At 39.0% G+C, this 70,893-nt stretch overlaps 7 protein-coding genes across 9 annotated transcripts in view; 2 read left to right on the top strand and 5 right to left on the bottom strand.

Moving 5' to 3' along the window:
* Nucleotides 1-9,572, top strand: part of LOC112188096 (auxin transport protein BIG) — a 20,676-nt gene extending 11,104 nt beyond the window's left edge. The window contains exons 8-14 of the mRNA XM_024327120.2: nt 1-4,300; nt 4,389-4,611; nt 5,258-5,659; nt 5,921-6,064; nt 6,306-7,325; nt 7,633-8,139; nt 8,531-9,572. The exon at nt 1-4,300 is cut by the window's left edge and continues 242 nt beyond it. Of these exons, the coding sequence (XP_024182888.1) occupies nt 1-4,300; nt 4,389-4,611; nt 5,258-5,659; nt 5,921-6,064; nt 6,306-7,325; nt 7,633-8,139; nt 8,531-9,370 (7,436 nt within the window). The 3' untranslated portion in view covers nt 9,371-9,572. The remainder of the gene's footprint in view (nt 4,301-4,388; nt 4,612-5,257; nt 5,660-5,920; nt 6,065-6,305; nt 7,326-7,632; nt 8,140-8,530) is intronic.
* A 16,486-nt stretch (nt 9,573-26,058) lies between these two features.
* On the bottom strand, nt 26,059-27,699 carry LOC112189629 (3-ketoacyl-CoA synthase 4). Its single transcript, XM_024328967.2, has one exon. It carries the CDS (start codon nt 27,643-27,645, stop codon nt 26,203-26,205), a length of 1,443 nt encoding a protein of 480 aa, XP_024184735.1. The 5' UTR covers nt 27,646-27,699; the 3' UTR covers nt 26,059-26,202.
* Nucleotides 27,700-50,637: 22,938 nt separating this feature from the next.
* LOC112185130 (DEAD-box ATP-dependent RNA helicase 10) lies at nt 50,638-51,511 on the bottom strand. Its single transcript, XM_024323343.2, has 5 exons — nt 51,503-51,511; nt 51,270-51,407; nt 51,040-51,151; nt 50,872-50,960; nt 50,638-50,706 (listed from the first exon to the last, which is right to left on the bottom strand). The coding sequence occupies exons 1-5, from the start codon at nt 51,509-51,511 to the stop codon at nt 50,638-50,640; spliced, it is 417 nt and encodes a 138-aa protein (XP_024179111.2).
* A 1,610-nt stretch (nt 51,512-53,121) lies between these two features.
* LOC112188365 (U3 small nucleolar ribonucleoprotein protein IMP3) lies at nt 53,122-55,314 on the bottom strand. The gene is made up of 5 exons (XM_024327465.2): nt 55,166-55,314; nt 54,889-55,063; nt 54,657-54,764; nt 53,781-53,855; nt 53,122-53,505 (listed from the first exon to the last, which is right to left on the bottom strand). The coding sequence occupies exons 2-5, from the start codon at nt 55,020-55,022 to the stop codon at nt 53,274-53,276; spliced, it is 549 nt and encodes a 182-aa protein (XP_024183233.1). The 5' UTR covers nt 55,023-55,063; nt 55,166-55,314; the 3' UTR covers nt 53,122-53,273.
* Nucleotides 55,315-57,652: 2,338 nt separating this feature from the next.
* LOC112188424 (rhamnogalacturonan I rhamnosyltransferase 1) lies at nt 57,653-60,477 on the top strand. Its single transcript, XM_024327542.2, has 8 exons — nt 57,653-58,409; nt 58,496-58,563; nt 58,663-58,748; nt 58,840-58,993; nt 59,077-59,366; nt 59,450-59,654; nt 59,749-59,906; nt 59,994-60,477. The coding sequence occupies exons 1-8, from the start codon at nt 58,115-58,117 to the stop codon at nt 60,238-60,240; spliced, it is 1,503 nt and encodes a 500-aa protein (XP_024183310.1). The 5' UTR covers nt 57,653-58,114; the 3' UTR covers nt 60,241-60,477.
* Nucleotides 60,478-63,336: 2,859 nt separating this feature from the next.
* Nucleotides 63,337-66,958, bottom strand: LOC112190370 (transcription factor BIM2). Its single transcript, XM_024329807.2, has 8 exons — nt 66,798-66,958; nt 66,632-66,707; nt 66,450-66,534; nt 65,538-65,607; nt 65,356-65,451; nt 64,452-64,861; nt 63,862-63,991; nt 63,337-63,716 (listed from the first exon to the last, which is right to left on the bottom strand). The coding sequence occupies exons 2-8, from the start codon at nt 66,693-66,695 to the stop codon at nt 63,606-63,608; spliced, it is 966 nt and encodes a 321-aa protein (XP_024185575.1). The 5' UTR covers nt 66,696-66,707; nt 66,798-66,958; the 3' UTR covers nt 63,337-63,605.
* A 1,082-nt stretch (nt 66,959-68,040) lies between these two features.
* Nucleotides 68,041-70,893, bottom strand: part of LOC112190788 — a 3,165-nt gene continuing 312 nt past the window's right edge. Inside the window, exons 1-3 of one of the 3 annotated variants that reach the window (XR_002932590.2) lie at nt 70,719-70,893; nt 68,559-70,080; nt 68,041-68,200 (exon numbers count right to left, since the gene is read on the bottom strand). The exon at nt 70,719-70,893 is cut by the window's right edge and continues 312 nt beyond it. Coding sequence is in view for 2 of the 3 variants with exons in the window: in XM_040515647.1 (XP_040371581.1) it covers nt 68,812-70,080; nt 70,719-70,763 (1,314 nt within the window). In the remaining variant the exon portion in view is untranslated. Of the gene's footprint in view, nt 68,201-68,450; nt 70,081-70,718 lie in introns of those variants that run through there. The other 2 variants (XM_040515647.1, XM_040515648.1) reach the window with 2 other exon arrangements.

Genomic DNA, 70,893 nt, shown 5'->3' with positions numbered 1-70,893 from the left:
TGTGTGAGGCATGTTATGAAGTACTGGATGCCGACCGTCTTCCTCCACCACACTCTAGAGATCATCCTATGACGGCAATACCCATTGAAGTGGAATCATTAGGGGGAGATGGCCATGAGTTCCACTTCACACCAGATGATGCAAGTGATTCAACAATGTTGCCAATTACTGCAGATTCCAGGACCCAGAGTTCTACTCCATCAATTCATGTCCTTGAACCGAGTGAGTCTGGGGAGTTTTCTGCTTCACTGAATGACCCAGTATCAATTTCTGCTTCAAAACGAGCTTTGAATTCCCTAATCCTGTCTGAACTTCTTGAACAATTAAAAGGATGGATGCACTCAACCTCTGGGGTACGGGCAATTCCTGTTATGCAGCTTTTCTACAGATTGTCATCTGCTGTTGGTGGACCTTTTATAGACATTTCAAAGCCTGAGAGCTTAGATTTAGAGAAATTAATTAGATGGTTTCTGGATGAACACAATCTCAACCAACCATTTGCTGGCAAATCCCGCTCTGCTTTTGGGGAAGTTGCAATTCTTATATTCATGTTCTTCACTTTGATGCTAAGAAACTGGCACCAGCCTGGCAGTGATAGTTCCATGCCAAAACCCAGTGGGACAACAGATGTGCATGATAAAAGTGTCATCCAAATTTTGCCCTCCATTTCAACTGCTGCTTCATCTTCCTTGGATGATCAAGAGAAAAATGACTTTGCGTCTCAGCTGGTTCGTGCTTGCAGTTCTCTTAGGCAACAGTCTGTTGTCAATTACTTAATGGACATACTGCAGCAGTTAGTGCATGTTTTCAAGTCTCCTTCTGCAAGTTATGAAAATGCAGGACCTGGTTCTGGCTGTGGAGCTTTGTTAACAGTTCGAAGAGATCTAGCTGCCGGTAATTTTTCTCCTTTCTTTTCAGACTCATATGCAAAAGCCCATCGGGCAGATATTTTTATGGACTACCATAGGTTGCTGTTGGAAAATACCTTCCGGCTGGTATATACCTTGGTCAGACCAGAAAAGCAAGACAAGACTGGGGACAAAGAGAAGGTTTCGAAAGTTACTTTGGGAAAGGATCTGAAGCTAGATGGATATCAAGATGTTCTCTGCAGTTACATCAACAATCCTCACACAACATTTGTAAGGAGATACGCTAGGAGGCTTTTCCTTCATCTCTGTGGAAGCAAAACTCACTATTATAGTGTTCGAGACTCTTGGCAGTTCTCAAATGAGATGAAAAAACTTTTCAAACATGTAAACAAATCTGGTGGGTTTCAAAATCCTTTGTCATATGAAAGAAGTGTAAAGATTGTCAAGTGCCTTTCTACTATGGCTGAAGTAGCTGCAGCACGGCCTCGGAACTGGCAGAGGTACTGTTTGAGGCATTCTGATTTTTTACCATTCTTGATTAATGGAGTGTTCTATCTTGGAGAAGAGTCCGTTATTCAGATCTTGAAGCTATTAAATCTGTCATTTTACACCGGAAAGGATATGGGTCATTCATCGCAGAAAAGTGAAGCTGTGGATTCAGGTCTTAATTCAAACAAATCAGTGACACAATCTCAGGATCCAAAGAAGAAGAAGAAAAGTGAAGAAGGAGCAGAATCTAGTGTTGAGAAGTCCTATGTGGATATGGAGTCGGTGATAGATATCTTTAGTGACAAGGATGGGGATGTCTTGAAGCAATTCATTGATTGCTTTTTGCTGGAATGGAATTCTAGCTCTGTACGTGTAGAGGCCAAGTGTGTTCTATATGGTGTCTGGCATCATGCGAAACAGTCATTCAAGGAAGCTATGTTGATGGCTCTCTTGCAGAAAGTCAAATTTCTGCCGATGTATGGTCAAAATATTGTTGAGTATACCGAACTTGTCACATGGTTTCTGGGTAAAGTGCCAGATATCAGCTCAAAGCAAAACAGCAGTGAACTTGTGGATCTATGCTTAACCCCTGATGTCATTAGATGCATCTTTGAGACACTTCATTCACAAAATGAGCTTGTAGCTAATCATCCAAATTCCCGCATTTACAATACTCTAAGTGGATTAGTTGAATTTGATGGTTACTATCTGGAGAGTGAGCCTTGTGTTACCTGCAGCTCTCCAGAAGTTCCATACAGCAGGATGAAGCTAGAAAGTCTGAAATCTGAAACAAAATTCACTGACAACCGCATCATAGTGAAATGCACTGGAAGTTACACCATCCAGACAGTGACCATGAATGTCCATGATGCGAGGAAGTCTAAATCAGTGAAAGTTTTGAATCTGTATTACAATAATAGGCCTGTGGCTGACTTGTCAGAATTGAAAAATAATTGGTCTCTGTGGAAGCGTGCCAAGAGTTGTCATCTTGCTTTCAATCAAACTGAATTGAAGGTGGACTTTCCCATTCCAATAACAGCCTGCAACTTCATGATTGAGCTGGATTCCTTCTATGAAAATCTTCAGGCTTTGTCTCTTGAACCATTGCAATGCCCACGTTGCAGTCGACCTGTGACCGATAAGCATGGAATATGTGGCAATTGCCATGAGAATGCATATCAATGCCGGCAATGCCGGAACATCAATTATGAAAATCTGGATTCCTTTTTATGCAATGAGTGTGGGTACAGCAAATATGGTCGATTTGAGTTCAACTTCATGGCAAAGCCAAGTTTTGCTTTTGATGATATGGAGAATGACGAAGATATGAAGAGAGGGTTGGCTGCTATAGAAACTGAATCAGAGAATGCTCATAGGAGGTATCAGCAACTTTTAGGGTTCAAGAAGCCTCTCCTTAAGATTGTATCAAGTGTTGGTGAGAATGAAATAGACTCACAACAGAAGGATTCTGTGCAGCAAATGATGGTTTCCTTACCTGGGCCTGCATGTAAGATTAATCGTAAAATAGCTCTTCTTGGTGTCTTATATGGGGAGAAGTGCAAAGCAGCTTTTGATTCTGTCAGCAAAAGTGTTCAAACACTGCAAGGGTTACGTCGGGTTTTGATGAATTATTTGCACCAGAAACACTCTGATAATGGTGTGGGAGCCTCAAGATTTGTGGTTTCTAGGTCTCCGAATAATTGTTATGGCTGTGCTATTACATTTGTGACACAGTGTCTTGAGATATTACAGGTTCTGTCAAAGCATGCAAATTCCAAGAGACAACTTGTTGGTGCTGGCATCTTAACCGAACTGTTTGAAAACAATATTCATCAAGGTCCTAAAACGGCTCGAGTCCAAGCTAGAGCAGTTCTTTGTGCATTTTCTGAGAGTGATACGAATGCAGTGACTGAGTTGAACAGCTTAATACAGAAAAAGGTGATGTACTGCCTTGAACATCATCGCTCTATGGACATTGCTCTGGCCACCCGTGAAGAGTTGTCATTGCTGTCAGAAGTATGTTCTCTTGGTGATGAATTTTGGGAATCAAGGTTGCGTGTCGTTTTTCAGCTGTTATTTTCTTCCATCAAATTGGGAGCTAAGCATCCTGCAATTTCTGAGCACATTATTCTTCCTTGTCTGAGGATTATATCTCAGTCATGTACTCCTCCAAAACCCGATCTACCAGATAAAGAGCCCAGCACAGGAAAAGCTACTACTGGTTCGCAGATCAAGGATGAAAGTAATTCTAATATTTCTGGATCTATGGGTGGCGGTGGGAGTAAGCCCACTTCAGAATCATTGGATAAAAACTGGGATGCATCTCAAAAGACTCAGGATATTCAATTGTTAAGTTATTCAGAGTGGGAGAAGGGAGCGTCATATCTTGATTTTGTTAGAAGGCAGTACAAAGTGTCCCAGGCTGTAAAAGGTGGTAGCCAGAGGCCTCGACCTCAAAGGCAAGATTTCCTGGCTCTGAAATATGCACTCAGGTGGAAGAGGCGTGCTAGCAAGACAACAAAGAATGACTTACCAGCATTTGAGCTGGGCTCGTGGGTCACAGAACTTGTTCTTAGTGCTTGTTCTCAATCAATAAGGTCCGAGATGTGCATGTTGATCAGTCTGCTGTGTGCCCAAAGTACATCTAGGCGATTTCGGTTGTTGAACTTACTAGTGTCTTTGCTACCGGCAACTCTTACTGCTGGTGAAAGTGCTGCCGAATATTTTGAGTCGCTGTTCAAGATGATAGAGTCAGAAGATGCTCGCCTGTTCTTGACTGTGCGTGGATGTCTGCGTACAATTTGTAAGCTAATCTCTCAAGAAGTGGGTAACGTTGAGTCTCTGGAAAGGAGCCTGCATATTGACATCTCACAAGGTTTCATCCTTCACAAGCTTATAGAGATGCTTGGTAAATTCTTGGAGGTGCCAAATATTAGATCCAGGTATGACTGCCTTCTTAACTATTTTTTGTTTAGTGCATAAATAATTGATACCATTCTTATTATCATACTTAATACGTCTTGATGACAGATTCATGCGAGACAATCTGCTCTCAGAAATTCTTGAGGCGCTTATTGTTATTCGTGGCTTGGTGGTGCAGAAGACAAAGTTAATTAGTGATTGCAATTGTCTTCTAAAAGATCTTTTAGATAGCCTTCTGCTTGAAAGCAGTGAAAACAAGCGGCAGTTCATTCGGGCATGTATTTCTGGTTTGCAAAACCATGGGGAGGAGAGTAAAGGACGAACTTGTCTGGTATGAATGACAAACGTGACGTTATGAATTTTTTGTGGTTTTATAAGAGGCCCAATTTGTTAATTTTTATGATTGGTTTTGGGTTTTAGGATGGAAGGAGGAGGATGACAGTGTGGGTAGAAGGGAGATGGTAGATTTGAATGGTGGAGATTATATGTAGACCGATTTATAGTAAAAATCTAAAAACCTAAAACAAATATATATATTTTTTTCTTCCACTTTTTGTATTGTCCATCCCTTTTTCTTTGTTTCTGCCTCATATATCTGATATCTCATCTTCCTCCTCATTTCTCCTATATATATTTTTTCTTATGTTTTAACCAAATTGAAAAACTGAAACCATTAGAAATGTGTTTTGTAGAGGGCCAAAATAATGCTTTTAGACCAGTTTATTGAAGTAATTAATCTATGTAGTCTTACCTTATTATTTCAATGTGATTTGTGAAGTAAAGTTTTTGTCTTGTATATGGAGAATGTCAATACTTGTGGTGTCTGCATGGTTTCTACGAGTCTATATACTCTTCTTATTGTGCATGTGCTTTTTCACAATTATGTTGTTGGTGTTCTTTAATTTGCGAGCATGGGGATCAGTCTGCTTTGTCAATGCCAACCGATGTGGCAGAACTAATTTCCATTATATGTGCAGTTTATCCTGGAGCAGCTCTGCAATCTGATATGCCCATCAAAGCCAGAGCCGGTGTATCTGCTGGTTCTAAACAAGGCACATACACAAGAAGAATTCATCAGGGGATCTATGACAAAGAATCCTTACTCTAGTTCTGAGATTGGTCCATTGATGCGTGATGTGAAGAATAAAATTTGTCATCAGTTGGATCTGTTGGGACTTATTGAAGATGACTATGGGATGGAATTGTTAGTTGCTGGGAACATTATCTCCCTCGATCTGACCGTAGCTCTAGTGTACGAGCAAGTCTGGAAGAAGTCCAATCAATCTTCAAATGCAATGGCTAACTCTACATTATTATCTCCTAATGCTGTTTCGTCAGCTAGAGACTCTCCACCTATGACAGTAACATATCGGCTTCAGGTTTGTTATAAGTGGTCTCATCCTATGTTTCTATAGAAGTTTTAAATTCATCTATGACCTTAAGTAACTTGAAAAAGATAGGCATTTATCCATATTTACGCCAGTGAAATCCATATACTTATATCTAAATTCTTGGTTTCTAGTTTGTTCATGCACACACATCCTTTAGTTGACATTGTGCATCAATTTATTTATCGTGCGACTTGTCTGCATATCCTTTAGGTCCTATCTTGACATCTGGTTGATTTATATGTATTCCAGGGATTAGATGGTGAAGCTACTGAGCCCATGATTAAAGAATTGGAAGAAGATAGAGAGGAGTCACAAGATCCGGAGGTTGAGTTTGCCATTGCAGGTGCTGTTCGTGAATATGGTGGCTTAGAAATTATATTGAGCATGATCCAGGTGTGTTGCATATTTCAAATTTCTGGCTAATCGTATCTTGATTCGTGAAGAATTTATTATTTACATTATATTTTTGTTTTATGAATCAAGTGTTCTGTGAGGTAGCAGCGACCTCTGGAACATTTAATGTTATGGTTTGGTGTTTGCTTCACTGGTTTTTTTTTTTTTTTGCCTTCCTTGTCCATCCCTTTCTTTTTGCTCACTAATTAATGAAATATCTGACTCTGTTTTGAATGGACAGCGTTTGCGGGAGAACTTCAAGTCCAACCAAGAGCAGTTGGTAGCTGTTCTGAATCTTTTAATGCACTGTTGCAAAATAAGAGAGAATAGACGGGCCTTGCTGAGGTTAGGAGCTTTAGGTCTACTTCTTGAAACTGCGAGACATGCCTTCTCTGTGGATGCCATGGAGCCAGCTGAAGGCATACTTCTGATTGTTGAGAGTCTGACACTTGAAGCTAATGAAAGTGACAACATTAGTATCACGCAGAGTGCTCTTACTGTCACCAGTGAAGAGACAGGTGAACAGGCCAAGAAAATAGTCCTCATGTTTCTGGAAAGATTATCTCATCCTTCAGGCCTTAAAAAATCAAACAAACAGCAGAGGAACACTGAGATGGTTGCCAGAATCTTGCCCTACTTGACATATGGTGAACCTGCTGCAATGGAAGCACTTATCCAACACTTCAGCCCTCCTTTGCAAGACTGGAGAGAATACGATCGGCTGCAAGAAGCACATCAAGAGAACCCGAAAGATGACAACATTGCCCAGCAAGCTGCCAAGCAGAGGTTCACCTTGGAGAATTTTGTAAGAGTTTCCGAGTCTCTTAAAACAAGCTCCTGTGGAGAGCGATTGAAAGACATTATTCTTGAGAGGGGTATTACTGGTGTTGCAGTTAGACATCTGAGAGATAGTTTTTCAGTTGCTGGACAGGCAGGCTTTAGGTCAAGTGCAGAATGGGCAATGGGTTTAAAACTGCCATCTGTCCCACTGATACTGTCTATGCTAAGGGGCTTATCGACAGGACATTTGGCTACTCAAAAGTGTATTGATGAGGGAGATATATTACCTTTGCTTCATGCTTTGGAAGGTGTCTCTGGGGAAAATGAGATCGGAGCAAGGGCTGAAAATTTGTTGGACACACTTGCAAATAAGGAGGGAAAAGGAGATGGTTATTTGGAGGAGAAAGTGCGGGGGTTGAGACACGCCACAAGGGATGAGATGAGGCGCAGAGCTTTGAGAAGGAGAGAGGAATTGCTTCAGGTAAGTAGTCATTAGTTCTTCTTTCCTGTTTATTTTATGTTGATAGGAGTTACGGCATATGCTTCTCAACTGAAAAATAGGGGTATTCTTCCTCTGTTATTCGTATCCTGAAAGTAGACTTTAACTATTTAGTTTCAGAAGCAAGTTATTGTTTAAAATTTTAAGAAGACGGTGTAAGCTAGTTAGAAGGTTCTTTTATTAGAATCAAGAAAGCATTCATTCTTATTTGAATTATCATTGTCATTTGTATTGAGAAAATGAAATAAACTGATGAAACTGATAGCTCCTCTATTTTCTATCAATTTAGGGGCTTGGAATGCGACAAGAGCTAGCATCAGATGGTGGTGAGCGTATTGTTGTTGCTCGGCCACTACTTGAGGGTTTGGAAGATGTGGAGGAGGAGGAGGAGGATGGCTTGGCATGCATGGTTTGCCGAGAGGGTTACAGTTTGAGGCCTACTGACTTGCTTGGTGTTTACTCTTTTAGCAAGCGAGTGAATCTAGGTGCAGGGACTTCTGGAAGTGCTCGGGGGGAGTGTGTCTATACAACTGTTAGTTATTTCAATATTATTCATTTCCAGTGCCATCAGGAAGCCAAGAGAGCTGATGCCGCACTGAAGAATCCGAAGAAAGAGTGGGAAGGAGCGACTCTCAGAAACAATGAATCTCGTTGCAATTCCTTGTTCCCTGTGAGAGGTCCATCTGTTCCTTCATCACAGTATAGTCGCTATGTAGAGCAGTACTGGGACAACCTCAACGGTCTTGGACGTGCTGATGGAAGCCGTCTTCGGCTGTTGACTTATGACATTGTTCTGGTATATTGTTTCGCTTTGTTTTCTTCTGTCTTATAATTTAGCCTTACTGTGTATTGCTTTTTTATTCCCTTGTGTGTTTCATTTTTTTTCTATGTTTAGAGTAGTTCTGATAACGAAATGATTAACGGATACTTTTAGTACACAAATAAAAATTTGTCCTGCATAGTTTTGGATGATAAAATATTTGGGATTAATTTTATTTTGGTAAATCATCTTTCACTAGCAGGAGAGCAATTTTATTTTGGGGTTTAGTCAAGAGGAAATTCATTTGATGTTTTGTGTAATTGAATGCTTTGTGGCTATGCTTTAGGAACTTCCACATTCTTCTACTATTATGTGATTTTGCATTCTACGTCTGGACCTAATATCTATAAAACTTTTTGTTTTGTAGATGCTAGCTCGATTTGCTACTGGGGCATCATTTAGTGCAGATAGCAGAGGTGGTGGAAGGGAAAGCAACTCCAGATTCCTTCCTTTCATGATCCAAATGGCTCGCCACCTTCTTGATCAGGGAAGCTCATCTCAGCGTCATGCAATGGCCAAGTCTGTGTCAACATATTTAACATCTTCTGCTTTAGATACTAGACCTACCACCCCTGGAACACAACCTTCTATGGGATCCGAAGAAACTGTCCAATTTATGATGGTGAACTCACTTCTCTCAGAATCTCATGAAGCCTGGCTGCAACACCGCTGTGCCTTCTTGCAGCGTGGAATTTACCATGCATACATGCAGCATACTCATGGTCGGTCTGCAGGCCGCACCTCATCCAGTTCATCACCTATAGTCAGGATAGAGTCTGGAAATACTAGCCCAGGTCCTAGTGCAGAAATCGTGGGTGCCAATGAGCTTTTGACTGTCATTCGACCAATGCTCGTCTACACTGGCCTGATTGAGCAGCTGCAACGTTTCTTCAAGGTCAAAAAAGCACCGGCCAAAGCGACATCGTCAGCCAGAAAAGAAGCTAGTTCCTCTACTACAGTCCCTCAAGGGGAAGATGATTCTGGAGGCTTGGAAGGTTGGGAAGTAGTGATGAAAGAGAGGCTTCTGAATGTGAGCGAGATGGTAGGGTTCTCGAAGGAGTTGTTGTCATGGCTCGACGAGATGAGTTCTGCAAGTGATCTGCAGGAGGCTTTCGACATAATTGGTGTATTGGCTGATGTGCTGTCTGGTGGCGTTACACAATGCGAGGACTTTGTGCGAGCTGCAATCAATGCAGGGAGAGGCTGAGAATTAGATAACTACTACTAAGCGAGCTGTACGTGGTTTGTGTTGTTGTATAGGCACTGGGGCGTTGATAGACCTGTACCATTAGTGTTAAATTTGTGTTCCATACATACATACCCCTTGAATTATGGGGGTTTAGACTGAGTCTGATGCGTAGCACATATGGCTCCTTGGTAATAAAATTATTTTTCTCCCTAAACCTAAATTTTCAAGTCGAATTTTAGGCTGAATAACATGATGCACTGATGCACAGGAGGCTGGTTCATAAAGTGAGTTGCTCGAGCCGAGCAGTTTAGGCTTTTCCTTGGCTAGGATGTCAGCAACCGTATTCCTCTCCCTGTGGAGTGTGGGCTTAGCTTGATTTGAAAGGAAACAAATATTAAATAAAAAAATTAATAACATACAATGACTTATCCAGACGAATCATAATTTGAAATGTAATCTTGAATTTGTGTTCAAGAACCTTAGATGCATGTTACATTGTTGCTAAAACACGTTCACTTACTTGAAATAGAAATAATCATGAATCGGAGACAACTGAAATATGAGAAGAAAAGAATCGGTATTGATTCCGGAGGAGTTGATTCCTAAACCCATCTCCCCTCTTCGGAATCAAATTCCTAAGTATTCAGGAATCGATTCCTTATAAAGAGGTGTGACCTACACCCATTCCAATTCCTTCATGTGTTAGTAAACGCATGAATACTTTTACCCGGAATCATTTCAATTCTTTTATGTGTTAGTAAACGCATGAATAAATTTACTCCGTAATCATTCCCTCCCATTCCAAGTAAACATACCCTAAGTTCTTGATTTCTATCATTGCTCATCAAACATGGAAGTCTCAAAACACTACTAGCAAAACAAACATCTCACACAGATTTAATCAAGTCACGGATATCTGTGTGAATTGACAATATATACAAAAAACTGTGTGAAATAAGTATGAATGGGCCCACAAGAGTTTATGGAATAACAATAGTCACAAAAGTCCGTGTGAAACAACATTAGATACAGACTTCAATGTGAAAGTTAAAACACTTTATCATCTACTCACACTTTAAGTGATTTTACTTTGTGAATTTTCTCATTTTCAGACTCTAGAAATCATAAATAGAAAATAATTATAAAAAAAAAATCAAAAATAAGAAGTTAGCTATAAAGTTGTCTCATTCAACCTGAATAGAACTATTTTATCCTTTTTTTTTTATAGCTCAAAAAGAGGGATAAGAGAGGCAAAGAAACCTCCTTACCACCCATGTTATTAAAGAAAAAATAGATACAAAAAGAGGGGGACGAAGCCAAGACCTCCATAGTAGAACACACAAAACATTAAAAAAAACAACTAGCTAACGAAAACGAAATTGTGGAAGACCTAAACAATCACTATTGCAAGTCGAAACAATGAATGGAGGAGTCACGTCCCACCAAACTAAGCTTGTTAAAGTAGTACCATGATTTGCCAAGATGTCAGCAACTCTGTTACCTTCACGAAAGATATGTGAGGACCGGAAATGCATCTGAGAAATGCGGTGCAAGCAATTCATCCACTCTACTCTAAGTTGCCGTGACACCAATGAGGAGAGCGAAGAAAATTAAGAATAATGGAAGAATCCACTTCTAGCTATATATGCTTCCAATCACGGACCATGCTAACTCAATGGCCTTAATAACTACCATGACCTTAGCTGCAACCGAGCTAGGGATGTCAAGATTTGAAGAAAAAGTACCAAGAAAATTCTCCCTATAATCATGAAAAACAGCCCCATAACCCCCTGGTTGGAGGACCTTTTCCAAGCACTATCTGAATTAATCTTAACCCAAACAAAAGGGGGAGTATGCCAATTTACCTCAATTATTGTAGGGGCACGCCTTGGATTACATTGAGCACCAAAACTTTTCACAACTCGAAAGTCTTGCACAAGATTATGCATACATCCCTTAGCAAGACGACTAGAAGCTTGTATATGTCCTGAAATAAGTCTAGAAATCACCGTAGCATGTGCTACTACTCCATCAAATCTTGCCTTGTTTCTAGTTTGCCAGATAAACCATACAACTGAAGTGTAACAAGCAAGCCATAAATCCTTCAATTGAGGGTTACGACCACCAAGTCCCAAATGAAAAAGCTCAATTAAGGCAAAAATCTTCCATTATTTTATCCTTTTTAACAAAACAGAAACCTTCCATTATTTCCATTTGTAGGCAAAAATCATATACATGATAGTTTGTAGACAAGCCGTGAGGTTTCAAATTGAAAACCAAATTAATGAATTTCATTCACACATAATCAAAACTGAGATCCAAACTGCTTGACTCACGTCTCATTCCGGCGGCTCCAAGGTGTTTTTATGCTGCTGAGAGCAGTGCAACAACACTCGGGACTCATCATTAATCCAAAGTAGACTCTCTTGATATGGAATCATGTTAACAGAGGTGCCTCGTGTCATATACATGCCAATTTCCGTTACTTTCGTTTCTTGTTTAAGACCAATCTTTACTAACCAGGTCCGGCCGGCACTCCATTTCTTGGCAACTGTAATACCATCCATAACCAAGGAATCTATGTATAGGTTCTCCTCTGAATCGTAAAGAAACTTATAGTGCTTAGTCCACGAGCCATGAACGTCATATTCTCTCATGACCCAGAATCCGACAGAGCCAGAAGCTTCCCACAGATGACCACATACACACAGGCATCCCTCAAAGACCCCAACAGAGCCGAAGCTAATACCATGTTGGTCATCATCAGGCAGCCGCAATGTCCTCAACTCCTCATGTGCGAAATCAAAAGCAAGGATTTCAGCATCGTTTAGCCAACCAATGAAGTGCCTCATGCAAAAGAGTCCCCTGATTATTGCCTCTGTTATAGCCAGGGTTTTGGATTTTTTTTTTTCCAAACATGAGCTCTCAAGGAGAACATCTCGATCTCTTTCCCATAAGAGCCGGCGAAAAGTTTGTAGTCGTCGGTGGCAGACAAATAGCCAACACCGTAATAGACCGGCAAGGTAGACAAACCTGGCTGAGGCAACTCCTTGAAGAATCCCATTAATGGGTTCCATATGTAAAGCTTGAAATCATCACAGACTACAACCGCTACAAACACCAAACCATTGCACGAGCCCAGTAGCCTGACATCAAAGACCGGTTCCTTGAGAGTGAAACTGAGCTTTCTGACGGAGAAAATGTCTCCAAACGACGGAGCATCCAAGTCTAGGGATTCGAGTTGAGGGCGTCGGTGGAGAAGAGGAGTCTGCGACCTAGGGTTTTCAGCTGACAAGCTGCTTTAAACTGAGATCTGGCGAACTCGGGGTCGGAAAATATAATGGATCGGAAGCGTTTTGAAACGGAGGTAAATCTGATCAAGGATTTGACGGGCAGCCAAGACAAGATATTGACTATAACATCTTCAGGTAGGTCAGTTTTGGCCATTTTCAGAGTGGAAGGAAAACGGAGATGGATGAAACGATGAGAGCTAAAGCATTAAATACAAAATGGGTTGTATGTCATGACAAGTTCACTTGATTAGGGTCAGCCGGCTCAAAAAGCCCTGACACTATGAGATGCTTTAAAGAAATTTTGCATATATGCTTCCAATTATCTAAGCATGCCAACTAATTGTTAGAAGTTCCAGACTTCCAGCTTACAAGTCTATCTTGCACCCTGTTATACAGCCAATTTCAATAATATATAGTAGATCATGTAAACAAACTATGGATGTGTGCTGTACTGCTATACGTGTATGTCTATCAGGTTTTTATAAGAGAGGCATTGAACACGTGGTGCCCAAAGCTCCATATATATGTCGGTATGCACAATGTAGTAGCATAACAGGGCACCTCAATGCATATATGTGATTCATAATTGTGCTACTCCAATATAATATGTTCAATGCCATGTACAGAGCAGTACACATGGACATGTTTATAGCCATTAAATTGTATATTGGCTGCATGCACCAATCTTATCAACTCTCCAATACATACGCATGTCGTACTATGATTAGTTATCAAATGGATAGTTATATATCCAGCTAACTTATTAGCGACGGTATGTATAATCCTTTGTGATTGAAAGAGCATGCCATATGTCGAGCATAATATCATCTCTACATTGACCACATGACATGATTGGCTAACTTACATACAAGCATGTATCGTTGAAATAATCAACTGTCAAAACCAATTATATATTATATCTAGCTTAATCTTGTTTGAGCTGTAATGCACATAATGCATGCTCAATCCATGCTGCTCTGTCATTCATATGTAACATGCTCATCATTGATTAATAAGTTTATACCTCAAAAGTTCAGATGAGTAGTCACCCTCTTTAGGGATTTGTATCTCACATATGTGCTCTCTTACGGCCATATCTCGTTGTCTATTAGACATGCACATTTGACACGTTAAATTCCATTGAAAATTCTTCTTTCAATTTCATTGCCAATTCGAAATTCATGTTAGAAGCATATAATCAAATATGTCATTTGTTATCAACTACTACATCGCTTATATTACTTTGTTCATCTTATCAAAGTACATATGTAAAATATACATGCAAAATACTAGTGTTGATTTTACATACTCGTGTACTAATCACCTATTTTGTTACAAGGAGGTATAATCATCAATCACCCCTCCATTTATATGGAATCATCATCCTACTAAGATACATCACCGGAGCAATGGAGAGTCATGCTTGGACAACTCCAACATGATTTGGGTACTTATATCAATACCAACCCCAACTCACTCCAAATCGGCATAATATAAGTAACTATATCTTATCTTTTATGCTCTTGCAATTAGAGCTATTGCCATGCATTTGCATGCTTTTACTACTTTTAAGCATTCTTACAAATATATCACACTTGATATGCATTTACATGCTTCTATGACTTTGAGCATGCTTACCACTTGCACCAATTTTACTAGTACACCTACTATGCTCAAGGCTGTAATGTCTCCATGATTTCTAAGCATGTTTCAATACAAAATATTATTAGCAACTACGCTACAAATACATGCTACACATGTCATGCTTCTATTTACTTGCAAAATTAAATAAACATGTGACACTCACTTAAAACAAACTATGTCACGTCTAGAACCTTGTGACACTTATGACTTAATTAAACATGCTCGGATAAACACTTGCAAAGGTTACGACTCGCTTGGGTATCGAGCATGGCTGCGACTTGCTTGAGCCACGTCCCGCATGCTCGCACAGCGCCTATTCGCTCAACTACACCCAACTTGCTTGAACACAACCTAACTCGCTCAAACATATCCAACATGCTTTAATTAAAGTTCCAAGTTCACAAGGCTTCATACTATTCACCGAGAGCTACTCCCAAAATTTTATATGGACACCCATATATCACACTTGCAATTATCTAGTATGCATGTCACATGGCCATAAGATCCATATATTATTGCTATACTTATTTGGCATTGTTCATACAATTACAAACTTTACACATACTCTATTCGTAAATATATGGTCTAGCCTCCGGGCACCATACTTTGTCAAACTTTCCCCACGGGAAAAAGACCCAAACGGATCTAGACCACGAGTCTATGGTCCACAACCAACCGCCAAGCGGTAAGGCAATGCCTCATAATGACACTGACCGCTACGCGACATTGCAGTCAAGCTTTTCTCTTCCGGGAAAGAGTAAAGGGATTAGTTAATGTAGCCCACGGCAGCCATTGATTCGGCAGTTAATCCCCGACGCTTGGGTATCAAAGATTAGGTTCGCTACCTAACACCCACTGCTTAAACGCAGCTCCCCTTATCAACCAATTTTCCGACTATACGGAGATCTATAGCCAGGAGTTGGGGACTCCTCGTAGGGCCTAGTAGGGGGCCCACCCGAAAGGCATAAGAGATCGCTCAGACCAATTCTAGATGGACGACGCACTTGCACTAATTATGCTCGCAATACGACATAAAGCTACGCCTTGGTATCAACCCCGCAAGAAAACCCTCCTAGATTGGGGACTTCGGGGACTTGTACATACAGCCCAGCATAATTAGCAACGGTCCCGCTCATGCCTCAGGGCATCACAGCCGAGATTTCACGCTCTTGCCTCAGCGGCATCTCCGAGCTTTCACACTCTTGCCTCAGGGCATCACCTATGAGATTCCCGCTCACGAGCTCCGTGCTCACGCCTTCGCGGTAATCTCGAGCTTCGCTCTCACGCCTTCACTGCACCCCGAGTTTCGCGCTCACACCTTCACGGCACCCCTAGCTTCCCGCTCAGGCCTTCGCGGAAATCCCGAGCTTCCCGCTCACGAGCTTTGCGCTCACGCCTTCACAACACCCTGAGCTTCCGCTCACTCCCTTGCGGCAACCCTGAGCTTCTCGCTCACTCCTTCGTGGCATCCACGAGCTTCAGCTCATGCCTTCCCAGCAACCCCCGGGCTTCCTGCTCATGTCTTCCAGGAAACCATCGAGCTTCCCCCTCATGCCTTCTCGTCACCCATCGAGCTTCCCACTCATGCCTTCCCGGCAACCATCAAGCTTACCGGTCATGCCTTCCCGACGACCATCGAGCTTCCCGCTCATGCCTTCCCGGCAACCATTGAGCTTACCGGTCATGCCTTCCCGACGACCATCGAGCTTCCCGCTCATGCCTTCCCGACTTATCGGTCATGCCTTCCTGAAGACCATTGAGCTTACCGGTCATGCCTTCCCGACGACCATCGAGCTTCCCGCTCATGCCTTCCCGGCAACCATTGAGCTTACCGGTCATGCCTTCCCGACGACCATCGAGCTTCCCGCTCATGCCTTCCCGACAACCATCTAGTTTCCGGCTCATGCCTTCCCAGCAACCATCGAGCTTCCCGCTCATGCCTTCCCTGCACCCATCGAGCTTCCCGCTCATACCTTTCCGACACCCATTGAGCTTCCCGCTCATACCTTCCCGGCACCCGTCGAGCTTCCCGCTCATGCTTTCCCGACAACCCTGAGTTTTATGCTCACGCCTTCCTGGCATTCTCGAGCTTTACACTCATATCCCTTCGAAATAATACACAATGAAATGTTGAATTCTTCTACCATTTGTCATTTTCCCCAATACGAGCGAAAACCAAACAAACACAAGCATTTGCGTATTCATCGTTCACGAAATTACAAACGCTTGCCTTCATGGCACTCATGCAACTTACATCTCATTAGCGTAACCTCGTCAAACTCAACCTCGTTTATTTCCTTGCGCGCGTCACACATTTTTCATATGCAATCCATATGCTCACACGACCATATACGCTCTCGAGTCTATACGTCATAACTGATTGTACTCGACGACATTCACATGTATACCTCAATATGTATCATGCACCTCGTACATTCGTATATGCCAATGCATATCAACGCAACTCACATATGTTGCCCAATACAACAAGCATTCTACATATGAGCGCTTTTGCCTTTGATGTGTAGGTTAACGAGCCTCTTCTTGCTTACGGAGTTCGGGGACTTGTAGGGGCTACGCGCCTCTCAGACATTGTTTATGCTTGATGACTTCATGATTATAACTCCCCAACCAAGAAGCTCCTCTTACTTGGGGACTTCAGGGACTTGTAGATACCTCTACTAGCAAGCTACTTTGCTACATCACCAAGCATAAGTAACACCCTCTTTGAGGGGCCCACAAGCCATGGTGGGGCCCAACCGAGACATGCATCCCGTCGGCCGATGTCCAAGCTACGCCACGGTAGTCGGAAGCGCCCAATACCTCGCCGGGAAGCCACCTTCCCGGCCTTGCCAACATGCCTCCACAATATGGCTTTCTAGACTATAATAGTGGCTTTAGCATCCCACATTGGAAAACAAGTGTAAGAGGGGAGGCTTCCTTACATATGAAAGGGACCTCCACTCACTTAGATCACCACTCCATTATACACTTTGTAATCCCAACACACATACTACAACATTCAAGTGGACGTAGTTTCCCGCTAAGTCGGGAAACGAACCACTATACTTCTCGTGTGTCTCTCTTCTCTCTCATTCTCTACGTTAATTAGATCCCCATGGATCCAAACATTAATAGTATCGTATTATTATTCGATGTCATGGACATGGTTTAGTTCCGAACTTTATTATTTTTCAGTGTGTTTCCTAGATAGTTGGAATGTCTTGTTGATAGTGGCACCACACATACTATATTGCGACATAGACAACTATTTCTATGGATGACGCCTAGTCGATCTTCAGTGACTACGATGGCTGGACCATCACAATTGATTCATGGTCGAGGACCAACTCAATTTATGTTGCCAAATGGCACAAGTATTAATGTCACCGAAGCTCTATATTCTCCTAGGGCTGGAAGAACCCTATTGAGTTTTAAAGATATAAGAGCCAATGGTTTTCATGTGGAAAAACATTGTGAGAATGGATAAGAGTTCATTTGCATCACCTCTAATGACTACGGACATAAACGAGTATTAGAGAAACTTATGTGTCGCTCTATTGGGTTGTATGCAACCAATATTCAAAATACTAAATCCAACAATGTCATGAGAGATGACTTATGGGATTCTGACACATATAGGCTTTGGCATGACCGTTTGGGACACCCAGGTCGTGATATGATGATTCGTATATTAAAGACTTCACACGAACATCCATTTTTCAAAATGAAAAGAAGTCAGAATCAAAATTTGATCCAAGGTAGGACTGGCGCCGCCTACCCCCTGCGGCCCAAAAGTGGTATTGACGCCACCAATATCTCCTTGGTTCCTTTTTCTACTTCTAAAGTCAATTGTGACTTCGTGACTCAACCGGATACTTCCCTAGTTGCTTCTAAAGCCCATCATTTGTTTTGCAAAGCCTGCTCTTTAGCAAAATTAGGATTGAGACCATCCTATGCAAAGGACACTAAGGAAAATATTCCATTCTTACAATGAATCCAAGGTGATATTTGTGGACCTATTCAACCAACTTGCGGACCATTTAGATAATTTATGGTGTTGGTTGATGCATCGACACGATGGTCACATGTCATGCTATTGTCTACAAGAAATGCTGTATTTGCTAAACTCCTAGCACAAATCATTAAATTAAGTGCTCACCACCCTGATCATCCCATTAAGTCAATTTGTCTTGATAATGCTCGACAGTTTACATAAAAAACGTTTGATGACTATTGCATGTCCATTGGGATTGAGGTTGAACACCCTGTTCCTAATGTTCACACCCAAAATGGTCTCGCAGAAGCTGCCATTAAAAGACTTCAAATGGTCGCTAGAGCATTGGTCATGCGCACCAATCTCTCTGTTTCTGCTTGGGGCTATGCAATATTGCATGCAGCTGTGCTAATTAGTCTAAGGCCTACTGCCACTCAACCCTTTTCTACGTCCCAGATGGTTACTGGATATGAGCCTGATGTCTCACACTTATGCATATTTGGGTGTACAGTTTATGTACCAATTATGCCGCCACAGAGCACCAAAATGGGTCCTTAAAGACGATTAGGCATTTATGTTGGATATGACTCTCCAATCATTATCCGCTACTTAGAACCCTTGACAGGCGATCTATTTACCGCTAGATTTGTGGATTGTCACTTTGATGAGACAGTCTTCCCGTTGTTAAGGGGAGATAGGAACAATAATGTTCAACAGGAATGACAGGGGTTGTCGTGGTCTGTCCCCACTTTGTCTCATCTTGATCCCCGAACCGCACTGTCCGAAATTGAAGTGTGGAGAATTCTCAATCTTCAGAACATAGCAGACTCTATGCCTGATGCGTTTTTTGACATCGCTAAAGTGACAAGATCACATATACCTGCTGCAAACTTGCCTGCAATGATTGATGTCCCTAAAAATCATGGACATGGCGCCACCCTTAGGGGTATTGGCCATGGCGCCGCCACCACTAATAGTGATGTTAATGTGGCTCAGGCCGGGCTCCCAGCAAGGAAACTTGGGAGGCCCAAAGGTTCGATGGATTCTCACCTGAGAAAGAAAGTGAGTTTGGCACAGAAAGATCCATTAATCATCGACATAAATAACCCGTCTCATGAAGATATTCCGGATTATGGTTATGTCCAAGAGACATCATTGAGGGACGCTCCAATGTTAGAACCAATTCCAGGGAATAGGGAGATCTCCATGAATTATAGTAGTGTACATGAGACATTGAATCGAGATTCTATTATCCTTGATGATGTGTTTACATATTCTGTTGCTCAAGGAATTATATAACACGATGATATCGAACCTCGCTCCGTTGAAGAATGTCAACGAAGATCAGACTGGCCTAAATGGAAAGATGTGATCCATGTTGAATTTGATTCACTAACAAAGAGACAGGTATTTGGGCCTATAACGCTAACACCCCCAAGTATAAAGCATGTTGGCCATAAATGAGTCTTTGTTAGAAAGCGTAATGAGAAAAATGAGGTTGTTAGATACAAAGGCCGCCTTGTGGGGCAAGGTTTCTCACAACGCCCTGGAATCGACTACAAGGAGACATATTCTCCCTTAATGGACGTTATAACGTTCCGCTACCTTGTCAGTTTGGTAGTTTCTGAAAAACTTGACATCCATCTTATGGATGTGGTTACAGCATATCTCTATGAGGATCTAGATTCAGAGATATATATATGAAGGTTCCATATGGACTTCAATTACCCAAGTCAAGTGGCTCTAAACCAAGGAGCGCGTTTTTAGTAAGATTGAGACGCTCACTATATGGATTGAAACAATTCGGACGGATGTGGTATAACTGTCTAAGTGACTACTTGATTAGGAAGGGATATGTCAACAATGAAATATGCCCATGCGTGTTTATAAAGAGGACAAGTTCCGGATTTGCAATTGTAGCAGTTTATGTCGATGACATGAACCTAATTGGAACTCTAGATGAGTTAAAGGAAACTGCTAAGTACTTGAAGTCCGAATTTGAGATGAAAGATCTTAGGAAAACACGGTTTTTCCTCAGACTAGAACTCGAGCACCGTATTGATGGGATTATGATCCATCGGTCAGCATATACTCAAAAATTATTAAGGCGCTTTAATGAAGATAAAGCAAACCTGTGAGTACTCCCATGATCGATCGTAGTTTTGAGCCTGAAAAAAAATCTGTTTTGTCCAAAGGATGAGGACGAAGACTTATTAGAGGCTGAAATGCCCTATCTATGTGCAATAAGCGCATTATTGTACTTAGCTCAATGCATAAGACCGGACATCTTATTCGCAGTGAACTTGTTAGCTCGACACAGTTCTGCGCCAACACGCAGCCATTGGATTGGCATAAAGACAATCTTTCGATACTTGAGAGGTACGATTGATATGGGCTTGTTCTATCCCTATAGAGAGAAAAGGAAAAACGCCACAAGGCAAAATGCCACATTCCGTGCTCCTCCTCCCTTCCATCAAAATGACAACGATGTCTTGATGGGTTTTGCTGATGCAGGGTATCTCTCTGACCCTCACAAAGGTCTCTTCCAAACGGGTTATGTCTTTACCATGGGAAGCACTGCGATATCTTGGAGGTCTACAAAGCAGACCCTTATTGTTACTTCCTTAAATCATGCAGAGATTATCGCTCTACATGAAGCCGTGCGAAAATGCATATGGCTAAGGTCTGTAGTTAGACACATTCGAGGAACTAGTGGTTTGAAGTCTACCACAGATAAAGCTACATGCATTTATGAAGATAATGTAGCTTGTATTAATGAAGTTAGGTTTCATCAAGGTCAACAACACCAAGCATATATCGCTTAAGTTCTTTTACAATCAGCAACAACAAACACTTCTAAATATTGAAGTGAATCAAATCCGTTAAGAGCATATTGTAGCAGACTTGTTTACCAAGTCCTTACCTAAATCCACATTCGAGAAACATGTGAAGAGCATCGGATTAAGAAAGTTATCCGAACTCCCATAATTGTAGAAATCAGGGGGACACCTTGACATCAGGGGGAGGTATGATGTCTACATGTTCGATCTCAAAGAGTGAAGGATGTGTTGTGCTCTTTTTGCCCTTCGACCAGGGTTATTTTTGTCCCATAGGGTTTTTGTTACCTGGCAAGGTTTTTAGTGAGGCAACGATCAAAGCTTCATCACCGAGTTTGAGTAGCACAAGGGGGAGTGTTGAAGGATGTCGACTACTCCACATTCACGCGCGTTGTGCTCTTTTTCTCCTTCGACCAAGGTTGTTTTTTCCCACAGGGTTTGTATTACTTGGCAAGATTTTTGACAAGACAACTTAGAAGCGCATAGCAGATGCAACACTATTGACATGGAATATCCAAGGGGGAGTGTTGTGAATGATAATAACTATTCATGCAATATGTATTGCTTAATGTATGCGATTGACAGACTCGTAATGTTTGCTATTGACAGACTCGTAATGTTTGCTATTGACAGACTCGTAATGTATACGATTGACAGACTCGTAATGTATGCAATTGACATACTTGTAATGTGCGATTGATTAGTATAGCTATTATGTATTGCCTTTTGTATACATGATGTAACCTTATATAAACCCCATGGTGAGATGAATACAATATAGTTTTCCAATTCTCTACAACAATGTTATGTTTTTCTCTAGTAAAAGAATCATTGCTGTCAAGGGAAAAAGTTGGGTATTTGATTGCTTTGATTATTGAAAAAAAAAACGTTAGTGGGATGACCAAGTTCATTAAAAAGAGAACAAATTAGATCAATTAGATCTAATATTATCTTCTTGAAAGGGTTTTATTCATTATAGTACGTTTTCCACAGTTTTTATTCAACAATGAAAAACATGATATTTTCTACATTAGAATGAAAAAGACTAGGATTTGTGTGATTGTGTGTATTGGTATATCTACTCTTAAAATAAAGGGGATATGATCTTTTACCCAATTTTGGAGTTAATTAACCCCACTTGCCCAAACGCTCTAAGAGATTGCCCACTTACCCAAACACTCTAAGAGATCATTTCCCTAATACCCAATTAATTATTATTTTTTATTTTTTATATATTTATTTTTGGGACTTTTTCACCCTCTCCTTCTTTGTCACTTAATTAGAGAGAGAAATTGGAGACCTTGCCAGACTCCTGTTACCAGTGGCCGGCCGTGGATTCCGATGATCAAACTCTAGCGACCGGTGACTAGAATCCGGCTATCGGAATCCGGAATCCTGTAACCGGTCACCGGAATCCCGAATCCGGCTACCAGACTGGTGACCGGATTCCAGCGTCTGATTTTACTGCCCGTAATAATACCCAGTAATCATGTTATTGCCCCCCAGTAATCATATTATTGCCCCCCTCCACAATACTCATATTATGGCTCCCCAATAATCATATTATTGCCCTCCAGTGAGTTGCATCAACTCCCAAAACCAAAATGAATATACTAGAGGCACAATTGATCAATTTATATGTTCAATTCTACATTTTTTCCCCCTTCCCCATTCTTGGAGCTCACAGTTTACCCAAAAAAAAATAAAAAATCATCTACTCGTCATCCTACACTTTACCCTACCTCCACTGCGGCACCAAAATCCAGACTCTCCTCCCCAATTAATCACTCACCGTTGCTTCATCTCCGGATTCCGAAGGCTATACATCGGTCAACCTGATTTTGGGTCTGGACGACGAGTCGGTGATTATATACGTCGTCGATCGGTTTGTTAACTTGACTTTCTTGGAGGCTGAAGAAGCTCCAGCGTCGACTCTGATCGCTGCAATTTCGGGTCAGCCACACCGGCCGTACAGGTCGGTTGCAGATCTGCTGAGGAATGACCTCCATGGATGGACGCCGCCGTCCAGTCCCCAACGCCTAACTCCTGACGAACCGCAGTCCAATCTGCGTCCAGTGAAGATGGTAGTGAACTCTGCCTCTTCGAGTCGACAGAGATGGTGGTCACTCGCTCAGTCAACGCGACCTGGGAAGAGAGAGAGAGAGAGAGAGAGAGAAGTTTGTAGTTTATTAATTAGATTTGGGGTAAAAATGTCACTTGCGTTTAAATTGGGTAAATGGGGTTAAAAAACTCTTAGTTGAGCAAGTGGGCAATTTTTAGGCTAAAATTGGGTAAGTGGTCACAGCCCCTAAAATAAATAGGGAAAAAGATGCAAACAGTACCTGACATTTGGCCCATTAGTAACTTTGGTACTTGACAAAAAAAAAAATCACTTTGGTACCTCAAGTTTGAACCACGACCCAGCATTAGTATCTGGACCGTTAACTCTGCTTAACTCCGTTAAGGAGATTGCCAGCTGTCATATTTTAAAGGGTATTTTCGTCTATTTGTATCTTAATTAATTTTTTTTTTCTTTAAGCATTTTTTCCTCTTTCTCTCTCTCTCTCTCCCTCTCCTTTCTTATCTTCTTCTTCCCTCTCTCTAGATCAACCTGCAAATTCTTCCCCAAATGGTGAGAATGGATAAGGCGGTGGTGGACTCTCACGACGGTGCTCAACACGACGACGGCGTATGGGAGGTCGGAGGAGCTTGACGACGAAGAAATAGTGACGGAGATAGCGAGGCTGAAGCAGGAGCAGAGGAGCTTAGAGGAAGAGGTGGAGAATATGAGCAAGAGATTGGAGGCGACGGAGAGAAAACCGTAGCAGATGATGGCGTTTCTTCAGAGAGTCGCTGAGGATCCCGAGATTTTGCCACGTATGATGCTGGAGAAGGACAGGAGACTCGCGGAGGGTTTGGGGGGACAAGAAGTGTCGGTTGGTGATAGCGTCCACGTCGTCCACGTCATCATCGGGGATGGGGGCGACGGCTTCCGTGAAGACTGAGGATGAAGTTGACGGGGCAATGGGGGTGATTTCGTCGCCGGAGACGGGTTTTGAGATGGAGAGCTTTTCTCGGGGGTCGACGTCACCGGAGGCGTTGATGGAGCAGGGGTGGTAGAGCCAGAAGCGGGTTGTGGGTCGGAATCGGAGTGATAAGGAGTTGTATGGTAATTTTACGCTGGTGGGCAAGCTGCAGGCTTGCTGCGTTGGGTGAGCTGCGCAGGCGCTGGACACGGGGCTGCTGATGCGGGGGCAGTAGTGCGGAGGGCGACTGGGTGAGGCTGGGCAGCAATTGGGCAAGGCAAGAGACTGGGTGAGGCTGGGCAACGCTCGACCTGGTGTGCTGGTCTGGCTGGCTGTGGAGCTTCACGACAGGGGCTGTTGCAAGGAGGGTGGGGCTGGAGATGAGGAGGCACGGGGCTGCTAGAAGATTTTATTTTTGTTTTTTTTGTTTAGGGTGGCGGCAATCTAGGGTTTTGGTTTTTGTGGAGGAGGGGTGGTGGGGCAGAAGCGCCGGCGAGAGGAATGAGGGTTCTGGTGGTGGTGGTGGATGGTCGTTGATAATGGTTAAGGGAAGAGAGAGAGAGATAGAGAGAGAAAGAGAGATCTGGAAGAAGAGGTTAAAATATATATATATATATATATAAATATATAATGAATTAAATATGAAAGGACGAAATTACCCTTCAATATATGCCACTTGTCAGACGCCGTTATTGAGTTAACGGCTCCAGGTACTAAAGTTGGGTCGGGGTCCGAACTTCGGGTATTAAAGTGATATTTTTTTTTGTCAGGTACTAAAGTTACTAATGGGTCAAATGTCAGGTACTGTTTGCATTTTTTTCCCAAATAAATAATAATCTTGTGCACATTTAGAAACAAATAAGATCCATTTTATTTGGTATTTAACCGAACTATTAAATTTTTTTTTTTATTCATTCTATATTGATTAATAATTAGAGCTTTCTTCACTCATCTGTAAATCTTAGTATTTTTTAGTATTTATTATTGTTGGTTAGTAAATTAGTATCATTATTTACTATTGAGGATCGATGAATTTCTTTATTGTTAGCATATGACACAATCTATCATCATCACTAAGAGATATAACAACCCTAAAGGTCAATGATATATTTGTTTTTGCTTTGATATCACTTTAAATTGTGTTGAGGTGACACACTAAACTCTTATTATTGATTTTGGAGTCAATAATATTCTAAATTATTGACGTTCAGTAACATTATTTGCCATTGAGGGTCAATAGCATTGTTGCTACTAAGGGTCAGTAGCATTGTTGCTATTGACAGTAGCCTTATTTAGTATTGAGGATCAATATCATTATTTCTTATAGGCTTTTCTAGTTCATTATACAAATAAGGCTTTTCTTATTCATGCCTTTCAATATTTGTTGCTAATGGGTACTAGCATTACTTGTTAGCGAAGGTCAATAACTTTACTATCGAGGGCATATAATCACTTGTTGTTTGGGATCAGTAACAAATAACTATTGAGGGTCAATAATTTTGTTTGCTATAAACTTCTAGTTCATAGTCTATTTTATGCCCTATTATTCTCTTTCTTTTTTCCAAAAGAACTATATTTAACAGTAATTTGGAGTTCCATACTACTTTTTGTTTATAAAATGGGTTGGTACTATACTATCTTATTTGTTAAAAGTGGAAAAATGATCAACACTGAAACTGGGGTCTATGTCTCTTAAAGTTGATTAGAGTCTGAAATTTTTTTAATTCGTTATATTCAAAAGAGAAAAAAAAGACAAATAAAGCTGACAAGTGAGTTTGACCGAAACAGTGGTAATTTTGTAATTTTCATTAACTTTATAGACAAAAGTGAAAACCATATTACTTGCGTCAGCAATACCGTATCCGCATGGGAAATCTGTTGATAGCTTTTGCGCATGGTAGTAAAAGACTGAGCCAAGAAATTCACTCTGCATGCAGTAGCATGCATTTGTCATAAACATCACTAAGAAACATAAATAACACTGACTGCAGATAGAGTCTTAATTATTTCACCCAAATTAATAATACAGTGGTGTATGGTTGAGCTCGCGCTGCTAGAGAACAGTCTGCACCGGATACCTATGAATGCAATCTTCCCAAGGGCTACTGGGAGAAGGTTTCGCTTTCCGGAGAGCCTCCCAGACTACACTGTTACACTTGAATCCACTTCCGAGCGCAATCTGCCACACACGGTTCCCCTTTTGTATCCTCCCCTTTGCCTCGGTGTAAGCCAACTCATACCAAATCGAGCTAGAGGAGGTGTTACCAAACCTGTGGAGTGTCATCCGTGACGCCTCAACATGAACTGGTAGAAGCTTCAAATTCTTCTCAAGCTCATCAATCACAGACCTTCCACCAGCATGGATGCAAAAATGATCGAAAACGAGTTTGAAATTCGGGATGTAAGGGTTGACTTTCGCATTGAACAACTTGTTTGCAAGGACAGTAGCAATGAAGAGAAGCTGGTCGCTTATAGGTAGGACAAGAGGACCGAGCAAAGCTGTGATATTAGTCTTGAGCGCTACACCAGCAATCGCCATGAGCTCCTTCGACAACGAAACCCCAGCTTTGCCAGCATCGTCCTCCTCTTGATAAGCACACCTATATGCCCTATCATTCGAGCCCATATGATTCCTCACGATATGCACAAGCTTGTACTTGGCCCTACACATATCAGATGATTTGTTCGAGAGCAAAACCGCAGACCCACCCACACGAAACAAACAATTTTGTACTAACATGGATTTCTTGTTCCCAAGGTACCCATTTTTAGTAATATTCTCAGTGCTAACAACAACTGCATAAGTGTTCTTTTGAACTTGCAACAGGTCCTTAGCAAGATCTACAGCTATAACTCCAGCACTACATCCCATACCTCCCAAATTATAACTCTTAATACTTCCCCTCAATTTGTACTTATTAACAATCATAGAAGATAATGAAGGAATTGGATTAAACAGACTAGAATTCATAACAACAATCCCAATGTCTTTAGGATTGACATTAGTATTTGCAAATAGATTATCCAACGCTCCAAAAATCACCTGCTCCGCCTCCTCACGCGCTGCCGCCATTGACAGCCTCGGCGGAATGAAATGCATTGCTTCAGGGAGATATGTCTGCTCTCCAAGGCCAGACCGCTCAAGAATCTTGTGCTGAAACTCGAGGGAGGACTCATCAAAGGCCCCGGTCAATCTGGACTGATTAATAAACTTCTGGTAGTTCATTTTCAAATTGTTAGGGGGCTTATAGCACGAGTAGTCTACGAGGTAAACCGATTTGGGTCGAGTCATAATGTAAATGGTGGAAGCCAAAACAAGAATAGCAGAGCTAGTGATGACACTAACCAGATTATAACAGAGTTGGAGTCGGAGCTGATGAATGTGATCTAGATTCATCTGAGAGGCTTCAATTACAATGACTGCTATTACAAGAATTAACAAGAGTTTCAAGAGGTTGGTTGTCAAGAAATGGGAAGCCAACTTCACATACTTCATGTTGACACTATTTGAGAAATCTTATAGCAACTATGATGGATGTGAACATTCTGAACTCCTGCATTGTCAATATATAGAGTTATAGATTGAGAGCTCATGAATGATTTCTAAAAAGGGCAGTGATTGGGTGTCACGTCATGTAAACAAATACAAATTTTATTTTCAATTCCACATAATATATCTTTCCACGTCATAATCTTGCAACACCAACTTTACATTTTTATAAATTCTTTTAGATTTTTAGGGGTGAATTAATGACATTAATAAATTTAATTAGGTGACGGAAAAAAAAATGCGTGTTAGTAGCAACCATTAATTATTTTTCTTCTTATTCAAAAAAAAAATTTATTTTTCTTCATTTAATTAAATTTTTTTCTATAATTTTTCTTTTGAACTACCATTAATATAATTTTTCTTGATTTAGGTGTGTTAATGGAAGTTCTATAATTATAACGTTTTTTAGAAGGGTCATTAGCCAAACCTGCATCTGCATTTCTATGCACTGCCATGGCCTGGCTCGAAGAGTTTGATAAGGTTAGAGCTCCCTCAAATACTCCGAAGCAAATTGTAAAGCAATCTTGGAAGCCCGCTGGAGACAACTATGTCAAGATCAATGTGGATGGAGCATTCTTACCCTCGATACAACATGGAGGGATTGGTGGAGTGGTTCGAGGATCTGGGATCACTTTCTAGCAGCTTTTGCACATTACATCACCCATGTGTCCTCTGCTAAACATGTTGAGCTAATGGCTATAAGGGAAGGGCTGGACTTGGCAGTACAATTACAGTTGTCACTTGTTATTGTCGAAACGGATTGCCTAGCAGCTATACAAGATCTTACTCACTCTGGAGCAGGTGAGTTTGCTAGCCTCATTGATCACATACTAGAAGTCAAGAAGCTATTGCCGAATGTGAACATTAACTATGTGCCTAGACAATGTAACAGGGTCACACACCGATTGGCTGGTCTAGGTTTCGAGTCTCATCTCAAAGAAGCTTGGTACTCTCAAGCTCCATCTTGTATTTCTGATCTCCTAATATCCGATTGTACCCATCAGAGCTAAGACTCTTTGACAATGAAACTCTCCCCCTTCAAAAAAAAAAAAAAAATATTGATTTAGGTGACATCAAATAGACATTAACTTTTCTTTTCAAATAAATTAATTCGGTCCAAAAAAATATAGCATTAATAAATTGAATGGAATACACACACACACACACACACACACACACACACAAAATTTCTCAGGTAAGGATATCCTTACCTAAGCTTACGGAACAAATTTCCAGTTTTTGGCCACTTTTCGATCACATATTTACATCTTAACTGTTCAGTCTTAGGTCCTAATGTATAGATCAACTCTGCAAAATTTTAGCCAAATTGATGATCGTTAAAGCATCCAAAACTGCAATTTACACGAACGAATTGAATCTGTCGAACCGTAACCGTTCATGTACATTGTTGTAATTTGCAGTTTTGAATGTCTTAACGATTATCAATTTCGCTGGAATTTTGCAGAGATGATCTATATATTAGAACCTAAAAACTGAACGGTTAAGATGTGAATATGTAATCAAAAAGTGACAAAAAACTAGAAATCCGTACCAAAGCTTAGGTAAGGATGTCCTTAGCCAAGAAGGACTGTACACACACACACACACACACACACACACATATATATATATTTGAAATTAACGTGTGAAGTTCGAGTTTGGGTCACTTTTCTGTCGCATATCCACATCTCGACCGTTCAGTTTTTAGGTACTAGTGTATAGATCATCTCTGCAAATTTTCAGCCAAAATGATGATCGTTAAGGCACTGCCTTAAAGCTACTACGGTTCATGTTGACATATTCAGTCCGTCCATTGGTTTAATCGAGTTAGATGCCTTAACGATCATCAATTTGGCTGAAAATTTGCAGAGATGATCTATACACTAGCACCTAAAAACTGAACGGTCGAGATGTGGATATGCGACCGAAAAGTGACCCAAAACTCAAACTTCATACGTTAATTTCAAAGCGGAGCTCCGCTCTGGATAGGATCTGTGTATATACATATATATATATATATATATATATATATATATAGGGTTAGAATCAATGGACACATTATTTGACACAGTTTTTTACACTTCTTTAGAGCCCTTAGATATAAAATCGTTTAATGGCACTGATTCATTCTAGTAAATGACATGGCATTTCAGTTTTTCCCTACAAAAAAAAAAGTAGATTAAAATTTCTTTTTATAATGATAATATAAAAAATTAATAAAAATATAAAAATAAAAACTAAGATGAAAGAAGAACAAGCTAGTGTGACGAAGTGGTGTTAGCTTAGTGGTTAGAGCGCCCACTACCTATGTACGAAGTCATGGGTTCGAGTCACCATGGGGCATAAGTGAAACCCTTTGATCATCTTTAGAAAAAAAAAAAAAAAACAAGCTAGTGCGGCATTTTACCAAATCCGAACGTCAGGCCCTGTTGCAAGCTCAAGTCAGGATGGTAATAAGAATTTGTGGTACGTGGATTCTGAACGTACCTCACAAGGTCCGAGTCTTCATATGGAAGGCAGCTCACAACTTTCTACCCTGTGCAACCAATTTAAAACACCGAAAAATTCTTGATGATCCTTGTTGTCGGCAGTGCGGTGCATTTATGGAATCTGTCATTCATACATTATGGGAGTGTCCCAAGTCTAAAGTAGTTTGGAAAAAGTGTCCCAATTCTAAAGTAGTTTGGAAAAAGTCTTTTATGAATGGAGTTTATAAGACCTGGAATGGAGCTTACTTTCTTTGACTTATTGTATCATGTAAAGTCCACAGCTACTAGTCATGAACTTGCCAACTTTTGTTATATATATATATATATATATATATAGCCCTTTCACTAAGGGATTCTTTTTTTTTTTTGGTCTTTTCAAAGGATAGAGCATTAGACCAACTTTTCGATCACTTTTCGGTGTCTCAACCGTTCAGTTTTTAGGTCCTAATGTGTAGATCACTTTTCTAAATTTTCAGCCAAATCAGTGACCGTTAAGGTATCAAACTAGATTAAATCAATGAACGAATCAAATCTGCCAAACTTGAACCGTTCATACTTAAAATCTTAAGTCGCCGTTTTGAATGTCTTAACGATAATCAATTTGGCTGAAAATTCGTAGTAGTGATCTACACATTAGGACCTAAAAACTGAACAGTTAAGATGCCAAAATATGATTGAAAAGTTGGTCTAATGCCCCATCCCTAGAAAAGACCAAAAAAATGGATCCTTTTTTTTTTTTTTTTTTAAAGAGGATCAAAGGGTTTCACTCCTGCCCCCATGAAGGGCTCTGTGTGTGTGTGTGTGTTTCTCACATTATATTTTCATAATTTACTGGAACCCAACAAACTGCAAATTCATATACATGTATTATGCAAATCTGTTGATTGAATGTATGTACAAATCTATTGATCGAATTACATAGAATTTTTTCTATTTTTGATTGAAGAAAAAAAAATTGTTGTTTAAACTAGGGCTGTCAATTCCGACACGACTCGAAACCCGCACTAAATAAAGCGGGTTGAACCCGCATGATTAAAAAGCGGGTCAGCCATGGGTCATCCCGCCATGACCCATTTAATAAATGGGTCAGCCACGGGTCAACCCGCCAACACGAAGTGAACCCGTATAACCCGATTATGCTATACTTCATCCTGAAATTTTAGACGTTGGGAGTATTTGATCGTATGATTAGACAATTTGAAATATTTTTCTTTATAATTATTGGATTTAATTATGTATGAATTATATATAATTATTTATATTCTTCGTCTTATGGAGTTTTTAGTGAATTTAATCAATTTATGCATTTTTTTAGTTAAATGTGTCGCATTGTTAACCCTTAAATGAGTCATTTTATCAAACATGACACAACCTATTTATTAAATGGGTTAAGTGGGTTGGAAACGGTTAACCCGTTTAATAATTAGGTTGGGTTTGGGTTTAAATTTTTGACACGATTATTAAATGGGTTGGGTTTGAGTTTGTATCTTGCCACACGACAAATACTTTGACCCGACACGACCCATTGACAGCCCTAGTTTAAACATAAGCACGAGTGTAATGAAAAGAAAAAAAAATATATTTTTTTTTCTTTTTTAGAAGAAAGCCAAAATAATTTAGAGCCATATGATTTTGAAAGGATAAGATGGTCTTATTTTCAAGAATTACATGGCATGATTACACAAATAGGTGATATGTATATGTGACATGGCATGACACCTAAAACTGAGGCTACAAATCATAGGCCTCATTGAGGTCAACAATCATTTTCTTTTTGAAAATTACAGATCTTGATGTCCAAGTTAATTGATGTTCATGAAGTAGCTAGGTTTTATTTGGAGAGCATACCAGTAGCATATTACAATCATGAACATCAACAAAGACAAGTACCTACATAATATGCTACTGGTTCACTAATAGTAGCATACTAGTAGCATATTACAATCGACAAAGACACGTACCTACATAATTTAAACCTACTATTAGTGAACCATAAATATTATGATTGCGACCTATAGGAGGAGATGGGGAAGTGATTTTTTTTTTTTTTTTAATTTGGTTGGGGAAAGGAGGAATTTTGGGAACGCAACTACAATAAAAACTTGAAAACAATAGGAGACGAACATATTTTGTCTACTAGGATCAATGTTTTTTAAAAAAAAATGCTAGATGATAGGTGGGTTTAGGTTTAAAAAAAAAAAAAATTATTATACAACATATAAATAAGTACAAATAAAATCAAGGGTCCTTGACCCAAAGCCCTAAAATGAGGGAAAATTATCTCACTTACCCCAGCAAGAGATTTTTTTTCTCACCTACCCAATTTAACGTAAAAAGACAATTTTACCCTCAGCCAAATTAATAAACTACCCCATATGCCATCGATCTCTCTCTTCTCTCTCTCTCCTCTGATCTGAAAATCTCTCTCTCTCTCTCTCTCTCTCTCTCTCTCTCTCTCTCTCTCATAGACTGTATCTTTCTGCTCTGGATCTCATTCAATTCAATTCTTAGTGCAAGTGCTAACTATAGTGATATGCTTCTTCCTTCCTTCTTCGATCTTTTGCAGAGTAGCACAAGAACCACATTGAAAACTACGATCGATCGGTGACTCGTCAATGTCGTAGCAGCTGAAGTAGGCTTCCGGCAACGGTGTCTGAAGCCTCAGGCAATAGATCGGATATGGCTTCGATTTCTGGCCATAGATCTGATATGGCCTCGATGTCCCGGTGACCTATGAGATTTCCAGTCACCGCGCTCTCCACGCTGTCGTGTTGGACATGTACGACAGTCGGAAACCCCTCCCCGTCAAATCAAAGCAGCATTGTGTCACGCTGAGTTTCGTATGTGCTTGGCTGCTAAATGGTGAATAATCTGGTGAATGTGAAACGTTTTCCAAATATGCCCAGGTGAATGGGTTAAGAAGTTGAACAAGCAGAGGGAGAGTGGAACATTCCCAGGTCCGCTTAGACTTAACACCAGTAGCTTGGAATGGTCCTCCTTTTTTCTTTGTTTTGAATGGTCGAATGGTCCTTTCACATGAAAAGTTATGGTTCACTTTTTGATAAGAGTTGCATGATTTTTAGTTGGATCATTTGTGAATCAATAAGTGACCAGTTTGAATTTCTTTGGGTTTATTAGACCACTGCATTTATGAAGGACTTGAAATAGACCTGAAATGTCATTCTAGTTTAATAAAAACCCATTATAAGAAATGTCATTTGTTTGTTTGTTTTTTTTTTTTTTGGTAAAATGGGGGCAGAAGACCCAGAAGGACTAAAAAATGAAAAAAAAAAGTTCCATTGGGAGGCAATAGAGGTTTGTTAAATGTCTATTGCGGGGCAATAGACGTTTTGAATTGATGTAATCTCCTCTTTTTTTTCTTTAATCAAAGTTTTATATGTCTAATTTTAAGGAGATTAGTTCCTATTTCGGTGATCGAAACGTCTACTGGAGGGCAATAGACGTTTTAAATTGATGTAATCTCCTCTTTTTTTTCTTTAATCAAAGTTTTATTTGTCTAATTTTAGAGAGATTAGTTCCTCTTTCGGTGATCGAAACGTTTATTGGGGGACAATAGACGTCTACTGCCCCTCTATTGGGGGGCAATAGATGTCTATTGGGGGCAATAAACATTTCCGGTGAGGTTTTCAGAAAAGTCCAGTGACGGCGGCTGGCGACCGAAATTCTGCGAAAGTTGGCCGAAATTCGGAGGCCGGTGATAGGATTCCAGCGAAAGTTGGCCGGAATCCGGCAGTCGGTGACTGGGCTCCAGCGAAGTCTCCTATGGTTCCTCTCTCTTCCATTTTCTCTCTCTAAGTAACAAAGGGGTGAGGGGTAAAATTGTATTAAAAAAAATTTAAAAAAAAAAAAATCTTAATAGGGTATTAGGGAAGACTCCCTTAGAGTGTATTGGGTAAGAGAGAATTAAAAAAACTTAATGGGGTAAGTGGGAAAAAAATCTCTAGAAATTGGGTAAATGGACAAAAACCCTAAAATAAAAAACTCTTAGTAATATAATTGATTGGTAAAAAAAAAATTAAGCATATAATGAGTACTTACAAATAAAAAGTCATTTAAAATATTTGACAAACAAAATATATATTTTGAACCATTTTAAAAAACCCAAATTAATGAAGGTGATTAATCACCGCCTAGGCAAGGACTCCATTCAAAAATTACCCAACACTTCATTTATTAAGGTCCAGTTTATTGGAAATCCCTAGAAGAGTATTTCTCTCAACCTAGTCTTCTACGGCACCCTAGCCTCCTTCCCTAGCCTCTTGCCTCTTGTTATCGCTTCCTCCTCTCCATGGCCTCCATATATAGATAACATCACAGCAAGCTTTGTTGCTCTTCTTGCTCTCGCAGCGGGTGGTCATGTGTGCAAGTCCTCCCAATCTTTTCTAGCTATAAGAAAAACCTTTGATCGAGGATGACAATGATGTGCCTCTTGTTACTCTGAAGAAGAAGACGGGTAGACTGCCGGAAGTAAGAACAAGAGCCAACGTCCTAGTAACTGCAATTGGAGGTTCGGTTTCTAGCCCTAGAGATTAGGGCAAAGGAAAGCCTAAAAAAACCTTTAGGCTTTCCTGTCTCTTGCCTACCACTTGAAATTGGGTCTTCTATTACTTTCTTTTTAGTTTACTCTAGTTGTATACCAATTGAGGTCTCAAGGCGACTAGGTTTTCTTTTCAAAGAGGGGTTAGTAGTGAGGACTTGATTTCTTGTTGTTTAGACTTAATAAGTGAGCGTATGTGTTAACAGTGAGAGTCACCTGCCTTTTGCTTGGCAGCTTTTGCCATTTAGTGTTTTTTTTTTGTATGAGACAGCATCTGATGCACGTGACTTCTAGCCATGGATAAGTAATGAAGTTATCTATTTTCTAGAAAAAAAGGTCCAGTTTATTGGGGAAATATTATTGTGATCTGACATCTGAAGTGGTGGTGTGACACACCTGGCCCATTGAGATTAACTAGATACAAAAGGGTCACCTTCAACTCTTCAATCCACACAATCATACATCATCGAATCTAACAAATTCAACAGCAAGGAAAGTAAAGATATCTTGCATATGCCAATTATATACCGTTACTTATAGGGTAACGGTAACAAATTCAACGGCAAGGATAAAATACTGTTTACTCTCTATACTTATAGGGTTTCGACATTTCAGTCCCTGACGTTTCAATTTGTTGATGCCCAAAAAATCCATCTATCAAGCCCAATTCATTTCTCGAGCCCAATAAGCAAATTATACTGACAATCATCATGCCACGCATGTGGACCCCAGCCACTTTCACTCATTTGGGGCTTGCAAGAACGGGTGTGGTGTGGAAGGTAACGGAAATGCATGAGGCCCATTATTAGTTTTAGGCTTGTTGGTAATTTAGGACTTGGCATGGGGACCGAAATTCAAGCCCAACAACCCAATTCTGATTATGGGTAAGTGAAGAAGAAAGAATCTAAAAAACCCTTAATTACGACAACACTTCTTTTACCCAACACCAAACCATTTTACTTAAAAAACCGTACATCTCAAATACCATACCACATCCTTTTACACAACTACCAATTCTCTACCTTTGACTTCCCTTTTTCCAGCAGCAAATCTTGGAACCAGGATTCATGGGATTACAGTAGCAGAATTCCTGGAGTCACAGTAGCAGCAGGATTCCTGGGATTACAGCAGAAGAATTCCTGGGATTACAGCAGCAAGATTTCTGGAACAGCAGACCTAAGCCACCACTACTCTATAAATCGATGGTTATAGCTGTTGTGAAAAAGGGGGAACACAGAAGCTAATCACTAAACAGCCGAAGCAACTCCATCATCCTCCCAGAAACCATTTCCAATTCCATAAACTCTTCTACCTCCATGTAGATTCAAACTTATCATGCTTAATCGTACAATGGGCTTCTCTGCCATGCTTCTTTTCTCCCAAATCCATCCATAGTCCTCTACCATTCCTAACTCATATCCCTTATACCGAATACCTTAAACCAACCCACCAATCAATGCCAGAATTTCTTCTTCTGAAACTCATGCTTTTCTAGCTCCCATGCCACGCACATCTTGTCAAGACTTTACTAAAGTTGCACACTAATTCACTGCCGTGAACATGGAGAGGAGTTGCTGGGAAGAAATCAATAGCATTCTTCTTAGGACTTATTATCCTTCGAGGTCTGCTGGGTCTAGTTGCTGCTTACTCAGACAAAGGGGCAAAGTCTTCGGTCCTTACCCATGAATTTTCACTGCCGTACATCTCCGATCAAAGGTGCCCCCCACACAATTTCACCTAAAAAGTCCATGAACTTTCCAATTTCACCCAATTGGTCATTGCCGTCAACTTTTTGTGAAAAAAATCCGTTATCTTGCTGATGTGGCATTCCTTCAACAGTAAAATGACTATTTTACCCTTACTGACCCAACAAAAAAAATTTGTTCTTTTTTTTTTACTCTCTTTTCTCTGTTTTTTCTTTTTTAACTCTCTTTTCTCTATTTTTTAAATTTGTTCTTTTTTTTTCCTACTCTTTTTTTTTAACTCTCTCTGTTTTTTTTTAACTCTTTTTTCTCTATTTTTTTAATCTGTTCTCTTTTTTTTTTTTTACTCTCTTTTCTCTCTTTTTTAAAACTCACTTTTCTCTTTTTAAAAAAAAATTTGTTTTCTCTTTTTTATGATTTAAAATTAAAATATATTTTATTTATTTATTTATTTATTTTGGGGCTTATTTTCTTTTTGTGTTTATTACTCTATTTATGGTTTAACGGTTTTATGTTTTAAATATATGATTATTATTTGACCGTTATATGGTTAATGAGGCTATTGATGGTATGGTAAGTGTGCCCTATATAAGGGTAAGTGGCTATGGTCGGAAGGCATATGGTGAGACATGAAACATGCACATGTGTGGGAGTTTAGATTGTCGGATAATGAGGGTATACATGATGGTATAATCCACCATAATGCAACCACTCTAGCCAAATACCTCCACCAAAGATATTCTTACAAACTATACATATACATACTTTACTTATACACCGTTTTGAGTGCACGGGTGATAAAGGTTCAATGAGGCTTCTTAGCTGCACGACAGAGCTCGAAGAGTTGTTGTATCTTGGGGGAAGTTCATCATTCAACCCTGTGCAGTAGGGGACGAATCTTCTCTTAGGACAGTGCGCTTGCACGCCTCGACTCGATAAGTTTTCCTATATAAAATCTATATATTATATTATTTTCTTACTTTATTTCATTTTCTTATTTATATCTCAATTTTTATTTCCCAAGATATTTTCATATTATTTTATTTTAATGTTACAGGAATTCCGTCCCATATTTTTTACAACAATTCCCCCCAAGCTCTATTGGTGCTCTGTCATGGGAAGCTTTTTATTGGTGCTCTGTCATGGGAAGCTTCTGACTAATGTGCAGAGACCTAGAAGACATCTTACTCATAATGTCAGCCTTGTTGACTGAAGTCTGCAGTATGCTTCCCCCGTTGTTTCTTCTTAATTAAGCCAAGTTTTTTTGGTGCACTTACTAGGGAACTAAGCTTTTCATGGCCGGCAAACAAGTAGAACAGCTACATTACAATCCACAATGCCCTAATCAGATTTTAGGAAAAACTTTTGGCCAAACAGTGGAATTCATGCTTGAATATGGCACTGGTGTTTGTTCTCTTTTTTTTTTTTTTTAATTTGTTATCTTTTTTTTTAATTATCTTTTTTTTTAACTGTTTTCCTCTTTTTTCTTTGTTCTCTCTCTCTTTTTTCTTTTTTTTTATATTTCTTTCTGTTTAGCTCTTCTTCCTCTTCCTCCTCTCTGCTCTTCGGCCCTATTTTCCTCCTTCCTGATCGCAGCTCCAGTTTTCGGTCACGCCTGGAAGCCGGAATGGTCGGGTTCTTTTCCCTTCAGATTCCGACCCCTTCATGGTGTCGGAGCTATATCAGAAGCTTTCTCTCGACGTCGATAACGTTTCTTTGGTGTTGGTTTGCTGAGATGATGAGCCCCTTCGTGGATTTATTTGATTTGATTTGGGTGTGCTCCGATTTGGTTTGGAACCTCTGTATGGAGAGGGGTGATTAGGAGAGGTGGGGATGCTTGCTAGCATGACGGGGATGTTGGATGGATGCTGGAATGACCAGCACTTGCTTGGAGCGGCGGGCACGCCAACGGTGATTAGGAGAGGTGGTGATACTCGCTGAAAACTGGAGCTGCGATCAGGGAGGAGGAAAAGAAGGCCGAAGAGCAGAGAGGAGAAGAGGTAAACAGAAAAGAGAAAGAAATAAAAAAAACAAAAAACAAAAGAGAGAGAAAACAAATAAATAAAAAAGCGGAAAAAAGTTTTAAAAAAAAAACAGAGAAAAAAGAGCTAAAGAAAAGAGTAGGCAAAAAAAAGAACAAATAAAAAAAAAGAGAAAAGTGGGTTAAAAAAAAGAGTAGGAAAAAAAAAAAAGAACAAATTAAAAAAATAGAGAAAAAAGAGTTATAAAAAAAGAGAGTTAAAAATAAAAAGAGTAGGAATAAAAAAGAACAAATTAAAAAAAAAAAAAAGAGAAAAGAGAATAAAAAAATAAATAAAAAAGTTTTTTTGTGGTAAGTAAGGGTAAAATAGTCATTTTACTGTTAAAGGAGTGTCAGCAAGATAACTGATTTTTTTAACGGAAAATTGACGGCAAGGACCAATTGGGTGAAATTGGAAAGTTCAGGGACTTTTTAGGTGAAATTGAAACGTCAGGGACTGAAACTTCGAAAGCCTATAAGTATAGGGAGTAAACAGTATTTTGTCCTATTCCTAACATACGTTTGTCTTTATTCGCACCGGAAGGCCTAAGAAATGCACTATGCATGCAGTAGCAACATGAACTAGTAGAAGCTGCAAATTCTTCTCAATTTCATCAACCACAGAACTTCAAGGGGTTGGCAGAAGCTTTGGCTAGAAACAGACTATGTTCTAGTAGTCCACTACTTCAAGGCACCTCAATTGGTTCCTTGGAAGTTAAGGGTGGCTAATTGCGTGCAATGTGTGCAACTCATGCAATTTAAAGTAAGTCACATCTACAAGGAAGGAAAGGCATTGGCTGACTTTGGAGCCACCAATATGGGTTTTATTTGGTACATTAAAGTCCCTTCTTTTGTTACAGGTCTTTACGGATGTGATTTGACATTAGGCACTAACTACCGTTTTGGGTAGTTGATTAGTTTCTTCTTTAACTATTGTAATTGTTATATTCAGTTTTTTTTCTCTGTACTAGTACTTGTTACATTCAGTTATACTTGTTCAGCTTGTATTTTCTTATGGCAAGGTATTGGCATAGCCCCCCTTGCTATGTATCTTTTATTTATTTATCAATAAATTCATGTAAGAGCGCTGAGTTAGCTCTTATTCCGCTTCTTTAAAAAAATAAAAAATCAATCACAAAGCTTCCACCACTCCACTAGCACGAACGCAAAAGTGATCGAAAAAGAGTTTGAAATCCAGGATGTAAGGCTCGACTTTCACATTGAAGAACTTATTTGCAAGGAAAGTAGCAACACTACTACAAAAACTGCATCACACAACACCCATCACAAGAGATTAAAAGTTTGCCATCGTCTGATAACGTGAACTCCATTGTATAACGGTGTTAATGAAGTTCTGTTGTGGGAATGCTACCAAATTGATGACTTTGTCTTCAGAGTTCTATCACACAACACAATTATGCATGTTCTGTTGTCTAAATGACACAAAATTTAGCGGTAGATATCCTGCCATCATTGAACTCAAAGTTCCCTCCCAAGACAAGTTCACCAATTTAATCACACAACATAATTATGTTTCATCTGTTGTAAGAATGCTGCATGCTACAAAGGTGTAGTTGTTTCTGTTGTATGACTAGAACTAGGCGCCAAATTCTGCGCTAAATTTTGAGTGGGCGGCAATGTTGTAAAAATTTGACACCTTCTACTAAGTATACCGAGTGTGTGATATAAAAAATGGCACAACAGATTGTGGGCATTCTGTTGTGTGAAGGCTCAAATATATTTGAATTGCTTCCCCCAAACCTAGCTAGGCAGGCAAATTTCAGTCCTTGCTTTGACATCATATACTCTCCCACGACAGTTGTTTAATTATATGTTGTATGATGAACTTGGACAAATTTATTGAAGTGTCTAAGCTAGTCTCACCAAACTGTACTTCTCACCAAGCTGCTACTTCCTTCTCACCAAACCTAGCTATATGTCGAGAGAAAGGAAAAAATTGTTCTAAACCTAAAAACTTGTTCTTTCCCTCTCGATCATTATCAAAACTCTCAATCACTATCTAAACTTTATTCTAGCCCGAGTTAAAACACTGTCAATCGCTCTCGAAACCTAGATATCAGGTTTCTTTGCAAAGAAGAGAAGCTGCTCGCTTATATACAGGACAAGAGAACTGAGCAAAGCTGTGATTGATATTAGTCTTGAGAGTTACACTAGCTATCGCCATGAGCTCTTCGACAACGTACGAAACCTTGTTTTGCCGGCATTGTCCTCCTCTTGATAAGCACACTGATATCAGTGATATGCATAATCATCAGACCCTTTATGAGTCCTCACAACATGCACCAGCTCGTACTTAGCCCTGCGCCTATCCGTTGACTTGTTCGAGAGCAAAACAGCAGACCCATGCACCAACACGAAACAAACAATTTTGTACCAACATGGATTTCTTGTTCCCATGGTACCAATTTTAAGATTCTCAGTGCTAACAATAACTGCATAAGTGGTCCTGTGAACATGCAACAACTCCTTAGCTAGATCTATAACTATGACTCTGGCCAGCACTACATCCCATGCCTCCTAAATTATAACTCTTAATACTTCCCCTCAGTTTGTACTTATTAACAATCATAGCAGATAATAAAGGAGTTGGATTAAATAGACAAGAATAAGTGGAAACAATATTTGTACTTCCCCTAAACTTGTTTGTACTAAGAAATTTTTGGAGCGCAACTACAAGAAAAACTTGAAAACAATGGACGGCGAACATATTTTTTCTACTAGAATAAGTGGAAACAAACTTGCAAGTTTGTTTTTGAATGGGAAGAGTGCCCAGTTGTGAGAATTTGCTGGAAACCCACAATATATCAACCCATTTTATGGTTTAAAATTGAAAGGAAATTTTCAATGGCAGAAGATAGACTGAGAGACCCCGCAAATCGTAAAGTAGCTAGAAGTTCATCTTCTCTGGTGTTTTGGTAGTTTTGGAGCAGATTGAAGGAAAAACAAAAACAAAAACAAAAAAAAACAAAAAATTGTTTTCGCAAAAGAGAAGAGAGGAAGGAAGAAAGAGAATGATAAGGGCAAAAAGTGACAAGAAAAAAAAAAGCATTAATATATTATTTCATTTCTGTTGCCAAGTACCACATGGCATTGCAATGATAGACCCAGAGTCACTATGCATGTGTATTAGGGTTTCAAATTTCGGTTTCAGTACTTCAAATTTAAGGAAATTTTCGAATTCGGTGAAAATTTCGGTTAAAAATAAAGAAATTGTTGAAGGAAGTCGACATCATGTGTGCCTCTTCAAACTAGGGTTTAGTCTTAGAGTTGTGATAGGAGAAGGTTCTAGATTTCCTAATTATGTTCAGATTCTATTACCTTTTGTGTACTCTATAAATCTCTATATATAGGGCTCCTATTATCAATAATACTACTACAATTCTCCCATCAATTCTCTCTGCAAATCATATTTTCCTTAAATAGAAATCACATTAATTGCATTTATAAAATGATATTTTTGAACTCAAATTTTACATAGACTAAACTAACCTATAGTAAACCAATTTACAATGTTGCCTCTATAAAATTATAGATTTATAATAGGTTAGTGTCCGGATCAAGGGACACTTTTTTTTACACAAATTTTGACACACTTTGTGAGCCATTAGATTTTAAAATGTTCAATGGTTCAGATTTATTATTTGAATGATGTCAACATACCTTGCGGTGACGTGGCAAATGACATGGTATTACAATTTCAAATCTAAAATTAAACTTTTCTCAAATAAAAGAGAAAACAGAATTACTATTTGGAAAATCAAAATCAAACAAAAACTAAAAAGAAATAAAAGAGGAAGAAGAATAACAGAATAAGGATTACTGTGCACGATCAAAAGAAAAAAAAATAGCACAAGAACACGCCAAATGCCAAAAACCTAGGGGAACATCGTCTTCTCTTCTGAATAGCAGAAGAACACGCGATTTGTATTCATCTTATGCTATATGAACTATCCCTTCTGCTTCTGAATCTCGTACAGCTGGGCTGCTAGTGGTCTCTTTGGCGACAATGGCGCTGTTCTCCTTTGAGTACTTGAGGAGCCCATCCACAACAAGATTTGTGGCACATTAGCCGGGGCTCTCTTTGCCTCCGTTAAGATGCCTTGTCGTTGCTGTTAAGACAAGGCTGATCAAGATGTACGTCACTTTGATTGTTTGAAAGTTCTCTTCCATATTCCTTTTCATTTGTTGTCCTCATTCCTTCTACGCTCATATTCATTCCTACAAGTAGTAAATTATTGTTGCAATTTTTAGTGTTCTGTAAATTAATTTTCTAAGAGTAGTAGAAGACTAGAAGTAGAAGTCCAAGACCATGATCCGATTCAATACTTTCTATGTTCTCTTTCCCAAAATGTTAATGCATAATGCCCGTGAGATACCATTACATTAGTTACTATTTATATCGTTCCTCTTTTATAACTGCAATATGTAAATCATTCCATTGTTTCTCTGTATTAGCATCAAAATTGCCAAACTTTCCATCAGCATCAAGCTTGAGTGACAATATTTTGCCATTGTAACCTGGATGCGGACACTATAGCTTTGATAATATTAAGTCCCATGTATAGACTACAATCCACGCTGCATGGGAGTGTATACTTGATAATCACAGCTAGTTGCATTTATCAATTGTTGGCAGTTAAGTTAATGAGATTGTTGAATGGGATTTTACTGCATGATCATCCCGGCTTTGTTTCATAGATAACCAAAGTATTCAAAGCATGTTTTCCTTATATATATTGTTGTTTATGGTCTTTTAAGTGTTTGTCGTTCACTTGCTGTGGATACATCATGTATTTGAACTAGCTACAGCAAATCCATTCAGTACGAAAACAAAGAGAAAACGAAAATAACATTCTTTTATAAAAACGAAAATAACATGTCTCAATGTAACTTAATCCTTGTATAAAAAAAAAAATCGAACAATAACAAAAAAAAAAATATTCTCTCAATGAAATAGTAGTTACTAAGAGAAAAAATATATATATGAAGTTGAATTCATTCTTCTTGGATACTGTCTAAATCTTCCTCGTCTAAATCTTCCTCTTCTGAATCTTCCTCGTCTAAATCTTTGTCCGAATCTTGCATATTCTTATTCCCTAAACACTCAAATTAAGATGAAAGTATTAGAAACTATCATAATTTATACATCAAGTGAAACTATATGATCTGACAAATAAATTATAAAAAAAAAAAAAGAAGTTAACTTACTTTGATCCGTAGAAACAATCGTTTTTCTTTTTGCATCTGGGTTCAAAATGCAAGTAAGCTTATTATGTTCTTGATGTACATAAACAAATAATCTACTCGTCACTTTATTTGACTGTGATCTAGACTTTGATGAACTTCGAATACGTAGGTGATTTTGAGTCGAGATATAAAAAGGTAATCTATCTGTTTTACACTGAGAAAAATATCGATGATAACGAATATGCTAACGAGAAAAACTATATTGTATCAAAATTTGACAGAGTTGAGTTGAAGCCAATCTATCTTGTTCTTTCCAATTTTCTTGGACTTTCCATTTCTGACTAGAGACTGTTGTAGGAAAAATGGAATTACAGAGAGAATTGTGTGTGTATCATTGATAATAGGAGCCCTTTAAATAGGGAATTACAGAGTACATAAAAGGTAATAGAATCCGAACAAAACTATGTATCTAGAACCTTCTCCTATTACAACTCAATGACTAAACCCTAGTTTGAAGAGGCACACATTATGTCGACATCCTTCAACACTCCCCCTTGTGCTGCTCAAACGTGATTACGCTTTGATCGTTGCCTCGTTAAAAATCTTGCCAGGTAACAAAAACCCTGTGGGACAAAAATAACCCTGGTCGAAGGACAAAAAGAGCACAATACGTCCTTCACTCTTCGAGATCGAACATGTAGACATCATACCTCCCCCTGATGTCAATGTCTCCCCTTGATTGCTACAATCTTGGGAGTTCGGATAACTTTCTTAATCCGATGCTCTTCACATGTTTCTCGAAGGTGGATTTAGGTAACGACTTAGTAAACAAGTCCGCTACATTATCCTCTGAACAGATTTGATTTACTTCAACATTTATAAGTGCTTGTTGTTGCTGATTGTAAAAGAACTTAAGCGATATATGCTTGGTGTTGTCGCCTTTGATGAAACCTAATTTCATTTGCTCAATACAGGCTGCATTATCTTCATAAATGCATGTAGGTTCATCTGTGTTAGACTTCAAACCACAAGTTCCTCGAATATGTCTACAGACCTTAGCATATACATTCTCGCACGGCTTCATGTAGAGTAATAATCTCTGCATGATTTTAGGAAGTAGCAACAAGGGTCTGCTTTGTAGACCTCCAAGATATCGCAGTGCTTCCCATGGTAAAGACATGACCCGTTTGGGAGCGACCTCTGTGAGGGTCAGAGAGATACATTGCATCAGCAAAACCCATCAAGACATCATTGTCATTTTGATGAAGGGTAAGAGGAGGATGTCAGCCACCATGGACGGTGTCACTGGTGTTAACATCACGGAAGGTGGCATTTTTCCTTATGGGGTCTGATCCCACACTTCCGTTATTTCTTTTCTCTCTGTAGGGATAAAACAAGCCCATATCAATCGTACCTCTCAAGTATCGAAAGATTGTCTTTATACCAATCCAACGGCGGCGTGTTTGCGTAGAACTATGTTGAGCTAACAAGTTCACTGCGAACGAGATGTCCGGTCTTGTGCATTGAGCTAAGTACAATAATGGGCCTATTGCGCTTAGATAAGGCACTTCAGCCTCTAATAAGTCTTCGTCCTCATCCCTTGGACGACATGGATCTTTTTCGAGCTCAAGACTATGGCCGATCATGGGAGTACTCACAGGCTTTGCTTTATCTTCATTAAAGCGCCTCAGTAATTTTTGAGTATATGCTGACTGATGGATCATAATCCCATCACTACGGTGCTCGAGTTCTAGTCCGAGACAAAACCGTGTTTTCCTAAGATCTTTCATCTCAAATTCGGATTTCAAGTATTTAGCAGTTTCCTTTAACTCATCTAGAGTTCCAATTAGGTTCATGTCATCGACATAAACTACTATAATTACAAATCCGGAACTTGTCATTTTTATAAACACGCATGGGCATATTTCATTATTGACATATCCCTTCCCAATCAAGTAGTCACTTAGATGGTTATACCACATCCGTCCGGATTGTTTCAATCCATATAGTGAGCGTCTCAATCTTATTGAAAACACGCTCCGTGGTTTAGAGCCACTTGATTTGAGTAATTGAAGTCCATCTGGAACCTTCATATATATCTCTGAATCTAGATCCCCATAGAGATATATTGTAACCACATCCATAAGCTGCATGTCAAGTTTTTTGAAAACTACCAAACTGACAAGGTAGCGAAACGTTATAACGTCCATTATGAGAGAATATGTCTCCTCGTAGTCGATTCCAGGGAGTTGTGAGAAACTTTGCGCCACAAGGCGGGCTTTATATCTAACAACCTCATTTTTCTCATTACGCTTTCTAACAAAGACCCATTTATGGCCAACATGCTTCATACTTGGGGGTGTCAGCGTTATAGGCCCAAATACCTGTCTCTTTGTTAGTGAATCCAATTCAACCTAGATCGCATATTTTCATTTAGGCGAATCTGCTCTTCCTTGACATTCTTCAACGGAGCGAGGTTCGATATTATCGTGTTCTATAATTCTTTGAGCAATAGAATATGCAAACACATCATCAAGGATAATAGAATCTCTATTCAACGTCTCATGTACACTAGTTTAATTCATGGAGATCTCCCTATTCTCTGGAATTGGTTCTAACATTGGAGCGTCCCCCAATGATGTCTCTTGAACATAACCATAATCCGGAATATCTTCATGAGACGGGATATTTAAGTCGATGATTAATGGATCTTTTTGTGTCAAACTCGTTTTCTTTCTCAGGCGAGAATCCATCGAACATTTGGGCCTCCCACGCTTCCTTGCTGGGAGCCCGGCCTGAGCCACATTGCCATCACCATTAGTGGTGGCGGCGCCATGCCCAATACCCCTAGGGGTGGCGCCATGTCCATAATTTTTAGGGACATCAATCCTTGCAGACACGTTTGCAGCAGGTATATGTGATCTTGTCACTTTAGCGATATTAGAAAACGCATCAGGCATAGAGTCTGCTATGTTATGAAGATCAAGAATTCTCCGCACCTTAATTTCGGACTGTGCGGTTAGAGGATCAAGATGAGACAAAGTGGGGACAGACAACGACAATTCCTGTCAATCTTGTTAAACATTATTGTTCTTATCTCCCCCTAACTACGGGAAGACTGTCTCATCAAAGTGACAATCCGCAAATCTAGCGGTCAATTGATCGCCTGTCAAGGGTTCTAAGTAGCGGATAATGGTTGGAGAGTCATATCCAACATAAATGCCGAATCGTCTTAGAGGACCCATTTTGGTGCGCTGTGGTGGCGCAATTGGCACATAAACTGCACACCCAAATATGCGTAAGTGTGAGATGTCAAGCTCATATCCAGTAACAAGCTGGGACGCAGGAAATGGTTGAGTGACAGTAGCCCTCAGACGAATAAGCACAGCTGCATGCAATATTGCATAGCCCCAAGCAAAGACATGGAGATTGGTACGCATAACCAATGCTCTAGCAACCATTTGAAGTCTTTTAATGGTAGCTTCTGCGAGACCATTTTGGGTGTGAACATGAGGAACAGGGTATTCAACCTCAATCCCAATAGACATGCAATAGTCAAGACGAATTGACTTAATGAGATGATCAGGGTGGTGAGCCCTTAACTTAATGATTTGTGCTAGGAGTTTAGCGAATGCAGCATTTCTTGTGGACAAAAGCATGACATGTGACCAGCGTGTCGATGCATCAACCAACACCATAAAATATCTAAATGGTCCGCAAGTTAGTTGGATAGGTCCACAAATATCACCTTGGATTTTTTGTAAGAATGAGATATTTTCTTTAGTGTCCTTTGCATAGGATGGTCTCGATCCTACTTTTGCTAAAGATCAGGCTTTGTAAAAAGAATGATGGGATTTAAAAGCAACCAAGGAAGAATTTGGTTGTGCCACGAAGTCACAATTGACTTTAGAAGTAGAAAATGAACCAAGGAGGCATTAGTGGCGTCAATACCACTTTTGGGCCGCAGGGGGTAGGCGGCTCCTGCCCTACCTTGGACTGAATTTCGGTTCTAACTTCTTTTTGTTTTGAAAAATTGATGTCCGTGTGAAGTCTTTAGTACACGGATCATCATATCACGACCTGAAGTCTTCAGAATCCCATAAGTCATCTCTCATGACATGGTTGGATTCAATGACTCGAATAGTGGTTGCATACAACCCACTAGAGTGACACATAAGTTTCTCTAATACTCGTTAATGTCCGTAGTCATTAAAGGTGATGCAAAGGAACTCTTGTCCATTCTCACAATGTGTTTCCACATAAAAACCATTGGCTCTTATATCTTTAAAGCTCAACAGGGTTCTTCCAGCCCTAGGAGCATATAGAACTCCGGTGACATTAATACTTGTGCCATTTGGCAACATAAATTGAGCTGGTCCTAGACCATGAATCAATTGTGATGGTCCAGCCATCGTAGTCACAGAAGATCGACTAGGCGTCATCCATAAAAATAATTGTCTATGTCGCAATATAGTATGTGTGGTGCCACTATCAACAAGGCATTCCAACTCTCCAGGAAACATACTGAAAAATAATAAAGTTCGAAACTAAGACATGTCCAAGACATTCAATAATAAAATGATATTTTATTAATAAAATATCCAATGATTACATCAAAGCTTCCAAAGTCTAATCCAAAATAAAATCAAACTGAGACACATTGTAGTCACTCTATCCATTTGGTAACTCCAATCAAATATGACCAGGAAAGCAGAGAGAGATGTTGGTGGAGCGAGGCTCTCTTAAGTACCACTAATCTCCATTACTTTCCTAGACATCATATTTGATTGGGTGCGTCACATGAGAAAGAGTTAATACAATTGTCATTTATTGACTAAGGCATATTGCCATTACTATTCTAATCAAAGTCTGCGGCATCCTTGTGCACTTCATCTTCAACTTTGAAGTCCTCTATAGTGAGATTGATATCTTCACCATCTTCTTCTTCTTCTTCTTCTTCTTCTTCTTCTTCTTCTACAAGGTATACTTCTTGCTCCCTCAGGTCCCTGTATGCCCTGTATCTTGCAGCTAGTTGCTCGCTTGCCTTATATTGCTTGAACCAATGCTCATTTGATCCACATCGATGACACATATCATTGTGGTTGCCTCCCTTCAATTGAGGTGCACGTTGTGGGCGTTCCCTATGAGGGTCGGTGCCACCACCAAGGGCCATGGCGCCACCACCACGGCCAGGGATACCACGACCCCCTCTCCCACATGTGGCATTGCCACCACGTGTATCCGTACCAAACTTGTGGTTTCCTTCCTGGTTAGGGCGGTTATATGGACTCATACGTCCCTCATGTCCCTTATTCTTAGGGTTCCGCTCCTTACGCCCTCATTTGGGTGCATTATATTTCGCCTCATGAACGCTTTTAGTTCCAATGGGCCTTGAATTATAATTCATCACGAGTATGTTATCATGTTTCTCAGCTACAGATCATTGATAAGCTGATGAAACCTCGTGATCCGTCCAGCATTGACCTCGGTACGATATTGCTTTGATACCACAATGGCTAAAACGGGGAAGGTGAAGAGAGTTTTCTCCATCAGCTCTTGCTCTGTGATAGGTTGTCCACAAAATCTTAACATGGATTGTAGGCGAAGAGCTTCTAAATTATATTCAGCAACAGAATTAAAGTCAGCAAAGCGCAGATTGTTCCATTGAACCTTCAAGTCAGGGAGGAAGGAATCTTGGACATTGCCAAAGCGCTCTTCTAGCGCTCTTGCATCCTTGATCGACATATACTCCAATCTGAGTGCTTTGTCCATATGACGTTGCATCAAGATAACTGTTTGAGCATGCTTTGTAGGTGTTCGTGTGAACACGAGATCCGGGTTAGGTTCCTGGATTATGGGTAATATTCCCTTTGAAGTGAGGTGGTTCTCAACATCGGTTACCCATCTATGGTAATCCGAGCCTGTTGAGTCAAGCATGAGAAAGTCGAGTCTTGGTTCATTTGACATCCTGAACATAAGAAGAGAAGATATATTAGTTTCAGAGCTAAACTTCCACGAAAACTAAAATAAGATTTCCGAGCTATGCTACCAAGAAATCAATTTCCAAGAATATTTGGATTAGACCAAACAATGATGTTTTAATATGGTCATAATGTGGACGCTCTTAGTCTGAATATTATGAACGCTCTTAGTTCATTGATTACGAACGCTCTTAGTTCGTTTAATTATGAACACTCTTAGTTCATTAGTTACGAACGTTCTTAGTTCGTTAAGCATGAATCCCCACAATTCCGCTTTGTTAAATACTCATAACCATGTTCATTCATTTCAAAATTCTGCAGAAAATAAAAGGAATTTAAAATACAAGCTAGAAAGCAGCAACTTTAATGACAAAAAATTACGTGATGATTTGGGGCATGAGAACACGCGCGTGTTGGAGCAGGAGTGTTTTGGGGTAGCAGCAATAAGTGGCAGCTTCTGCGATTGGCGGTAGTAGCAGCAGGTGGTGTGCACGGACGCAAGCAGTAGCAACAAGTGCACGGGGAAGCAGCAGGCTGCGGAGGCTTCGAGGCTGGTCGCTAGGGTGCGCGGGCATGGCAGGGAGCGCGGGGCGCGTACAGGGCAGCAGCGAGGATGATGGCTAGCACGGGCTAGGTGCTTGCGGTAGGAGCTGTAGCACAGGAAAGAAGGGTTGCACGGACTGCAAGGCTTGCGGCAGCAGTGTAGGCAGCTAAGGTTGAGAGATGCGGCAGTTTAGGGTTTTTTTTTTTTTTTTTTAGGCTAGGGTTAGGGATCGTGCTGATAACGTGTTATAGGAAAAATAAAATTGCAGAGAGAATTGTGTGCGTATAATTGATAATAGGAGCCCTTTAAATAGGAAATTATAGAGTACATAAAAAGTAATAGAATCCGAACATAACTAGGTATCTAGAGCATTCTCCTATTACAACTCAATGACTAAACCCTAGTTTGAAGAGGCACACATTATGTCGACATCCTTCAACAAAGACTACTTTTCAATATCCTCTTCACCATCCTTTCTTTCTTGTCTCCACTTCCGCTTGTTTTCTGTAAATATCAAATGTAGATCATATCAACTAACAATGAAAACACCGAATAATTTGTAGCCTAATAAAAAACAAAATTAAAATGTATATCAACTTAAGTAATTGGGAAACCCCAATTGTTAATAATGAAGAGCAAGTAAACCAAATTGGGATGAACATTACGTACTGATTCGGCCAATATTTTGGCTTCTTTGACAGGTTCAAGAAATTGTAGGACTTCCTCTTCTTGAGCAGGAAATTCAGGTAACTCTTTGCCTGGACATTAAACAAACAGTAAGAATTCTAAACACTCTCCTTTTGTGTCTCACAACACAGACATGGAAACTGTGCTTACCGATAAGCTTCTCTATCTTCGTATACCACTCCAATTCATACTGATTTACTAGAGAGATTGCAACTCCAGATCGTCCGTCACAAGCGGTTCGTCCTATTCGATAGACATAGTACTGCATATCGAGGCGTAAAGAGCAACAATTCAACAGAAATATATCAACAATATAAAGCAAAAAATATCAATGGCCTACGAAGCCACAAATAGCAAACAAAAAGGCAAGACGGACTAACCTGAGGATTTGAGGGGATGTCATAACTAATAATAATATCGACTGATGGAATATCCAAATCTCTAATTGCTATATCTGTGCAGATAAGTACATTAAACTGTCCAGCTTTGAACATACCTGAGGCAAGAAGTCTTTGCGACTGCCAGAAAAATAATACAAGTTAGGTTAGATGAACTCCAGAGTACGAATAAAATATAACCCACAAGAACTTCCAGTTAACTAAATGTAGTATACCTCTTCCATATGTCCAGTAATTGGGATAGCCCTTATGCCAAGATATTGAAGCATTAAAGCCAATCTGCATACATCTGGTGAACGAGCAAAAACAATTGCTGTAGATTGGCGCTTCTCAGTAAGAATATATACCAGATAGCAATCCTGTATGCACAAAATCCTTGTGAATTTATATAATCATACCAAATGGGGAAAAAATTACTGGCAAGAACTCCATGTAAAAAGCCAAGTGCAGGTCACGATCGATTATATGGATCTTAATTCAGAAAGACTATTTAGATTTGTTAATCATAGAGTTAGACTAAATAAATAAATAAATCAACTGCAGATGTAAAGGCTATATACTAAAGTTTTCCTGATCCAAGCAGGAAAACAATACTGCAGTCTGCAGATAGTTAAGCATAAAGAATTTTCAATCCCCTCTTTAAAAAGCCAATTTAAGTTCATGTACTCGTCAAAACGAAAGGACAGCTATTTTCCAACACATGAATGCATAACATTCAAAATGAGTAGAGGCAGTTAAAAAGTAAATAACATCTAAAGTTATGATCGGAGGAAACCTTGTACTTGTCCGGCAGAAAACGAAACTGCTGCTTAAGGGTGTTAACCTCCTCCTCCTCTCTTTCGACAGCGTCCATCTCAATCCCTGATTTGGCTAATTAAACTCACTTGCAGCAGCGGCGCGTGGTCGTGGAGATTATTGGCTTTGGCGGTTAGGGCTTTCGTTAGCTCACTCCTTGTATTTATAAGGTCCTTCTTAAAAAAAAAAGTATTTAGTTATATGGCGGCTTAAAAGACAATGAAAGAAACGAATAGCTAGGGTTTTTGTGGACTCTTCGGTTCGCACTTTTTATTGTGTAACTGGCTTTTTATGCATTTTAACTTGTTAGGCATTAATTGCTAATTTTGGGGCTCCAAAAATATTACTATAACTTAGTTTAGCGAGACTTCTTACAATGTTGTTTGCCATTCCAATCAATCCTAGAACTTTATCTGAAATTTTTTTCTTTTGTCCAAAATCATGAATATATTTCACTAAAATTGTGGACTATAGCACACGATTTTTTGATAAAATTGCTCGTGCTTATTTTCTCACCAAAATATTCTCACTATCAAATCATGATTTTTTAAGCAATCCTAATACTGACGAACCACAAAAATTTTGACCTAGTTTTTTTCTAATGAGTTTTCAAAATCGAAAACCTGAGAAAACCATAAAAAAAAAAATCGGGCCTAAATTTTTAAGGTCAATCACTTGAAGAAGCTCTAACTAATCACGTTTTATTATTATTTATTAGTGGTGAGATAACATGGTGTTGACATATTTAGGCATGCAATCCCCAGGACACCTCCAAATTGCAAAATTATGTCAATGGCCCTTATTTCTTGAAAATCTTCCCGTTCATAATCTCATCATCTTTTTATGTATGATTTATACAACGTGTTTTCTTTGATGGCCTCAAAATTCCATAAGCTTTTTTTTTTTTTTTTTTCTTGGGTCAATCCTAAATCAGGTGAACTTAAATGTAATTGGCTCACGCCCTACACACCCAAAAAAAAAATTATCACCCATCTATCATTGAATCAAGTCACAAAGGCGCAACTAAACGAATAGTCACTTGAGTTCTCCAAATGTCAGGAGAAAAAAAAAAGTTACTCCATTCAATAAAAGGCGAGGATAAAGTGACAGTACATAAGAATTTCTTTCTTTTCGTGTACCAACAAAAGGGGGCCATATGGGAACCACAAGTTTCCACTATCAGTGATCTCCTCAGTTCATTATATCATAATCATCTAGCTTGTCATTGTACTGCATAACCTTTCTCTTGATCTTGGATGAATCCACCCATGTAATGAAGTCTTCCATATTCCTTGTCACAAGAAATGCCGGGTCAGTAACAGTCTCTGGACCCACTCTGATATGCCCTTGCTCAATATAAGTGACAGCCTCCTTCAGGTGCTCAGCAAACTTCAATCGCACCAAAACAGTTGAAAGCCTTCGTCTACATACACGCACAGAACTCGGTCAGTAAGTTAACAAGAGAGTCGATCTATCTCCAAATTTAAAGAAAATGGGCCTGTCCCCCTTGTATGGAAACCATCAGGATAATACTCTGTTTCTATTTTTTTAGTTTTGTTACCAACTTGTGTTGTGAAAAGTTACATAAGAATCACTCATTTCATAAACAAGGAAAAAAAAAAAGTTTCATAAGAATCACTATGACATTTTCTCTTCAAAGGTAAGGAAGGGAAGCCATGTGAAAGAGCAATTGATTACCTGCAGAAGGATGACACCGACAATTTTTCACACTCTTTCAAGCTCTGCCTGGTCGGTATCACACCAATATTGTACCTGCCATCAACAGAAACCCTTTTAACTATGAATCACTACTTAACGAACCAAGGAAATATTGAATCCTCTTACTAAACTTATACTCACTACTGACTCGCATCAGTGACTGTAATACAAATAGCTTGACTCTAAAGAATGGCCAGCATAGTTACTGGCACTACATTCTATTGATGTATTACCTTAGCCATGTCCAGGTGTAACACAGCATTGCTTTTCTATCTTCTTTGTGTAAATGCACATTTAATTCATATCATTCCAACATAATATCTAGAAAAGACAGTTGCATATAGATTTATAAGCAATTACTTTAGACCTCGATTTTAAAACCTCAAAGCTTATGATTAGTTACACAACCAATACTGCAATGTAACCCATGGAGGGATTCTTGGATACAATTGTATATTATTAGATTCATAGTTAATGCTGCATTGACATTCATGAAGTTGGGCTGTTTGTGATCTAGCATATGAATATGAACCTAACTCTAATCAGAACCACCGCAATTCTACATTGTATATTAGAACTGAACAACATCCAAAGCTATTACAACTTCACAATAGCTACAGTAAGTACCAGTATGCTGCATAGCTAATGTACTATTTAGGTTATCAGTACTTAGAACCCAAACAAGTCTCTTTATATGCACAAAAATGAAAACACTTGAACCTAAGTCAAATTCCTCAATTTCGATATCAATATTACCCTCTACAATAATCCAAACAGAAACACATTTCCGGTATAGTGCTCAATAAACACATGCATTGAAACATAACCTCATTACAACAGAAAAAACAAACTCACAGTTTTTCCAAAAGCTTATCAGTCAATTCAATCCGACTCGGGTCGTTCGGGTTCATCTGTTTCAACATGTTCACCATCTTCTGAGTAGTCCTGCACACACTCGAATACCTGTTCCAAAATTTCAATTTGGGATCAAATTAAACAAAATAGTTCCTCAAAAATTGAAATGACCAACGAAACAAAAAAACACTGCCATGAAAATTACGCAAGTAAATTAGAGAAAGCTAATTACTTTTTGTAATCGTCGCGGCCCGTGACGTAGTAACGTTGCATAACCGTGGCCTCTCTGTGACCTCCTTCTCTCTTCCATGACAAGAAGTCGACTTTCTTCAACAGCTTCTTCTCATGGTACTTGAGCTTCCTCATGGTTGCTCCAAAACCCTAGAATCGGAAAGATTTCCCGGTAACTGAAACAGGGAAGATGAAAATTGTGAGGAATTAACCTAGAAATTAAGCAAATGTTGGAATTGGGTAACAGAAATTGTGAGAAATGAACAAAATTTACTAACCAGAAAAGCGAATTGGAGAGAAGAGAACTCGAGGATTAGAGAAGCGGCGGATTGAGGGGTTTAGGGTTTATAATAGTTAGGGGTATTCGGTGTGATGAGGGGCACAATAAAACTCAGGACTCTCATTAAGGCGATGCCACGTACAAATATTTTGATTGGAGACCCGACCCGCGAAATTTACCACTTAAAATTCTATCAACCCATATACTTGTCTATGGACCTCTTTTTCTTCTTCTTCTTTTTTTTTTTTTTTTTTTTTTTTTGTGTGAAACTGAAACTGAAACCAAAATCGAAACCGATGATTTTTGGAATACGATTGACAATCACAACCTAAGCTAATGAAAACTATTGGTGCCTCAAGTTATGAAAGTCTTAAAGATAAGGGAATTCTTTAATCTGGTTTTGGTAAGTTCCTATTTCAAATTCAAAACCACTAAATGGTGGGTAGTCAATCGAAAATACTTGACATGATTGGAAATAGGCCAATTGGCCAACATGAATTGTTTGCTTTATGTATAGTGCACAAAATACAGAGCTCCAAATAAAAGAAAATTTGTTGAGCTATCACTAACAATGGTCTCAAGTACATTATCACAAGATTGACATTATGTTTTATTGTGTGAAGAGTAAAGTCAACACTATCCTAGTGTCTTCTATGGGATTTCAATAAAGCATATACATTTCCACACTATGCTAGAGTCTGCTATGGGATTGCAATGGCTATGATAAAGCATATACATTTTTTTTTAATAAAAAAATAGAATTAAGTGATATTAGTCATTCAATAGTATTATTCGCGCGAAGCACCTACTTTTTTTAAATGAGAAATGACCACTACACTTGAAAACTCACCGCCCATCTCTTTGTTTCATTATATATTATGTCAATTACATTCTGGGAATTATTACTATGACAATTTACCTAATTACTTGTGTATGCTTGATGAAGAAGACCATGACTTGGATTAGAATGTAATAGCCACATCATAGCTTGAGTGAGCATGACTATTTCGGAGCAAGCAATAAGCACGATGTGACGAGCACGGACTAAACCCTAGTATTGGGTAGCTTTCAGCCTCTCACTCCGTGACTACACTATAGGTGCTTGTGAAAAGGGGAGGAGGACCCTTTATAATATGCTAATTCCATGGTGGGAGTTTATTATTGTTTGCTCAAGACTCATATGGAGGCGCCGCTTAACTTTTGGCAAGGCACAAGTGATGAACATGAACATAAAGTAGTAGCTTAATATTAGTATTATAGTTTTGAATTTCCCTTTCAACTGATATGAAAACTAAAGCGATAATCATTGTAGTCGAGTTAATTTCGATTATTTGAACAAACTTGCAAGAATTGGACCATTTTTACTTGCAACTTTCCAAGTCGTGGTGAGAGCATCCTAATTTTCTCAAAATGACCCTACAATTGACGCATCTATCATTTGGCAGGCCAAAAGATCCTTGATCTCGATGACTTTAATGGTTGTTTATCTCTATTGCAATTTCTTATTGGAGAGACCAAGATATCCGAGACTCTCAAGTTGTTCTGTCAACAATGGACTCATAAAATCACGGGGCAATGGGCATTTGTCACAATTGGAAACTCCAAAACTGCATGTACAAGAATCCTATAAACATGAGCACACTGACGTAGTCAGTGATCACAGACTCGAAAGAAATAAGAACAAGGCATCGGCTACTTCGCCCCTTTTGTAACTGCATCTCTGCAAATCTGCAACCATCTTTCCCTTTGCCAAATAGGAAATAAAGCAAAGAAAAACCTTGAATTCCTCCATTTTTTATGTTGCTTTAGATTAATGAGTGTTGCTGAAACTCAATTAATTTCCATAATAAGTAAAACTTGAGCTGGTGTGATAGGACAGCAATTGGGGGTAGGCAGTACAAGTCTATAACCACTAAACTAGGCTTTCCCCTTCAATTTATAATGGAATGCTGAGCAATAAAATCACAATGCAAACATTGCAACCACTAAATTAGACCAAAATTAATTATTGATTATGTGTCCCTGTCACTAACCTCAACAAAAAGAACCCAAATTAAGAACTGCACTGACCTTTCACCCAAAGGGTAACCTAGTATTACCTTTTTGACACATTTCTCTAGTACTATTTTATCTTCATCTTATACAAATACAAAAGTACTGTTTTTCATAAATTAGTACTATTATGGTTAAATATGAACATCTATGAAATTATTTTGTAATGCATGCTTTCAAGTTCCAATATATTATCCTGATTCTGATTTGGATTTCACTTGGACCCAGATTCTGGTTAATTAAAATTCCAAAAATCCAATTTGCTAATATCCAAACTTTAGGTAACTTTTGTTTGACATCTTCTTATGCTCTATTACCATTAAACCCTGCTGTTTATAGATGCTATATTCCCTCAAGTAAGTTAATGCTCTACAGTATTATAATTTGAGTAATTTCCTTCCATTTTGTTTTTCCTTATAAATGCTGACACATTTAGGCCTTGAGTCCAGCCTTTTTCCTGTTTCAATCTCTCTCTGAATCTAAAGGACCCTTCTTCTCTGTCTTTTCCATCCACATTTCTACAGGAAAAAAACACCAAGTGATTCTTGGGTTGATTTCAGTTTCAAAGATTTGAGTTTTACTATTTTTTTTTCTCCTTCTGGGTATTGATCTGTGAAGCTTGTGCAGCCTTCATACAAGGTGACAAGGTTGGGGTTGGACTTGTATCTGAGAACTGGGTTGTGATTATTTTAGTGCCAGCTTTTTCATCAGAATCAAGAAAGCTTTAATCTTTTTTATTCTTCCGAGGTGTTTCGTCCCTACGTGTTAATCACATTGTCCTGTTCATATATGGCATAAGACTCGGAGCTTGAAGAGTCTCTGACTTTGAATGCTTTTGAGGACATTGAAGAGTTTGGTTTCTGAAAGAGAAGGGCCTTTGTTTTAGTCACCCACAATGTGCAAAGCAGGGGACTTTGAGAGGTGTGATTACAGAACAGAGTGGAAGATGGGATACAAGGTTTTGAGTAATGTAGAGAAATTGAAGAACTCAATTTTCAAGATGAACTCATGGTTGTTGATCATGAGAGCAATTGTGACAGCTTTGGTTTGGGCCTCTGCGGTTCAGTTGATTGGGATTTGGTTGATTAGAGGGCCAAGAGTGTTCAAGGTTTGGCCTCCTTGTAATCAATTAGATTTGCACGTTGCTTCTGAATTGCCGAAGCTTCCAATCCCAGTTTTCCCACCAAAGAGTGAGTTTCAAGCTGGTTCATATTTATTTTTGTTCATTTTTCTTTGAAAAGTTATAGTTCTGACTTCTAAGTTACTTTTGTTTCAGGGGTTTATAAGAATAATGGGTATCTAATGGTTTCTTGCAATGGAGGATTGAATCAAATGCGAGCAGCGGTGGGTTTCTAGCTACTTGATTATGGATTTGTTTTAATAATGCAATTCTGTTTTCTGTCTCCACCATGTTAAATTCCTCATTTTCTGAATTTGGTGTAGATTTGTGATATGGTTGCAATTGCCAGATATTTGAATGTGACTCTTATCGTTCCAGAGCTGGATAAGAACTCATTTTGGGCTGCGAGGTGAGGTTAATTGGTCTATGAATGTTCTCATTGTGTATGATCTTATTGAGGATAAGAATGATCCTTAGTTTCTAAGCTTCTTGTTGTGCAGTGAGTTTCAAGACATTTTCGATGTTAATCATTTCATTAGATCATTGAGAGATGAGGTTCGGATACTAAAGAAACTGCCCCCAAAGCTCAACAAGAGAGCAGTATACTCATTGCCACCTGTTAGTTGGTCCAACATTTCCTACTACATTCATCAGGTAAAGAAGCATCTGGCTCATCATCATTTTTAATTTTGAATTTATGACAGCTCTCACTGATTTATGGAGGTTTCTGTGAACAGATCCTACCGCTGGTGCGAAAGTATAAAGTAGTGCATTTGAACAAAACCGATGCTCGAGTGGCTAACAATGGGCTACCCCTTGAGATTCAGAAGTTGAGATGCAGAGTCAATTTCCATGGTCTGAGATTTACTTCCCAGATAGAGGAAACCGGTCGAAAGCTTGTCAGAATTTTAAGAGAAAAAGGCCCTTTTCTGGTGCTTCATCTCAGATATGAAATGGACATGTTGGCATTCTCTGGCTGCAGCCATGGTTGCACCAATGATGAGGTGGAAGAACTCAACACAATGAGGTAAATTACCCATCTTTTATCTTCATCAGTTACATTTTTACTACTTTTACTTATAATTATGGTATCTTTTGGACATTGTTTAGATATGCTAATCCATTGTGGAAGGAAAAAGACATTGATTCTGAAATGAAAAGGGTAGAAGGCTTGTGCCCTCTAACACCAGAGGAAACTGCTCTGGTATTGGTTGCATTAGGTATAGATCACAATGTTCAGATTTATATTGCTGCCGGAGACATATACGGTGGAGATCGAAGAATGGAAGGTTTGAAAGCTGCTTTTCCTAATGTGGTAAGTAGAATTAATGAAGCAGAAGCAACTTTTCCAACAACTATACATAGGTCTCTCGCTCTCGCATAACAATTTGCTTCTCTTTATGGAGCAGGTCAGGAAAGAGACGCTGCTCGAGCCTTCGGAATTGAGGTTCTTCCCAAACCACTCTTCTCAAATGGCAGCATTGGACTACCTTGTGTCTCTGGAGAGTGACATTTTCGTTCCTACATACGATGGAAACATGGCCAAAGTTGTTGAAGGCCATCGCAGGTAATACATTTTCTACAGAATGTTGTGTATCACATGTGCTCTTATCTGACATAGTACATAATCTTCTTGGCATTTTTCAAATTTCAGGTTCTTAGGTTTCAAAAAGACTATTTTACTAGACAGAAGGCTTCTCATTGGTTTGATAGATCAGTTTACTAGTGGATCATTGAGCTGGGATGAGTTCTCTTCCATTGTGAAGGAAGCTCATGCCGATCGGATGGGGAGCCCGAAAAAACGAGTTTCTATTGTTGATAAACCAAAAGAAGAAGACTACTTCTACTCAAATCCACATGAATGTTTGCAACTGTTAGATAAGCCATTGAGAACAACATGATCCCATTCATGCCAAAGTCATGGTTTTCACAGTTCCTGCACTTTGTCATTGAGAATTTATACAGCCAGTGATTGCTTCATGATGTGGTCTAACCACAGAAAGGGATTGGGCTATGTAAATACAAAATTGGGTTGGAGGTGAATATGATAAACTTCAAAGCATTATTTATAAAGTCTTTGATTAATTAAGTCCAAAAATAAGCTTACTGTAAATAAAAGAAATATAGTTGGCCTCTCATAATCTCCCATGTGCATCAATTTTTGCAACAAGTAATATATTCATACTGCTGCTTTATCTTTGAATGAATCTGGTAATGACAAACTAATCATGATCATATCATCTGAATGATGCTTTGTAATGGGCCAGCTTTGAAAAGCTGATAAGCAGGTTTCTGGATATTGGTTTCATGTCAGATTTTATTACATGAATTAGGCATGCCTAAACTAATCAACTATTCCATTTAATTGGGTCAAGCACCATGATGCAATCACTTCTCAACATAAGCGGGCAAGTGACGGATTCAATAAATTTTCTTATTTATGAGATGCAATGAAGAAACAACATGCTATCTATGCCTTGTTTGTCAATTTAACCCCGCATTAGGCTAATCTCTTCAAGAGAATTTCTGGAACACTTTTCCTTAACCCATTCACACTCCTTACTTCCTCACAATCTTCTGTTCATAGTGACAAAAACACACGGAGCTACTACAAATAACTCTGAAGGGACAACTACCTACTCTGACACTCCTGAACTAATCTCATCATTCTCATGTATTATACTCGATTGAATCCAGTTTCCAATGTTGGATTAGTCGACCGGATTTCAGAAACGATCCCCATCATTCCATGGCCATGTCCATAATTTCTAAAGTAGTTAGAAGTCTTAGACCATAACTTGTAATGTACCTGAATGTTTAGTTACACCATTATATAAACTATGTGCCATAAGCGTTATGGTATACCAGCTCCATGCTTTCCTCTTTTCTGAATAAAGAATAGCCCATACATACTGATACGAACCTAAAATTAGTGGCCCCCGTACTATAAATTATTCCTCATCATAAGCACCAAAAGCACAAAGAGATAAGAATTCAGATAATTAAGAACAACCATTGGTGGTTGGAGAAGTGATGGCAATATTATCAATGAAGGATCCAAGAAAGAAAAACTTGGTGTGTGATCCAAGAAGCCACCGTCCACTAAGAAATTAGCATTCTAGGTCTTCTAGTTCGATAGTCATAATATATGGAGAGCCGCTTGTAGTGTTTCTACTAGTAGTGTTCCACTAAAGACGATGGTGGTGGCGGCCATTCTTGAACTTTAGGAGTCGCTTTCGCAGCACACAACAAGTTCCAAAAAGGTGAGAGAGATAGAGAGAGACTGAAAGATTCGAAGTCCCCACTCCTCACTCCATTATATTAGAACTAGAGTTGGTGAGAAGCTTAGACACTAAGACAGATCCATTTTTGTCATGTTTTAATTGTATGATAAATGGTTTCAGCTTTAACATGATTGAGATTTGAGGGAAGATTCCACTAGCATATGTCATCAACTATTACTAAAAGGATGCGTCTATTGTCATTCTATTATTTTCTTACTTCATCCTCCAAATATTTAAATTATTGAAATATCATATTATCTAAGTGTAAAATGACTAATAAGTACACTAATTGTCTAAAATCTAAATATGTGAGGATATCTAAATACATAAGAGCATGTTTAACGGACTCTCTATTTTGGCTTCTTAGTTATTTTGGAGAGCCTGTTTAGCTTTTTATCTATTTTAGCAGCTGCACCAGACTCCTAAGTAGCTCTCTATTATAACTTTTAGCTATCTCGCTCCTAAATATAGAGAGCAAGATGAGGCTCTCTATAATTTAAAATATTTCTTTTAAGTTATTTTATGTAATTTATAAATACATTAACTATTTAATCTTCATTTAAAAAATAATATAAATTCAAAATTAGCTAAAATAAAGAGCATTGATACAGACTGAATTCTAAAGTAGCTAGCTAAAATAACTTTTTAGTCTAAATAGCTAAAATTTGACTCAAAAATGGCTAGCATTGCTAAAGATGCTCTAACCAATTATTAAATAATTAAGTAGTCATTGGATAACATTAATCTTCATCTTCTCCACCAAATTTGAATTTATTATTAATTTTTTGTCTTTTTGTTGCATTCTTCTCGTTAATTCATTATTCAATTCACAAAATCATTAGTGTTAACTTCGATTATTAAAATCTTTGCAATACCCTTTGTGAACACCAAATGTAAAAATAGAAAACACGGAAAAAAAAAAATTCAATCTCTTCTTCATTGCTCATAGTTGTTAATTTTTTGATATAAATTGAAATAGACAAACATTGAAGCTGAAAGAAAAAAATTTAAAAAATAAAGTAAATCAGATTATGATTTTATTAGAAAACTTTAATATATTTTAATTTTTAGTGATACAAATTAAATGAGAGATTTCTTTAAAAAAAATATTTCTTTTTTAATTGAATATATCATATAAAGATATTTCTGGAAAAAGAAATGAGTTAGATAAGTAAATCTAATAATTGAAATTAAAACATAGGGTATAATGAGCAAGTAAGATAAACAAAGAAAATAATAGGGTGTCAATAGCCACACCCTTACTAAAATCATATCATTCTTGGATGGAAATGTATTTTCTAGATCTTATTGTATGAGAAATACGAAAATTATATTATGGACTAAGGTACAGGTGGGCCACAGTCAGATTAGTAGCGTGCGTGTTGCTCATGCGTCAGAAATATTGCAGGTGGACCAAGGTCCACAGAAGACTCTTTGTGAGAAATATCAAGCTTACTGAAAACCAAATATTTTTAACAGAACTAATTCTCATTTGATCAAAGTGCTTTAATCTATGTCAGACATTTACCAATGTTAAACTGAGCTCTACAAATTGACACGTCAGTTAAAAAACTGTGTTAGAGTGTATCCCACCTCCCGAAATTAGAGTAAAATGTGAAAATAATTTACTAGTAGGTTGAAGTATTGGAACTCTTTGTGCAACAAGATACAATGTGAAGAGCAATTGAGTTGAATGGTATGGAGTGGAATTTGCTCTACAGTAAGAGTACATATATATATGTATAGAAACCAAAATCCAAATGATGGTAACAAAGTCATTGTTAAATCAAAAAACAGAAAGTACAAACAAATGAATATCTGAGGCATCTATCTAGGAAAAACCCATGCACAAGGAGCACAAACATGTACAATTGACCCGGACCTAGTTGTCTGTGCGTCATGACCTTACAAAAATGACCCGCCCAAGAGCTCCCACCCTCCAAAAAGCAAAGAACACTAGGAAAAACTGGAGACCAGGTACGCTAGCTTTCTCCTGTTCTGAACCGCTTATGAGCTTGTTCAAAGTTCTCGTTATAGCTGCTTACCTGAGAATGCGTCATCATTTGATTGTTCAAGCATTGTCTGAGATGAGCCTGGGCAGACAAAAAGCAATGGAACAGAATTGAAAAATCAGGACTTTAGAGACATGCAGTCCAACAATATTCTAAAAAGCGTAGCAGATTCAGCAGTCACACTGAAAATTGTCTCAAGTAGAGTGGTTAAAGATTCTAACAGAACCTGTGAACTAGATGCCATTGATTTCAGGCCACCGTCTGCTCGATTTCCAACATCAAGTTCAACATTGATGCTGGCCTGGGACAAATCCACACCAGAGGATTGCAGTGACAGGGTCAGATTATTCAATACCCTGATCAACAAAAACCCAACTCTGTAAAGAGCACATATGCTAATTGAATTATTTAATGACACGAATCTATAAAGTAACATGTGGTACCATTACATTCCTAAAGTCTAGGAAAATTCTTCATTATTAGCACAGTACTGGATAGCCTAGGTTTTAACTTTTAAATTAGTCTGTATGTATGGAATTTTCAGTCCTACCCATAAGCATATAACTTCTCCATATGAAAACCATCTACAGAATTTTTGGGACTTATGCTTATTCCTAGTCTCAAAAGTTTGCACACTTACCATAGAAAATCACTTAGGGAAACTTACTAATGACACTAGCACATAATCAGTATAGTAGGTCTATCAGCATGCATGTAATTGTTATGGCCATTTCATCAAACATGGTAGCAAACAAGCTTAAGAGTAAATATGGGCAGCCATTATGATTATGATGAAGTTATCAAGAAAAAACTCACCCTTGAGAGTAGGCACTTGAGATGCTAACTGATTTATTTTCATCCTGCCTATTAATTTTACTGTCTGTAACAGTTGTTGATGTAATACCCGGCCACAATTGGTATTGGGATTGAGAAGCCATGTTCTCAACATCAGTATTAGATTCTTGCAATGGTTGCGTGGGAGCTCTAATGCTCTCAATAGGGTCAAAGATGTTTTGCTGGTTCATATTAGGAACGGATGGAGTAGCTAGTCCACGAATGTGATCTAGTGCTTTGTATACAGCAGCAGAGTCCAAGTCAGATTCCACTGAGTTTTGTGCATTGGTGAGCATAGCAGGGGAGGCAACAACATTATTCTCCAGACCAGAACCATTGTTCATGACTTGAGAGTGATCTGCAAAATTTTCTCCAGGCCTATGACGACTTTTCTGTGGAAAGCAAATTGGAGGTCAGCAAGTTTTCACGGGACAAACTATAGACTATGTAACAGTTGCAAGTCTTTAGATCAGCCAGAGAACATTTTGTGCTGTTGTTCTAGTTTCTGTTTATCTAGGCATGAGAGGGCATAATGCCTCTATTTACACACCTAAAACATAAAGAGCACATACTAGTTCTTAAAATCAGAAATAACCTCTTAAAATCCTTAAAAAGTTGTTTTTTTCCGTTACAGACGTTCAGTAGAGTTACAGAGCATAAACACAAGTCATTCCTTCAATCCTTCTAATGCCACATGTTGATCATAAGCATATCCAAACATCGATAAATTCACTAAACAGACTCGTGTCTTGTATTTCCAGGGTACTTACACATTGAGGTGTAAAGTGACAACTTTAAAACTGACATGCAATGGAAAAGTGATGAAGATTCCAACACAATAGCACGAGTACAAAGACAACACACACATCATGCATTAGAATTTTACCCAGGGGATCAACTTCGTTGGCTCTGGATTCCATCCTTGGTATGAACCCTCATACAAATTTATCTTCTCATGTAAAAACTGTATATACTCTATAACCTGCATATAAACACCATCATATTTCAAAATTATCACAAGGATAAAATATTGTCACCACATAAGGAGAGACTACCGGAAATTTTTACCTCTAACAAGAAAGAAGCCTTATCTCTTTTCTGATCATTTTCGGGTATGATCTCTCTCAACTTTTGAAATCTGCCTCAGAAAGATGTATTGCTGAGGTGAGTGAAGAGTTTATGTCCATGCTACTAAAAAGAAAGATCCGCATAGCATAAAAGAGCAGCAAAGGATGATACAACAATAATAAAAGACAACCATCACTACCACCAAGACTTCATGTGGAAATAAATGGAGCTGAAGAATCAAAGACTACATTCTAAAGTCAACAGACAATGCCATTCCAATAAACTTGGTAGTAAATTGCTTACTTGCACAACAAATTGGCGTACACAAGATAACCAGATAGGCTGGAAATTGTTATCAAACAAGGTAGAACATTTGAAAAAATTTGGAAATCATGGAATTTGACACCAAGTTCCAATTAAAAAGTAAAGAACCAATCAACTCACCCCAAAAACACACTACAACATAGCAGTCTTACATACCACCCTAAATCTTTCATCCTACATCTTCGCTACAACAGAAATTTCACAAAACCTTCAACCAGTGACTCAATGGCATACAAATCTATTAACTATTCAGGACCATGTCCGTTTGCCTCTTCCACAACATATGCAGAAATAAGCTTCTTGCAAAAAGATACAGACCAGTAAAACAACATCGCATTTGAGTCCAGAAACTACAACAATTCAGGTAACACTGTGAAAATGCTTGCAAGGTGTCATTTCTTCAAAAACACAAAAAGTACACACATATGACAGTGACTACACAGAGACCCTTCACATATACAATCTTGGATATTAAACCCAACACAATACCCTGCTTCACCTACATATTCTAAATCCAAAATCCAAAATCAAATACAAACCAGAACTGAAAAAGAAAATGTAAACAGTAATCACTGAGCTTAAGCTTGCCTCTCATTAATCTTGCTCCTCCTTCTCTGCTCTGTTTCGGAATGTTTCGACCGGTTCTTCTCCCTACCTTGCCCTTCTGCTTTCCCTGCCAATTTCCCCTTCCCAATTCATTATCTAATTCCTTCACTAAATCCCCACATAAAAATTCCTCAAACCTCAAAAAAAAAAAAAAAAAAAAAAACCTGCTTGATTTTCTTCATCATCGTCTTCAAACTCATCATGGTTGCCCTTGGAAGCCTTCGCCATGTCCGATACACACTGCAAAATGACACAAACACAATCAATTTCTGCCAAGAAAACAAGAAAAAGAAGCCAAATTTAGAGAGGAAGAGGGAAAAAAGAGAGTACCTTTGAGGTCGGAGGAGAGATGGGAAATGCGGAGGGGGTCCGAACCCGAATTGGGTCCGACTGGGAATTACAGAAAGGTCTAGTCTTTGGTGGAGCTCTTTGGATTTTTGAGACTAGGGGAAAATAATAGTGTAACTGTAACAGTAGGAAAGAATGGGAGCCCTAATATGGGAGGTAATTAATTAATACTTAATTGCCATTTATTATTCTGCTTTTTTGGTGCTAATTGGAGATTAATTAATTAATTAATTCTCCTCCCTCTTTTTCTGGTGGTGGTGGCCGCTACTAATTTGACCCCCCACCGCGCCTAATTGGCCTGATTATCTTTGTTCTTTGTTGGGGGCACGCGTGGCACGTGACCCGCAAACGGTTTCTGTTGGAGAGACGTGTCTATTGGGTGACTGACACGTGTCGCGACCAGATTCGGAGTTTTGGTAGCAAATCCACACCCAAGGAGAAGAAAGAAACCGGCAAACTATGTAATCACTGTGGCTCCTCCATGAAGTCTTGTTCCGGTCATTATTATGTGTCAACGGATGAGTATGTAATCGTCTTCTTTGCATGAATTATGATCAATGAAATTTTTATTAGTTCAAAAAAAAAAATTAGTGAACGGAAAAAAATATTTGACAAGGAAATTTGAATTTATTATTTCACATTTTACATGATGAGTGAGAACTACCACTTGCTAATAAAACCTCTTGAGGATGTCAAAACTCATTAACCGATCGAAGTTCCTCCTTTAGTAACGATATCGTTGGCAAAAGTTGATCTCATAGCTTATGCCTCTACACAAACTACAATTATGCAGATGATTCACAAGTACAGCAACTAAATTCGCAAACTCTGTTTACAGAGTCAGACATCCATACTATATATAATGCTACACATATAAGTGGAAAAAACAGATAACTAATCCATTCCTATTTTATGAGCAGATGAGAAGTGCTTAGTTGCAGCTACAATGGCAGCCTCTGGCCCTTGTTGTATTTCAGCTTTCAATTTTTCCTCTTCATGGCTTCGTAAACATGCAGGGACTCCCCAAGGCAATAACTTGAACAAGAACAAGATTGCCTCACTCACTTTGATCTTGCTTCGTTCGGTACTCATTTTTATCAAACCCAGAAACTTCGAGAGAGAAGCTGAGATATCGAATTGCTTAGTTTGTTGTTGAATATGTTATATCTATCTTTTGCTTTATATACAGCTCTTATTTCTTGGTGTTCAAGTTTGTATTGGAAACCAAGGATTTCAGCACACGTTATTTGGCCTTTCTAGTACGACCATGTAGCTTTGTTGACTAGTCTGCTTCCCCCCTTGTTTCTCAAGCTAAGTTCTTCTGCTGCACTTACTAGGAAACCAAGCTTTTCTTGAGCGGCAAACAAGTAAAACAACTACGTACACTAAAATCCACAATGCCCCAATCAGATTATAAGAATAACTTTTGGCCAAACTGTGGAATTCATGTTAGATTATGGAGCTACAAAACAGAGATTCTAGATTTCCTATTTTCAAGTTTTCCAATGGAATTGCATCCCCACAATTCTTAATAATGATGCAAGTAAAGACAATTAAGAAAGCAACCCATCACATTGATAATTAGCATACAGTACTCAATTCGAACAAAGTAAATGTACCAGTAGCTAGCTAGAAACAGAATGTACCGATTTCAAATTTCAAACAAAACAAATCAAACTGTGCCGACTGCCAACATAGTATCAACCTGACTAGTAACGGTACCAAAACCCAAAAGCTAACTACCTTTCTGTGTCATCAGCTTTCTCACAGCAGCGAGCAGATTCAACATCCTCCTCATGGAACTACACAACTCTCACCCCATTGCCTTCCATCCAACATCCTTTTTGACCCATATTCCACACTACAACGTCAAGTTCCATACAGAGATCAGAGATTTATTCCCGCAGGTTGGCCGTGTGGCGGTAGTCTAGGAACTGGTGTTGCCCACCAAGGGAGCACAATTGGAAATTCCCATAGGGAATGTTTTCAACAAGCTTTAACCAATCTCTTGTTCGAATGTTGTACCTGACAATGTCTTTGCCAATGTATATATATAAATATCCTCGTTATTGGGGTCTAAAAATTGTAAATCAACAATATCATAACCCGGAACCATTTTTATGTCCAGTGAATAATCCTTCATCATGCCTTCCAAACATAATTTGCCAGCTCCTCCATGCATTTCTTCTTCTTTCAACTCCCGAACAAAAAGAGCAGAGGTATGATCATGATAGTCGCACATGTGCAGACACCCTCTGTATTCACCAAGATACCGAAGTAGAAAAGAGTTTGGATCATCAAATCGAATGAAACGACATTTATAGTGATCAATGATATCATCATCATTAGTACTATTACGGCTAGTACTAGATAAACTAAGAGCACTGTTACTATTGTTGATCATGAATGGATCCAACCCCATAAGAAAATTTTGATCACCAGGTTCATCACCCACAAAATACGGCATGCCATTGTAACTGAAGCTCCTCTCTAGAGGGACGGTGTCTGAAACAAAGCCTGATGGAATTGATATAGTTGATGTTTTCCATTCACCGGTATCAGAGGAGAAGATTTGCACTTTGAGTTTGCAGACAGATCTCTTACGAAGAATTAATCTCACTATCGTGCACATATACTCAGCATTGACCTGAATGAAACTTCCTCCCTGATCATCTTTCGTACAGTTATAGTAGGGAAGATCACACATGAATCCCACTGGTGTATACCGGTAAACTCGAGGAGGGGGAGGAACAGGAACCCACTGAACTGTGCACGGATTGCAGATGTAGTAATCACGTTGATAATAGCCCCAGGTTGTACAGCACAAAACCAAGTCATTATACGTAGCTACCACTACCGGCTCTTGTTCCAAATGGTGAGAACTCATGAGTCTTTCAAACAACAGAGCTAGCGGCTTGGCGGACGATGACATTCTAGTAAGGAACTCCTCCCCTTTGTTGGTTATCAGAGTACGAATTATTGGTGTTTGCTCACGATCACTCTGGAGACATAGAAAGCGGCCAAGAAAATAAGGACCGGACATGACATTGCACCAACGTTTGAACACGCACTTGCATTTTGAAACAAACTTATAGCATGGAAGCCGACAAAGAATTTCAACCAACACAACATCCGGGAGATCATCAATTTCAATATTCATCAACTCAGAGGCCGGTACTGCTCCCAAGGTCGACTGGGATTTTCTAGAGTAAATTCTTTTGGTACTATCACCACCTCTCATGGCAGCTGGAACCAAATAATCAAACTGCAGAACATATAAACAAGTTGTAACATCTAGCATTATATCTATACACATTCAGATGTTCTATCACAAAACTTTGAATTGGCAAAAGTACCGGCCTGTTGTTCAATCACATTTCTTATTAACAGATAAGTAATACTAATCAAAACAGGGCAAAATATAAAGGTCTAAAATTCCTAAATACATGAATATGAAGATCAGTCCTACAGATTAAACAAGTCTTGTACAGAATAAATTTTAACGAAAATGAAATGAAATTAGAAAATGAGATGCATACACACGAAAGATCAAAACTTGAAGAGTATTTCTTCTCAGCGAAACAGAATTCAAAGGATTGTGACAATTGGGTAGACATGCAGTGTGGGGGTGTAAAATTTTGGGCCCCCACCCATTTAGCCAAATCAGTTAAAGCCCAAAGTGACTAGTAACTTGCTAAAGTGAAAGATTGCAAAAGATAATGAGATAGTGGAGAACGGGAAAACGCCACTACGCCCACCACAACATGGAGTAAGGGCCAAGAACCATGGAGTGAAGATCAAGGGAGAGATGACTATAAATCCTCAAGCTGATAGGAGGAGTTGGGAGAGGGTAACAAGTATCAATCCAATTTCATTTTTTATTCTTCTCGAATTGAAATTTACTTGGGAGTCGGAGTGTTTTTCTGTTTTGCAGGTCCCTTCTCCCATAATCGATTGCAAGATGGATGCGTCTAGGGCTTCTTGAAGATGGAAGGACCGAAGGAGGGAGATTTTTGTTGGGTAATCTTCCTCCCGAATTTTTGTGCTCCAACATGCAGCAAATTGAAATTGAATTATA

This window comes from Rosa chinensis, chromosome 2, assembly GCF_002994745.2.
Source record: "Rosa chinensis cultivar Old Blush chromosome 2, RchiOBHm-V2, whole genome shotgun sequence".
Lineage (NCBI taxonomy): Eukaryota > Viridiplantae > Streptophyta > Magnoliopsida > Rosales > Rosaceae > Rosa > Rosa chinensis.
Note: the sequence above shows the minus strand (reverse complement) of the source record. Positions and strands in the feature narration are given on the sequence as shown.

Coding starts and splice junctions, on each gene's coding strand:
- LOC112189629 (XM_024328967.2), bottom strand. CDS start 27,645: ATGAAGTATGTGAAGTTGGCTTCCCATTTCTTGACAACCAACCTCTTG.
- LOC112185130 (XM_024323343.2), bottom strand. Junction 51,152..51,269: donor ACATCCCCTCAAATCCTCAG/GTTAGTCCGTCT, acceptor CTCGATATGCAG/TACTATGTCTATCGAATAGG. Junction 50,961..51,039: donor GAAGATAGAGAAGCTTATCG/GTAAGCACAGTT, acceptor TTTAATGTCCAG/GCAAAGAGTTACCTGAATTT.
- LOC112188365 (XM_024327465.2), bottom strand. CDS start 55,022: ATGAGGAAGCTCAAGTACCATGAGAAGAAGCTGTTGAAGAAAGTCGAC. Junction 54,765..54,888: donor GGCCGCGACGATTACAAAAA/GTAATTAGCTTT, acceptor ATTTTGGAACAG/GTATTCGAGTGTGTGCAGGA. Junction 53,506..53,780: donor TCGGTGTCATCCTTCTGCAG/GTAATCAATTGC, acceptor GCGTGTATGTAG/ACGAAGGCTTTCAACTGTTT.
- LOC112188424 (XM_024327542.2), top strand. CDS start 58,115: ATGTGCAAAGCAGGGGACTTTGAGAGGTGTGATTACAGAACAGAGTGG. Junction 58,564..58,662: donor TGAATCAAATGCGAGCAGCG/GTGGGTTTCTAG, acceptor AATTTGGTGTAG/ATTTGTGATATGGTTGCAAT. Junction 58,994..59,076: donor TTTCCTACTACATTCATCAG/GTAAAGAAGCAT, acceptor TTCTGTGAACAG/ATCCTACCGCTGGTGCGAAA.
- LOC112190370 (XM_024329807.2), bottom strand. CDS start 66,695: ATGGCGAAGGCTTCCAAGGGCAACCATGATGAGTTTGAAGACGATGAT. Junction 63,992..64,451: donor TCAAGTGCCTACTCTCAAGG/GTGAGTTTTTTC, acceptor TTTGTTGATCAG/GGTATTGAATAATCTGACCC. Junction 63,717..63,861: donor CAATGGCATCTAGTTCACAG/GTTCTGTTAGAA, acceptor TTGTCTGCCCAG/GCTCATCTCAGACAATGCTT.